At 54.4% G+C, this 71,106-nt stretch overlaps 2 protein-coding genes across 5 annotated transcripts; one reads left to right on the forward strand and one right to left on the reverse strand.

Annotated features, from left to right (window-relative positions):
• Positions 1-24,005: 24,005 nt before the first annotated feature.
• Positions 24,006-38,711, reverse strand: RNF217 (ring finger protein 217). 4 transcript variants are annotated; one of them, XM_078856079.1, is made up of 6 exons: positions 37,429-38,711; positions 32,359-32,691; positions 31,620-31,787; positions 30,736-30,937; positions 30,142-30,213; positions 24,006-29,311 (listed from the first exon to the last, which is right to left on the reverse strand). In XM_078856079.1, exons 1-6 carry the CDS (start codon positions 38,269-38,271, stop codon positions 29,241-29,243), a joined length of 1,689 nt encoding a protein of 562 aa, XP_078712205.1. In that variant the 5' UTR covers positions 38,272-38,711; the 3' UTR covers positions 24,006-29,240. The 4 variants fall into 4 exon arrangements, with proteins under 4 accessions (XP_078712205.1, XP_078712208.1, XP_078712207.1 ...); XM_078856082.1 differs by lacking the exon at positions 30,142-30,213 and having other exon boundaries at positions 30,739-30,937; XM_078856081.1 differs by lacking the exon at positions 30,142-30,213.
• LOC144931787 (uncharacterized) lies at positions 38,616-51,752 on the forward strand. The gene is made up of 5 exons (XM_078856084.1): positions 38,616-38,677; positions 44,178-44,354; positions 45,834-46,001; positions 49,211-49,315; positions 50,778-51,752. Exons 2-5 carry the CDS (start codon positions 44,324-44,326, stop codon positions 51,371-51,373), a joined length of 900 nt encoding a protein of 299 aa, XP_078712210.1. The 5' UTR covers positions 38,616-38,677; positions 44,178-44,323; the 3' UTR covers positions 51,374-51,752.
• Positions 51,753-71,106: the final 19,354 nt, after the last annotated feature.

Below are 71,106 nucleotides of genomic sequence, written 5' to 3' on the forward strand. Positions count from 1 at the left end.
ACAAAGACCCGCCTTATAGCCTCAACATACTATTGGGGCAAGTACTGAAATAGCGTCTAGCACCTTTGAAGGCCGGCGCGGCACATGAGGGGGTGGGTGGCCAGCACCACGCCCGGCCGCATGCACCCCCTCCTCCACCGCCACCACCCTACCCCCCTGACCACCCCCAAACCATCCCCCATGCACTCCCCATTCACTCTCCTAACCGCACTCCCACCGCTCCCCTCGCCCCCCGCCCCGCGCGCCGCTGTCCCTGGGTGACGGGAAGGAAGTCATCTTTGCTTTCTCACGCTCACTCTGTTTGTCTCGCGTGTGTTTGTTTGTTTATAGCCAGCGTGAGTGCGTGTGTGTGTGCGTGCGTGTGTGTGTGCGTGAGTGTGTGCGTGAGTGTGTGTGTGCGCGTGTGTGTGTGCGCATGTGTGTGTGCGCGTGTGTGAGTGTGTGTGCGCGTGTGTGTGCGCGTGTGTGAGTGTGTGTGCATGTGTGTGCGCGTGTGTGTGTGTGCGCGTGTGTAAGTGTGTCTGTGCGAGTGAGTGTGTGCGTGAGTGAGTGTGTGTGTGTGCGCGTGTGTGAGTGTGTGAGTGTGTGCGCGTATGTGTGAGTGTGTGGGTGCTGGCCACACACCCCCTCGTGTGCCGTGACGGCCTTCACAGGTGCTCGCAAACAGCACTTGCCCCTAAAGTCTGTTGTTTGTGTGCGTGCGCGTGTGAGCATGCGAGCGTGTGGGGGATGTTTGTGTGTGTGATAGAGAGAACATGTGAGCGTGTATGTGCGTGTGTGGTGTCTTTGTGTGTGTAAGTGAGATCTTTGTTGCGTCGTGAATCAGTGTGTGTGTGTGAGTCGGAGAGTGAGTGAGTTGGTGGATGAGCGAGTTTGCGTGTGTGAGTACGTGAATAGGTGCGTGAATGTGTGCCTGTATGTGTGAGAGATAGTGCGTCTGAGTGAATGAGTGGGTGAGTGTGAGTTAGTGAGTGCGCGTGTGAGTGAGTGTCTGACAAGTGAGTAGGTGAGTGTGAGTGGGTGGGTGAGTGGTGTGTAACGAACGTGTTAGTGAGTTCGTATGTGAGCAAGTGAGTGGGTGACAAGTGAGTGAGTATGGGCGACTCATCCATCAATCTTCACTCTGACTACAACACTCCTCCCCCGACCGCCCTCCCCCACCCCCCTTGGAGCACCCTTCAACTGCAGTCACGCTCCGTCTCACGCCTGTTGACACAGCGTCCTCCTCCTCCTCGAGAGAAAGAGAGAGAGCTCCACCCGCCCCACGCACCACCAAGCGGGGTTACGGGCAGGTGAATGGCCGGGGCAGTCAACACGTCTACGCGGGCCTCGCTCTGCTGATGAGACGCTGAATGTCGAAACCGCCCCAGCGTTTACTTGCGCTCAACCAAATGCTCCTCAAAATTGTGCGGCTGATGGGATGTGTAAAGCAATACTTGACACATATTCATAGACGGACATATACATGAAGGGCACGTATCATCTGCCTATTCCTTTCTTTTTTTGTATTCCCCACAACGACAGGAATGATTATAATCAAAATAATTATTTTTGTGATCGAGAGCTTTGCGTCGTCGAACTAGGACACACATCTAACAGCTCTGGTTTGGCAGCAGTGGTCTCCCTCCAAATCAGCCGAGCGGCATTGTCTTCACACCAGCTGCGTCGCGCTGTGTGGAAGCGACCTGGCTTGTCGCTCCACACGAAACGTCGGGTCTTTCCAGCCACAGTCATACCCTCATGTATCTACGCTTGCGAAACGTGGACCCCACTAGTTGAACATCTGCGCAGATTTTAAATATTCAGTCTGGCCTGCGTACGATCTATCCTGGGTTTAATCAAGCTGGCTTGTGTGACGGGCTCACAGAGCATTGTAAGGTCTCGACACAGCCCCATCGGTGAGCTCCTCCGACAGGCGAGGCTGATTTGGCTGGATCATGTAGCCCGCATGCCCAGCCACCGCATGCCCAGCCACCGCATGCCCAGCCACCGCATGCCCAGCCACCGCATGCCCAGCCACCGCATGCCCAGCCACCGCATGCCCAGCCACCGCATGCCCAGCCACCGCATGCCCAGCCACCGCATGCCCAAACAGCTTCTCTTCGGCCGGAGAGAGGGGGATAAACGGGCGTGGCACGGTCTGGAGAAGAGATGGACTGACGTGGTACAGGAGGATGTGGAGCTGAGTGGAAATGCTGATCACTGGTGACAGCGGATGTTGCTGTGTGAGCGGATGAGTGAGGTGTGTGTGTGTGAGTGGTTCTGCGAGTGAGTGGCAGTGTATGGTGTGGGTCACACCACCCGCCTTGTGCACCGTACCCGCCTTAATAGGTGCTCGCTACTAAGAGCACGTGTCCCGGTAGTCGTTGTGGCTACACTGGGTGGGGGGGGGGTATTTTGTATGAAGCCGAGCGGAGTCTCCCAACACTGAAACGCCATCCGCACAAGTCAGGAAGGGAGGGGGGAGAGTGGGAACATCGCCGCGAAGCCAGGATCGGTGTCTTCTGCGGGGCCGACGATGAGAACTCGCCACCCGCATTTGTATGTGCGTGCGTGTGTGCGTGTGTGTATGTGCGTGTGTGTGTGTGCGTGTGTGTGTATGTGCGTGTGCGTGTGTATGCGCGTGTGTGTGTGTATGTATGTGCGTGTGTGTGTGTATGTATGTGCGTGTGTGTGTATGTGCGTGTGTGTATATGTGCGTGTGTGTGTATGTGCGTGTGTGTGTATGTGCGTGTGTGTGTGTATGTGCGTGCGTGTGTGTGCGTGTGTGTGTGTATGTGCGTCAGTAGGTGCGTGTGTGTGAATGTGCGTGTGTGTATGTGCGTGTGTAGGTGCGTGTGTGTGTGTGTTTGGAGCGGTAGCGTATTGGTTAGCAAACTGCACTAGGAACGCGTCGACCCGAATTCGATTCCTGCTCACGACCAACAACAGTTACGATTACCTGAACTGGTCCTGAGCCTCCCCTACGTAGACTCAGCCTCAAATGAGTACCTGCTACGGTGTGTAGTAAACATCGCCACTAGGGAGACAATATCGCCCGGATGAGGTGTTGGCCACCCACCTCCTCGTGTGCCGTGCCGGCTTCATAGGTGCTCGCTAGCAGCACTTGCCCCAACAGCTCGTTAAGGCTACACGGGGATCGTGTATGGAGTGGTAGTTTAGTGGTTAATGCGCTTCGCTACGAACCCGGGGAACCCGAGGCAAATATTTCAACCGATCCTGCGCTTTTTCATAGGTCGACTCAGTCTCAACTTAGTATTTGGCGCGGTTTGTAAATACAGTACAGTACCAACACAGGGGAGACAAAGGCGGTCGGGCGTGATGTCGGCCAGCCACCCCCTCGTATGCTAAGAGCACTTGCCCCAACAGTCTGTTATATACAGTGGATATTTTTCTTTGGAGAGCGTTATGTGCAGTGGGTAGCGCACTGAGTTTTGAACTCGGCGACACGAGTTTTATTCTCGCCCACAGTCAAAATCGGTGACGAACACCCCCCATGTCGACTCAGCCTTAAATTAGCACCCGGCGCGGTGTGTAAACATCGGCGATGGGGCGATAACGGCGGCCGGGCGCCGCGCCGACTTTTACAGGTGCTCGCCAACAGGCAGCACTTGTCCCGACTACTTGTTAAGTCTATTCGGGGGATCTTTGTCTTTGTGTGCGAGTGTGAGAAACACGCGAGGGGCGCCGCGCCTCCAGTGCAAGCCGCCTCGTAAATTCCTCCGCGTTTAACGTCTCATTGGGCCCTTTCACAGAGACCGACGCGACAGCTCAGCTCGAATTCCCATAACAACCCCACTGGCTCTCCACGGCACCCACCCACCACCCACAAAGTAATCCACCCACCTACCAATCCACCCATCCACTAATCCAGCCACCCACTACCCAGACACCAATCCACCCATCCACCAGCCCACCATTCCATCCATCCACCATCCACTAATCCACACACCCACCAATCCACTCATCTACTAACACCCCACCTATGCACTAACCCACCCACCCATCCGCTAATCAACTCACTAATCCACCCATTCGACCAACCTAACAATCTATAAACCCACCTACTAATACCTTGATTGAACAAATCACCCACCCACCAATCCACCCACCCACACATCCACGAATCCATCTACCTACCAACCAATATATTCACCAGTGAATTCACTCATACATAAACATACCATGTCCAACAGCACTGAATTGTGATTCTCTTGTTTTAGGGTCACCATCACAATACGTGTCCGGACTGCCAGCAGCAGCAGTGACGTCATGAGAGTCAACTGTGGGCCGGTCTCGTCCTCATTGGGACTCACCAGTAATGCGTGCCACTCCACCCACTTACAAATCACACATTCCCTCATCTCAACAATCTACCCACCAATACATAAATGATCCCACCTCATAACCAATGCGCCAATCCACCACCCACCCACCCATTCGCGAACCTACCCACCAATCCACCAACTAATGCACCCACCCACCAATGCACCAGCCCATCACCCATCCACAAAAGACAAAGACAAAAATCCCCCGTATAGCCTTTACAGACTGTTAGGGCAAGTGCTGTGAGCGAGCACACCCATCATACATACATACACATTCATCGCACAGAGACCAGATAGAATGAAGCGCACATACACACAGAACAATCTCTTTCAACGCCTGGACACAGACTGAACCACACACGCAAGGCAGAGAGTTCACGTCCCCACAACTCACGACGATCGCAGATAATATTTATTTATTTGTTGTAATTCAGCGATGCCTCTGCGCACTGCTGGGTGGACAGAGACGGCGGGATAAACAAAAAAACTGCCCCATTGTTTCGAATGGCCGCGCCGGCTGATGGACTCGAACCGGCGACCTCTGCATTGCAAGTCCAGCGGTGCTGCTGACCACTACTCCACCACCACCACTGTGGCAGCTACACATCTGTGTTTGATTAGCAGAATAGATGGAGTAGGTGCCAGGCTGTCATCATCATCGCCAGCAATAATCATCAGTCCACTGCTAGAAGAAGACCTCCTCAAGTGGCGCGTCCTTGCGTGTACACATCTGGCAGTCACCCAGCATCGGTTGAAGTAAGTCTGACTCCGAATGTCGAAACAGGCTCTAAAGTGACTTTCGTTGAACCCATGGCGAGTGAGTGGTTGAGCGCGTGTGCTATTGTAACCTGCAGCTCAGTGTCTGTCCTGTAGCAGGGCCGTCCATCGCGGGGTGCACGCGTACGACCTGCCGGTTGAATAGCTGAGGTCAGGGGCCCTCCATCGAGTGGGGAGGGGGGGGGGTGTGGGGCCCAGGGAAACTCACGCCGTGGGGGGCCCTGGCGCCTTCAAACTAAACCGGAAGTATTCGATCTGACAGCGCGGCGGCTCTCCCAAAGCGCCGGGGCCCCAGGCGGTCGCCCCGATTCTTCTCACCCTCGGGACGGCTCTGTGACTGCTCGTGTCCTCAACGTGGGTGCGCGTGAAACGATAGGAAGGGGTGGCGGGGTGGCGTCCCGCCCCTGGGGAAACTTCTGAGGGACCCCCCCCCCACCTCTCCTCCCCCCCACGTCTCGCCGGAAGCCATCACCGCGTGGCGAGATGAACAATGGGGGAGCTCAGAGGTAATGGCGCGTGACGCCACGGGCTCGCGGCGCGGCGGTGGACGCGGATTAACCCGAGGAGTCAACTCGCGACACCCGAGAGTTGGAGTTTATGCAATTGCGTGCGTGTGTGTGACCTGGGTGTTGTGAAACACAAAGACAAAGAGCCCCCGTATAGCCTCGAGCAGACTTTCGAGGCAAGTGCTGTGAGCGAGTAGCACCTATGCAGGTTGGCACGGCACACGGGGGGATATTTGACCGGCACCACGCCCAGCCGTCGTTGTTGTCTTTGCTGATTTCTCACCGCACCTGAGTCGACCTAGAGGAGGCCCATGACCATTTTCAAATGTAAACGGGAACAGTGGCGCAGTTGTTTGCGCAGTGCGCTCCAAACCTGGCCACTCGAGTTCGATTCCCGTCAAGGGCCGAAAGCACCGGCAAATGTTTTAATTGATCATGGACCTCCCCTAGGTCGACTTAGCCTTAAATGATTAATTGGAGCGATGTGTAAACATTTCCACTTGGGATACAAAGGCGGCCGGGCGTGGTGGCTTCTGGCCATCTGTGCCGACGCTCATGGGTGCTCGCTAACAGCACTTGCCCCAACAGCCTGTTGAGGGCTACACGGGGGACCTTTGTATTCTTTGAGCAATGCCACTTAGTGGAGTATCAGCTCACGATCTTCACAGAACCATAAACACAGCCGCCCCGTCACCATTCTCACGCCCGCGGAACCCAACCCTCATGTCTGGGACCAAGGTTTACGTGGTGAATTCTTCTGGGATGGATGGTGGTGGGCAGAGGTGGGACAAAGTCATTGTTATGCAAGTCCAAGTCGAGTCGCAAGTCATCAAATTCATGACTCGAGTCTGACTCGAGTCCAAGTCACATGACTCGAGTCCACATCTCATAGGTGGGACAAAGTCATTGTTATGCAAGTCCAAGTCGAGTCGCAAGTCATCAAATTCATGACTCGAGTCTGACTCGAGTCCAAGTCACATGACTCGAGTCCACACCTCTGGTGGTGGGAGTCCCTCATCAAAACTCTACACCATAGAGCTCGATGCATCACCTAGGCAGTGAACTGGAACACGTACACCAAGCTCTCAAGATGAATGGATATTCAGACCACACAATCCGTAAAGCTATCACCCCAACCGTTGGGAAAGAACCATATGGGAACCCAATCAAAACCATCACCTTGCCATACATAGCAGGGGTCACCAAAAATATTTAAAAAATCATGAACAAACACAAGATCCAAGTTAGATTTAACACAGTACATACAATTCCTGATCTGATCCCATCTGTGAAGGATGTGATCCCTGACATGCAATACCCCGGCGTCTACAAACTAAGCTGTGTCTGCGGCAGTAGTTACATTGGGGAAACTAAGCGACATGTCTCGGACCGTGTTCGTGAACACAAGGTAGATCTGAAACACGGTAAGACAAATGCCTTAGCCGTGGCTGATCATTGTTTTAATGCGGTGGGCTCACACGAAATTGATTTTTCTAAGACGAAGGTACTGGCTATCAACAAAGATTCGTTCATGAAGTCATCCATATATATAGACACAGACACACTTTTAACCGAGAAGATGGGTACAAATTTAGCAATCATTTGAAGGACGTTATCAACCAAATCTCGACTTAAAACTTTCGTGACTGCAGGAATTCGCATCGTCGTCAGGATGACGACCGCTTGTGTTGTGATCGAAACGTCCTAGTTCTTTTTTTATTTTCTTTGAACCATCTACGTGACTTTACCGAAAGACCCAAGGAATATTAACGTAAGCATTTCTAAAGCATTTGCGTGGGATACACGGCCGGGTGGAGGGTGGATGGCGGGGGCGTGATGTCAGCACGCACGAACCCGGATCAACGCTGTGGGATGCGGGTGACGTCATCACGCAGACGCACGCGATGACGTCACTGCCGCGCACTTGAGAGCCCGCGCGCCAGCCAGCAAAGCTGCATTTCTAATACCGTACAAATTAAGTACTCTTCAATTAATTCGCGAATATGGATGGCGATAATTGATCGATTCGCCAGGAAGATGACTCGCTGAACCCCTCGCACTCGGATCGTTTCCCGTAAACTCGCTGCGTGACGGTGGCTGCGATGGGCGCTTGAGTGGCGTTGTCACGGCCACTGGGAAGAGTGGGAATGGAATTGGAGTGAGGAGAGAGGGAAATCGTCTCCTCCCCGCTCCCTCCCCCCGCTCTCTCCCCCCCTCTCCCTCCCCCGCTCCCTCCCCCGCTCCCTCCCCCCCCGCTCCCTCCCCCCCCCGCTCCCTCCCCCGCTCCCTCCCCCCCCCCCGCTCCCTCCCCCCGCTTTCTCCCCCCCTCTCCCTCCCCCGCTCCCTCCCCCCCCCGCTCCCTCCCCCGCTCCCTCCCCCCCCGCCCCCCGCTCCCTCCCCCCGCTCCCTCCCCCCCGCTCCCTCCCCCCCGCTCCCTCCCCCCGCTCTCTCCCCCCCCGCTCCCTCCCCCCCGCTCCCTCCCCCGCTACCTCCCCCGCCCGCTCCCCCCCCGCTCCCTCTCCCCCCCGCTCCCTCCCCCGCTCCCTCCCCCCCCCCGCTCCCTCCCCCCGCTTTCTCCCCCCCTCTCCCTCCCCCGCTCCCTCCCCCCCCCGCTCCCTCCCCCGCTCCCTCCCCCCCCGCCCCCCGCTCCCTCCCCCCGCTCCCTCCCCCCCGCTCCCTCCCCCCCGCTCCCTCCCCCCGCTCTCTCCCCCCCCGCTCCCTCCCCCCCGCTCCCTCCCCCGCTACCTCCCCCGCCCGCTCCCCCGACCCCTCCCCCGACCCCTCCACCCCCGCTCCCTCCCTCCCGCTCCCTCCCCCGCCCCCTCCCCCGACCCCTCTCCCCCCCTCCCCCGCACGGTGAGCCCTGTCCCGACCGCGAGACGCCCCGAGGAGACGCAGAGGCCACGGCATCACGTGACTCTATCCCGAGCCCAAACTCTGAGTACTTAGACGACGAACCCGAACTCCGAACACTATCACGAAACATAACTCGTATTACTAAGCTAACAGTAACCACAACCCGATTACTAACCCTACCTCCATCACTAACCACAACCGTATTACTACTAACACTATCACTGACCTGAACACGATCCCTTAGCATAACCAAATCATTAATCAGAAATCTATCACCAACCCTCACACTCGCCTCATTCATATGACTAACCCGAACCCTAATTATATCCTTAACCCCGAACCCTATTTCCTACCCGTGACCCTAACCCATCCCTTCAACCCGACTCCACCACTCGTCCCAACTCGAACCCAAATCCTCCGTGTCCGCGTGCTCCCACGCGTGGTCACGTGGTGCCCATTGTCTCGCTCCACGTGATCCTCTCCCCCGTGCCCGGGAATAACAACCCCGGCGGGGAGAAGCCACCAGGTGTTCCGCCAGGGACACGTGCCACAGGTCGGGTGGTTCGGGCTGGTGGGCAGTGGGAGGGAGAGTGTGCGTGCCTACGTGGCTAGTTGGCTCCAGCGAGTATTAGAACCCATATCTCCGCAGCGACGCGAATGATTATTATTTAGAGGTGTGGGCTGTGTAGTTTGCATAGAACTCGGGACTGAATGTTGTCAAGAGAAAGGGGGCCATTGCCTGTAAACATCTGGCAATTAACCTGCGTTGGTTCAAGCTAGCCTGGCCCTGTTCATGAGACAATGAATGTCGAAACTGGTTAAGACTTTTGCTCGTATGAAACCCAAACTGTTCAACATAAATAACTTGCAATAGACCGTTAACCTGATGGGGTGTGTTAATGTGGAGGGACAGACATGCATTGGCCTAGATTCCAGCACTGTGGAGGCAGTGGGGGTTGGTGGATCACGCAAACGTTGCGTGGACGTGGAGGAGCTGTACTCTGCCTGTCCCTACGGCATGGGATCGAGTGTCACCCCTCGCATGCGCGGGGTTTCTCCCACATGTGTGATACGAATTAAATGGCCGACAACACCTTAACACAGAGCTTGGGGGGCAATGGTGGGTGTCGCCGGCTGCTCGCCACCGCGTGGCCGCTGCTGCTGCTGCTGCCCCCCTCCCGCTCCCCGTCCGTGCTTCCTGCTCCTGGCGACTCTGAGTCGCCTCCCCCCCCCCCCAAGGTGCTGTTCGCTCGTGCCGGTACGTTGCATGAGAGGGTAGATGTGGTCGATGCCACGCACGGCCGCATTTGTCTCCCCAGTGCTGATGTTGGATTGTTTGGGTTCGCGTGAGGGTCAACGTCAGAGGTGGGTCTGGAATCTTCTCATTGGCGGTGAAGTATGGTGGGCTGGCAGGGTGGTGGCGCAGTGGTTCACAGCAACAACCAGCACCTGGGTTCGATTCCCGACTCGGGAATCGAACCCAGGTGCTGGTTGTTGCTGGAGTTTGTATTCCCCCGCCCCCCCCGTTCTTCATTGATCTTCAGCGGTGCTCACGGTCCACGACTGTGGTCATCCAGGAGAGACCGTGACAACACGTAACGACGCAATGCCCCAATCCACAGCTACGAAGGAGACATCACAGCGATGACACACGAACTCGGCTGCTCCTGACGCGGTTATCTGGCTTCACCACCATCGACATCATCAGCCAGACGATACAAAACGAAGGGTTCATCCGTGTCCCGCCTTCGTCCCGTAGCGAACACTAAAAACATGCACAATACCACTGGTGTTGGCTAAGCAGACGTCCGAATGCTGAAAAATAACTTGCAAATGACTCCATTGGGATCACACAGTAGCAGCAGCAACATCGCACCCCCACTGCGAACACTTGGCAGGACCCTCCTGAACAAGAGCGGAATGGGCATGACAACTCGGCTCCGCTTCGCTGCTGTTACCACGAGGAGTCACGTGGTGGGGGAGTCACGTGGTGTAGGAGTCACGTTGAGTCACGGGGAGGGGGAGTCACGTGGTGGGGGAGTCACGGGGAGGGGGAGTCACGTGGTGGGGGAGTCACGGGGAGTCACGTGGTGGGGGAGTCACGTGGTGTAGGAGTCACGTTGAGTCACGGGGAGGGGGAGTCACGTGGTGGGGGAGTCACGGGGAGGGGGAGTCACGTGGTGGGGGAGTCACGGGGAGGGGGAGTCACGTGGTGGGGGAGTCACGGGGAGGGGGAGTCACGTGGTGGGGGAGTCAGACACAGGGCGAGGGTCTCCGAGCGTGAGAGGGGTCGAGGGGTTCACGCTACCGCCAGCGGGGAGGCCCCAAGGGCACAGAGGCCGTCCCGCGTCATCAATCGACGCGCAGCTCCGCACCCACGTGGAGGACTGCACCTGCCAGACACGGATTGTGTCGTCTCAACCACCACCATCACCACCACACTGTGTTCCACCACCACACAGTGTTCACCCACCACCACCACCACACTGTGTTCAACCACCACACAGTGTTCAACCAACACCACACTGAATTCCACCACCACCACCACACTGTGTTCCACCACCACACTGTGTTCAACCACCACCACACTGTGTTCAACCACCACACAGTGTTCAACCACCACCACCACCACACTGTGTTCCACCACCACACTGTGTTCAACCACCACCACACTGTGTTCAACCACCACACAGTGTTCAACCACCACCACCACACTGTGTTCCACCACCACCACACTGTGTTCCACCACCACCACCACACTGCAGGTCGCAACAACACATTCACCCACTCACTCACTCACCCACTCTACTTACACATCCTACTCACCCACTGACACACTCACCCACTCACTCCTTGATAGCCAGACACTGTGTCGTCTTACTCCACACGCGGTGTTCGTGGTGATCCAAGAAGCTATCCGGAATTGAGCCTGGGTAGCAGAGCGAGAGAGAGAGATCAGTGCAGCAACATCAACGGTTGTACTGCACTTCCGTGCTCCCGCGTCTGTGCTACCCGCGTTCACCAACATGCACTGTGACCATCGTGGTGAAGTATGGTCAAATAACCCACACGATCCGCACCACGTGGCGAGGTTTTCATCCAGAAGTGGATTGACAATGGGCCATGATAAAACTATTAATACAAATAACGACTAGCAACGCGCACGTCCTTTGGACGTGACCGTCCTTCCCTCCAGCCAGCCAAACTTTTTTTTAAATAGACAAATAATGGGAGTATGATTCGGCGACTATTGTGAATCTGTGACACAGCCGAACTATCGCAGCGAGCGCAATTCGCTTCTCATGCTCAACATCGACACCATCATCAGCATAATCTCCATCATCATCACCATGATCATCACCATCATCATCTCCATCATCACCATCATCTTCACCACCATCCCATCATCACTACCCATCCCATCATGATCACCACCATCACCTCCATTATCACGCGTAAGCGTCGTGTAAGCCAACACCCAGCAGCACACACGGCGCATTGTGTGCGCTTGCCTTGCGCGCGCGGCACGCACGGGCAGGCTGGGGTCCCCCCCCTCCTCCTCCACACCCCCCCCCCCCGTGCTAACGGGGGGGGGGGGGTGTTTTTTCCCATAACCCTCACCCTGCCCTAATCTCCGTGTAACGCGATCGGCGTGTGAGCGGCGCGCTCAGAGCGCGGCTCTTGAGACGCGGGGGCAGCTGACGGCAGGAGTTCCCCGCCCTCTCTCCATCTCTCTCCCTCTCCCCTCGCTCTCTCTCCCTCTCTCTCCCTCTCCCCTCGCTCTCTCTCAAACGCTTCATCTCTCTCCCTGCGCTCTCTCAATCGCACTCTCTACGTTCTCTCCATCTCTCTCGACGCTCCATCTCTCACTCTCGGATTGCTCTCTTCCATGCCTCTTCCCACGCTCTCCCTCTCCACGCCCTCACCCTCTGCACGCACTTCCCACCTCTCCGCGCTCTCTATCTCTCTATGCCTATCTCCCCCGCACCCCCTCCTGCCCTCTAACGTCTTCCCCATAGTTTTCATTCTCACGCACGCGCGCCTGTGCAATGCGCGCGGTCTGCAACAGATGGACGTAGGACTCATCCATTCGCTCGGACTAAATCGGGCCAGAGGGATGTCCTGCTGCTGCTGCTCACAGCTCTGTGGAGCCAGTGGTTGAAATTCCACATTCCAACCGCTTTTGATCTTGCCCACAAGGTTGTAATTATTTTATCGACCCCGAAGAGATGATGGGTCAAGTAACCCCACATCCAGGATATTGGTAGATGCCAAGGCGCACAATGCACACATACATACCTCGGGCTTCATTTCCCACTGAATCTTTTCCGGGTCGCTAGCGAGAGGCATAGGGGCAGCAGCTACGTTGGATGTGGCGTGCCGTGTGTGGGAATGTGTTTTGTGCTAGATACCCGAACCCTTTGTCTCCCCAGTACTCTTGATGTTTACACACTTAGGTAGTCATTTACAGCTGAGTCAATCTAGGGGAGGCCCGTGATCAGTTCATATATCCGCCACTGCTATTGGTCGTGAGCGAGAATCGAAATCTGGGCGTCGGGTTCACAGTGCGTTAACCACTGCGCCACCGCTCCCCACACCGATACGCAATGACACGCTTGTCGCATAGCTATGCAGTGGAGACTGTGACCGCAGCAATGATACCTTGGGGAGGCGAGGGAAGAGGGATTACCCCCCGCCCCGCCCTTACCCCCTCGCCCCCCACACCCCAAGAGCGAAGGAACATCCCGATATGCACATGCACTGCGAACACGCGCGCTCATGTACATTGTCGGGCAAGGTGCTGTGAGCGAGCACAACTTGGGGAGGGGAGAGGCGCACGAGGGTGCCCGATACCACGCTCAGTCGCCACTCAGTGGCGGCGACGTTACTACGGCGCTTGTGCCATACGAGGTGCACCTTGAGACCATGTGAAGTGTCCAAGTCTCGCTGGCAGGAAGTCCGGGGCAGACCCAAGTGCCATGGGTTGACTGACTGAGATGACTGGCAAATGCACAAACTGTGCTCCCTAATATGCGACATTGCTGTATTTTATCCGCTCGGCGCTCTGCGCATTGTTGTGAGCGTTGCTCATCTGCTCTCCGCTGTTGTTGGAGGGCAACTGCTTCCAACTGACGAGTAGCAGCGTCCTTCACGAGCATCCTCCACAAAGGTCATTGGCAAGTACACTCAGCTGCACATCATCCTGTACCGCATCACTCCATCTCTTCTCTCGGCCATGTCGTGCCCGTTTAGCCCCCTTTACACAGCAAAACAGAGCTGCTTGGACAACGCTTCAGGTTCCGCAGTAGCGTCTCCAAATCTGTCTTTGAGTGAGCAGCAATTACCAAATGATTAGCATAGGTAACATGGTTTGACCATTAGGGAGCCATCCCTTGACAGCACCCGGCCATCGATCAGCCTCCTGTTGTATCTGTACCAGATGGAAATTCCTCTGGTACAGCCGTGAAAATATTTTGGAACCTGGTAAAATTATGTTTTACTAATGTAGGAGCCGGAGCACATTCCTGTCGCACCCCAAGGTGAACAGGAAATGGCTCCAACTCCTGGCCACGCAGCTTTATCTGGGCCTGCCCATCATCATTAAGGTCCTGAATGATTCTGAGCAGAGGGTCAGGGACCCCGAAAGTACGAAGAATAACCCAGAGCCCTGGCCTATTGATGGTATTATAGGCCTTGGCCAGGTTAATAAAGCAAAGACGTAGGTCCTGTTGACATTCCCTACACCTCTGCTGTAGTAAACGGACAGAGAATATGGCGTATTTGAAGTACCGCCCAGGCCTGAAACCACATTGGGGCTCGACATGGCTCTCTTAGTGCGCAAGGTGATGTTGAATACTCCTTGCCAGGACCTTTCCCGACACAAAAGACGGACAACGATCCTCCGTATAGCCTTTAATAGCCTGTAGGGGCAAATGCTGTTCTTGGGTATCTATAAAGACCGGAATGGTACACGAGGGGGTGAGTGGCCATCACCATGCTTAACCGCCTTTGTCTCTTCTGTAGCGATGCTTACATAACGCACCGAGTATTCATATGAGGCTGAGTCTACCTAGGGGAGGCCCAAGACAGGTTCAGATAATTGTCACTCGTGTTGGCTGTGAGCGGGAATCGAACTCAGGTCGCCGTGTTCGCAGCGCAGCGCGCTAACCATTACATTGCCGCTCCCCACAGCACACACACACAGACTCAGACACACAGACACACAGACTCAGACACACAGACCCACAGACACACAGACTCAGACACACAGACACACAGACTCAGACACACAGACACACAGACCCACAGACACACAGACTCAGACACACAGACACACTCGCACTCGCACACACGCGCACGAGAGAAGCCGTCTGCCCCCACTCCACTCGCGCCGCACTCCCGCGCGTCCGAGCGACGCGTCAGCGACTCACAGAGGCAGCGTTCCCACGCCTCGAGGGGGAGGGGGGCTCTCTGGGAGGGGGGGTGAGAAGAGGGTGGTTGTCCGAGTGGCTGAGTGACTGACTGAGAGGGAGTCTGGTTGAGAGGGAGGCTGAGAGGGAGGATGGCTGGGAGGGGAGGGGGACTGGCAGGGAAGATGGCTGGGAGGGAGACGGTGATGGAGGCTGACTCTGAGTGAGGCTGGCAGGGAGGCTGGCTGTCTGGCTGGCTGACCGAGTGGCTGAGTGACTGAGAGGGATGTTGTTGCCTGGCTGAGATGCTGGAAGGCTGGATGGGTGGGAAGCTGGGAAGAAGGGGCTGGACGGCTTATGCGGCCCGTGATGTATTAATAACGGGAGCGGCCTGCAAAGCGCCATCGAATTCTTCGCATGCCCGTGCCATAGCACTCATTAGAGCGCCAAACGTGCGTGGAGTCGCGGGTTCGACTCAGAGTCTGGGTCTGCATTGCATAAAACTCTTTCCAGCTCTCAACTGCAAAACCAAAATAGACGGATGAGAAGAGAATCAGCGAGTTTCTGAAAGACGTCGTTTAATGATAACGATACTCATGGCGACGTTTATCCAGGAGAACCTCACTGAGTCTGAAGACTCTTTTTCAGTTGCATCCTGGCGCTACGTTGAGGTGTTTATTTGTAAGATGTTTTCAGCCCAATTACTGACGAGGCGTGTTTATTATTCACGTGGGAGGAGGAAACCGGAGCACTCAGAGACAACTCACGCCTTGTGTGGCGGGGCAACACTCTATCCCCCCCGCACGGGTGGAACAGATGGAGATTAGTCCACTTGCTATGCCGCCTGGCAAGCCAGCTCCTGCCTCGACGCCCATCCCCGGTTCGGAAGGGAGTCCCACGACATTGGTGTGCTGATCCACCAACCCTCCCTGCTGCCTCGACAGGACTTGAGTTGGTTGTGACGGCCAGGGGCACTGTTGGGTCGTGGTGGATGATGGGAAGTCGTTGTCGCTGGCAGGACACCACGCGCGTCAACTTTGCGTGCGTAATCGGTGACACGGACACAATGTGGGCAATTAACCTTGATGATCAAGCAAGCGTCTGTCATTTGTAGGGACCGGTAATTGGCTCGCAATTAACGTGCCCGGACACCCAATTAGGCGCCATCGCCTGACGACGAAGACTTAAGTAGGCGAAGGCTCAGCTCCTATTCCATCTCTCGTACCCCGTGACTTCTGAACTCGTGTCAATCATCAAGCCATCATCATCATCACTTAATCATTACATCATCACTTAATAATATCATCATCACTTCATCATCGCTTCATCGATTTGACGTCCTGGTTTAGGATTGACTCAGCCCATCATCTTTCCTGCGAAACACGTTCAGCGCGCATGCGTACAGACGGGCGTCGACGCCTCAATGCTCGTTTGAGCAGGAAATTGCGTTTTGAAGATAATATCCACTCTACCTCTGTGGCCTCTCCATGTGCTATGAAGAAGGAACGTCACTAATTATATGTTTTCCTTTTAAGGCCACACAAAGTGCAATTATTGTCGAACATGTTGCGTTTATTTTGTTATTTGTGCGTGTACACCATTGCTAGCGCAGCAGCAGCACTGTCACCAAATAATCTGGTTAATCTTAAACGTAAAATTGTTATGGATAAGGCGTGGCTTGTACTCTAGTAGTAGTGCCTTACGCCGATAATCCCTACTCCAGGCCAACCAAGGCAGCGTTCCGCAAGGCATCTCGTGAGACGCGAAACCATTGCTGGCGGCTGTGATTATTTATAAATGTGCTAGGTGGTGGTGATGGCTATGCACGTGGCCTGTACTCCCGCACTGTGGATGCGAGGATTTATGGATCACCACACAGATGGCTGTGAAACTCGTGAATAGCCGTTCCATGGCTCGCCAGGAGAAGGCGGTGCAGCAAAGTGTGGACTCATCTCCATCTGTTTCCATCTGTACGGGAAGGGATAGAGCGTTGCCCCCTCTCGCAAGGCGTCGGGCTTCTTCGGGTGCTCCGTTTTCCTCCCCAGGTGAATGATAAACACAACGTTCAGCATCAAATGGGCTGAAAACATCTTAAGATACAAATCCAATGAAAAGAGTCATACGAATCGGCGTGGCTGGGTAAATAACAGTCATTGTTATCCATTGTACAGCCGCTAACTTCGGAAATTGGAGGGAAATATGTTTGTGAACAAAATAAATAACATCGCGTGAGCGTGAGGAGCTCCTCCCGGGGAAATCGATTTCCACGGCGTCGATGGAACTCTCGGCCGCCGAGTTCCGCGTGGGCCGGGAGCCGTGGCCGGGCCTCGCCGAGGCGGCTCAGCGCCTAGCGTGGGAACCGGGTGAGTCACGCGGTGGAGGAGAGAGAGAGGCACGTGAACAGCCGGGCTGCCTAACCCCCCCCATCCTTCCCACTCTCCCCACCCCGTGTAGTTTAGCGGTTAGCGCGCTGCGCTACGAACGCCGTGACCCGATTTCGATTCTCGCTCACGGCCAACACCAGTGATGACGATGATTTGAACCGGTCCTGGGCCTCCCCTAGGTCGACTCAGCCTTGAATGAGTACCATGGTGCTGTGTGTAAACATCGTCACTGGGGAGACAAAGGCGGCTACCTACCCCCTCGTGTGCCCTGCCGGCTGTCATAGCTTCTCCCTAATAGCACTTGCCCGAGCAGTCTGTTAAAGGGTACACTAGGGGTCTTTGTGTGACCGTGAGAAGAGATGTGGCACATAAGGATGTGGAGCTGATTGGACTTACCGATGACTGGTACCATTAGTATAAAGATTGGCCTCTGTGGAGGAGGTTCGTGAAGGGCGCTGCTGGGAAGTTGGAGCCAGTCGCCCTCTAGCAACAACGGAGACAGAGGAGAGACGCTCACAACAACGAGCGGAGCACCGTGCAGATAAAACTCATAAAGTTGTCACAGTGGGGAGCACAGATGGGGCATCTGCCAGTCAGTCATCTCAGTCAGTCAACCCATGGCGCCTGGGTTGTTCCGTGACGCGCTGTCAACGGTCCTGCGACACTTCACTTGGCCACAGCCACTGAGTGGTGAACGGCGGTGGTTGTTGTGGCCAGGCCCTATCTCTAACACAGGCGTCCTTGCCTATCACATCTGGCACATGATGTGGCGATGCTCCTGCTGCGTTGGCAGCAGTGGTGCACAATCACAACCGTAATTCGTCAATGGCACTGCACATATTTCCTATGACGAAGGATCACTGGCCGAAACGTCGCCTATTATATAAACCGACTCTGCTGAACAAAATACCTCCCAGAATGAAGGGTGATGTGGCTGATGGGATGTCTAAAAAACAAAGCTGAGATGTCGCCATGCGGAGAGCACGATATGGGAAGTCGGCTCGTGCGCTCTGCCGCGTGCCTTGGGATTGGTGGGACGCGGAGGCGGCCTCCTCACACAGAAGCAGTCTCCGCCATGGCTCCGTGCTCATTTATCGGAGCGGTGGCGCAGTGATCAGCGCTGAAAACCGGGCAACCCGAGTGGCGGGTGATTTGTAAACCAACGTTGCCCACCCCCCCCCCCCACAGCGTCACAAACCCGTGACCAGCGTGGTGAAGTATGGTTATGAAACCTCCACAACGGACGTGGCACGCATATGGAGGCGATTACGGAAGGGTTATTATTGTTAGACAGAAAATAAACAACACGAGCGGCAGAGGAAGGCGCCGGGCGCCGTCCTCGCGGCGGTGCCAACAATGCCCCCTGCTCCTCCACTTGCTCCCCCTCCTCCCCCTCTTGCTCCCCCTGCTCCTCCACTTGCTCCCCCTCCTCCCCCTCTTGCTCCCCCTCCTCCCCCTGCTCCTCCACTTGCTCCCCCTCCTCCCCCTGCTCCTCCACTTGCTCCCCCTCTTGCTCCCCCTCCTCCCCCTGCTCCTCCACTTGCTCCCCCTCCTCCCCCTGCTCCTCCACTTGCTCCCCCTCTTGCTCCCCCTCCTCCCCCTGCTCCTCCACTTGCTCCCCCTCCTCCCCCTGCTCCTCCACTTGCTCCCCCTCCTCCCCCTCTTGCTCCCCCTCTTGCTCCCCCTGCTCCTCCACTTGCTCCCCCTCCTCCCCCTCTTGCTCCCCCTCTTGCTCCCCCTGCTCCTCCACTTGCTCCCCCTCCTCCCCCTCTTGCTCCCCCTCTTGCTCCCCCTGCTCCTCCACTTCCTCCCCCTCCTCCCCCTCTTGCTCCCCCTCTTGCTCCCCCTGCTCCCCCTCTTGCTCCCCCTCCTCCCCGTCCCCTGCTCCACTTGCTCCTGCTCCTCCCCCTGCTCCTCCTCCTGGTCGTCCTCCTCCTCCAGCTCCTCCTCCTGCTCCTCCTGCTCCTCCTGCTCCTACTCCCCCTGATCCCGCTGCTCCCCCTGGCCATGCCCACCCAGCCCCAGCCCCCCGTCCCGCCCCAGGCTAATCTCTGCGCTGGCGCCGGGGGCTGTGGGAGCCGCCGCCGCCGCCACCACGCACTCGGATCACTATCGCCGCCCTCGTTGTGTGCTCCACGCCGGTCCTGTGACACTCGCCGCTGCTGTTGTTGCTGCTGCTGTTGCTGCTGCTGTTGTTGCTGCTGCTGCTGTTGCTGCTGCTGTTGTTGCTGCTGCTGCTGTTGCTGCTGCTGTTGCTGCTGCTGCTGTTGTTGCCGCTGTTGTTGCTGCTGCTGCTGTTGCTGCTGCTGTTGTTGCTGCTGCTGTTGCTGCTGCTCTTGTTGTTGCTATTGTCACTGCTGCTGCTGTTGTTGTTTGTTGTTGCTGCTGTTGTTGTTGCTGTTATCACTGCTGCTGTCGTTGTCTGTGTGACAGCTGCCCTGCCCCGCGCGTCTCGTGGTGGTGATGCGGAGGCGACTCACAGGCGGCGACGGTGGCCGCGAGCAGTGCACCACCTGGTGTGGAAGGAGGACCCCCCCCCCCCACTCGGCCATTCAGAACCCCCCTCCCCACCCGCGTGCCCCCCACACCTCCTCGGATCCCAAGGGCGGTGGGGGATGGCTCCGATAGTCGTGTTTGTCAAACAGCCCCCCCCCACTCATTCACGTCAATACCACCGCCTATTGTCTCTGCTAGATATTGTTGTTGTTGTTGTTATTGATGTTATTGCTGTTGCTATGGTTACCCTTCTTAGGAGGGTTTTTACCCCTCCTGTGCCGTGCCGGCCTTCATACGCGTTACTCGCTCACACCACTTGCTCCAAGAGTCTGTTGGAGGCTACACGGGGGACCTTTGTCTTTTCTGTGTGTTGTGTTTAGACGTGTGTATGTGTTGTGTTTAGACGTGTGTGTGTGTTGTGTTTAGATGTGTGTTGTGTTTAGACGTGTGTATGTGTTGTGTTTAGACGTGTGTGTGTGTTGTGTTTAGATGTGTGTTGTGTTTAGACGTGTGTATGTGTTGTGTTTAGACGTGTGTGTGTGTTGTGTTTAGACGTGTGTATGTGTTGTGTTTAGACGTGTGTGTGTGTTGTGTTTAGATGTGTGTTGTGTTTAGACGTGTGTATGTGTTGTGTTTAGACGTGTGTGTGTGTTGTGTTTAGATGTGTGTTGTGTTTAGACGTGTGTATGTGTTGTGTTTAGACGTGTGTGTGTGTTGTGTTTAGACGTGTGTATGTGTTGTGTTTAGACGTGTGTGTGTGTTGTGTTTAGATGTGTGTTGTGTTTAGACGTGTGTGTGTTGTGTTTAGATGTGTGTGCCGTACCGCTCGCAATCACAAGGTTCACGAGTTCAAGCCCTGTTTGGGTACGGGACGGGTTAACTCAGACCTCTCCCCGTGGTCGATAAAATAGGTACCACTCTGTGGGGACGTCACTGGTGGTTATCTTATGGGTAGAATCTGCCCATCCATGGGAATGTGGAATGGTCACCACTCTGGCTCTGCAGGGGATGTAAGCAGCAGATGCGCACCAATGGCTCAGTGCCCGTGAGGCACGCTCTGTGGGATTGACGGAGGGGAGGGGGGGGCAACGATGTGATGGTCACGTGGTAACACTGACCCCCCCCCTGCCCAAACAGCCCCTAGCGTGGGTCAGAGTTCACGCATCCCACAGGGAGCGAGCGTCGGGGGTCGTTCGCTCACGCGCGTGAGCCGAGGGGAGGGGTGATGTGGGGGGGGGGGCTGCGGGGTGGGGGCCGGGAGATGTGTGGGAGTGGCCGGACACGAGGACATTATAATAGGTGCTCGCTAACAGCGATTCTTCAACAGACGACCTCAACTCGACTCAGGAATGTGTTTCGTGCCTCCCTCCCATATCCCTCTCTGCACAATTATGAGCGCAGTGTGTTTTGTCCACATCCCATCAGCCACGCGGCCTCCTCCTGGGAGGGCATATTTGCAGCAGCATTGGTTCCAACACAAGCAAAACAACTCTGGACCGGTGTCGACATCCAGTGACTCATCAGCAGAGTCGGGCTCGCTTCAACTAACGCCGTTGAAGTGCCAGATCTTTGTCGAGAAGGCCCCTGTCGCCGGGCCAACCTGCCCCAGGGCAACACCTTGGGGCCGATGGTTGACACGTGGCGTGGTGAAGTATGGCAAGCAGCAGAGACAAGGTAAACTCTGCCGGCGATGACGGCCGGGAGGGCGGCAGGACGCACGCGGCGGGTCTCGTGCGCAATGCCGCACCGCCACCTGGCGGCGAGCTGCCGCAAACACAGCCAAAGGCGCGACAGCCTTCACAGCAAGTGCTGTTAGCGAGCAGCACCTATGACGGGGCTCGTCTGTCAGCAATGCGGCTAAGATGAGGCACTCCCTGCAGGCTGCTGCTCGTGGGTTGTGCAAGACATCGTTTGCATAGAAGAGCTCACGGTGCATTGCGCTAACCACTGCGCCACCGCTCCCCAAATACAGACCCACGCACACCGAGATAGGGAAAAACCACGTAATATTGACATCCTCACAAAACACACACACACGCACACACACACACGTGTGTGTGTGTGTGCGTGTGTGGAGTGTATGGGTTAGCGCGCTACTCAACGAACCCGGCGACACCAATTATGATTATCTGAATCGGTTTTGTGGCTCTCCGAGGTCGACTCAGCCTTAAATGTGTATCTAGAGCGATGTGTGAACATCGCCACTGGGGAGACAAAGGCGGCCTGGGTGGTGTTGGTCACCCACCCCCTCGTGTGCCATGGCGGCCTGAATAGGTGCCCGCTAACATCCCCTGCCCCAACAGCCCGTGTCGGCTACACGGGGCACCTTTGTCTTTGTTGTGTTTGTGCGAGTGGAGCGCCCGAGGGGCTGACGTCAGCTGCCCAGACGAGGTGTGGCCTCCCCTCTTCCCTTCACGCAGTGGGTCGCAGGCTGCGGCACGGATACAGTGCAGGAGGCATTTACAAAAATGCGCTCGGGGCGACGGAAGGGGTTACCGTTACACCCCGGGGCTCTTTTCGGGATTATAAGACGCTGCGGAAAGTAAGACGCAGGCAAAACACACCTGTGCCAGGTGTCAACACACCGGATTATAAGCACTCCCGAACTTAGTTTTATAACGGGGGAAAGAGTCGGAGAGTGGCAGGGGAAGTGCGTCTCGTTTTGCGTGTGGGACGTGGGGGGCGGGTGATTGGGGATGCAGCTTTGGTCGCGTGGTGGCACGAGACCATGTGACCGCCTGCACACAAGCGGCCTGCAGCCACGTGGACGCGCAATGCATCAGGCGCACGAAGAGAACAGCAGATTGTTATTGTAAGACGTCATCAGCCAATGTAATTATGAGGGTGTGTCGTACAATGTGGAGGATACCGGAGCACGCGGAGAAAACTCACGCGTGCGAGGGCGCAACACTCTGACCCATGCAAGAGGGTCACGTGGAGATTAGTCCACACTTGCCGCATCGCCTTCTCTTGGGGAGTTTCACAACATCTGTCGGTGTGATCCACCAACCCTCGCTGCTGCCTTGAGTGCTGGATCACATGCAGCCACGTGCAGTGCAACCACCACCACCCGACACAACCGACACCGCAAAAAAATCACGAGAACGGACACCAGATCGGGGGTCAGGGCCGCATATTTTTGCCGGTTTATTTATTTAAATATTTCACCTTCACGACGCAACCGTGGCGACACTTTCCTCCACTGGGGCGCACCACGGACAGCTGCTTCGTGGCACGGAGTCCCCGCGCGACGACTAAAGGTCATTCCGCATTCGACGCCATCTCGGCTCGATTGACCCTCGCTCGTCACACGCATCCTCGCTATTCCGGCCCGACGGCAGAACGAGACGACGGTGTGAATAATCGCGGTTGCACGAGCGTCCGGACCTTGCTGGCCAGAGGGTGGAGTTGATTTGTGCTCTGCAGGTATCCTGGGAGCAGAGGTTTCAATCTGACCCTGCGCGTATGGCCAGGGATGCCCTTACTTAGCATCGTAGACTTGGTTACGGCTCGTATCAAGACCGGCTCTGGCTCAAATGAGCCATGCGCTTAACTTGAACTGGCTCTGAGCAACGGCCCCAGCCGCGCTGAGGATGTCCGTGAGCCTGGGACCAGCCACGGCTGAGCCGCTCGCTCAAGCGATCTTTGGAAGCAGTTGAGCGTCTCGAGTCTGAGCCGAGCCGTGACTATGAGCACGGCTCTTTAGTGTTTCAAGTTAGCCTCGGCATCCAGTGTTAATCATTGTCTTGCATTGAAGTTTGTACCCTGAGGCTGAGAGGGTCACTCAGTCCGCGCCGTGACTGTTACCGACAGCAAAACAAAAGATTGAATCACCCACAACCTCGAGCTCACGGATTCAATCGATGGCCAAGATGCGTTACGTTCGTGTACATAGACAGACATACGCACATACACGTACACGCATGCCGTATATACAGCGACAGAGATGCCCCGTGCAGCCTCCCACAGACTGCAGGGGCAGGTATGGTTAGCGAGCACACATTATTTAGGCTTGCACGAGCCGGTGGAATGTCCATCACCACGCCCGGCCACCCTTGTCTTCCCAATACCGATGTTTACACAGGCAACCAGCTACTCATTTGAGACTGAGTTGACCTAGGGGAGGCCCAGGACCGGTTCAAATAATCGTCACTGGTGTTGGCCGTGAGTGGGAATGGAACTCAGGTGATCAGGTTCGTAGCGTAGCGCTAACTTCCACAAATAATCACACACAGACACACACACACGTACTATACACCCCAGTCCGATCTTTAATTCAGTGCAAAAAATGCTTGGCGGTGCTTATTAATATACACATACAGCCCTTGCGATTTCTAGTGCAAAACTTAGTCTAAAAAACAAGACAGATACGAATAATAACATAGCAGGCAACCCGCATACAGACACCGAAGAATGGCAGCAGAGGCAGCCAGTGTCTCCTCGCCCGGCTCTGGCATCGACCCCAGGCGGCTCCACGCGTCGGGGCTCTCGGCTCACGCCCCCCCCCCCTCCCGCGTGGCTCGCTTCGTGTTCCACGACGGAGACGCCCACACGGGAGGGAAGCGGCGGCGGCGCTGTGCGCACAACGCGTGAGCCTCACGACAAGAAGCCCCTGGGTTCGACTCTCGACTCGGGCGCCGAGCTGTACGGAGTTTGCATGTTCTCCCCCCCTGTTACGCATCGGTTTCCTCCGTGTTATTCTGCTTCCGCGAATCGCTAAAATGGCAAAGTAACCGGTATTGGCCAAACCTGTCCAATGTAGGATTCTCCTGAAAAAAGTAGTCCAGATTCAGCGTGGCTTTCTTGGTTAAATAAATAATTACTTGGAACATTGCAGAACGGTCCGGCCAGTGTCTGCAGTTCCAAAGACGCGGCAGTGACGCGTGGTCTTTGTGGGGGGCTAACATCAATCATTTAGAGGCTGGATCACTTCATAAGAAAAGAAAATGCAGAAAACGAATGTGAGAAAACGACAGGGCAATGCTGCTATGAGGTGCAGGGCACCTCAGAAACCCAGGCGGCCAAGAGCGCGGGATCACCCGTTCGGCTTTAAAGACATTGTCCCAGCCCTAGTAGGGACACAGACCTGGACAGCAGGGTTACGATGAGAGCCACAGTGAGATGCAGGGCTATGGGTAGGACTATGGCTATATGGTCAGGGATAGAGATTTTGGGTGAGCGTTAATTTTAAGACTGGTTACAGCTATGGTTACGGATAGGGCGAGTTCAGGTGCGGGGGCTGGGCTCGAGCCGGGTGTGAGAGGTCAGGTTCGGCGTAGAGCTTTGGGCAAGTCTCCAGCCAGGGCGAGAGGCGGGTGTTAGAGCTGAGATGAGACCTTGCCACAGCGTAGAACCGCGAGTCCGGATATAACGTTTTGGAAAGAAAGCGCCGTATCCCTACGCGGCCTCCTCAAGCCTTGCCTACTAAAGCTAGCCAGGTGTGCGTGTGTGAGCGCGCATTATAATAAGTGTCAATTATTTATCCAGGAAAACCTCAGACTCGCTTTCAAGAGGGTGCTGCTAAAATTGGGATGCTTGGCCACGAATTCCATTGGTGAGAGTTTGGCCTCCCGCGGGCGGCAACCGCAGAAGCCGGAGACAACCCACGCTGCTTGTACGAGGGGGTACCACTCATCAGCTCCGCGTCTACAACACCTGGCAAGCCCTGCTTGGCTTTCCAGACGGGGTAAGCTGCGCGGCAAGAGGGGAGATTTGCCCAGCCACGAGGGCAGTGCTGCCCACTGCCCACTGCGCCTTGACGCACGTGCTATTAGCTGGATGACAAAGGCACAGATCGGTGCTATTCACACATCTCAAATAATTATAATCATCAATAATAATAATGCACTTATTACCAACGCGATATAAAACCGAGCCCCTGAGGTTTGCTTGCTTAAGCTGTCTCTTAAACGTCAGCCCTCCCCACCACTCTCACAACCCCCTTCCCATCCCCCCAATGTTTACGAACTTCTTGTCCAGTTACATATTCTACGAGGTCGTTACACGCTGCCCACACCAGATGGTTGGTGAAGCTCACATTCCCATCAAGATGTATCCCACCCATGTGAGTCCAGCGTGACACGAGGAGCGGTGGCACGGCGGTTAGCGCACTACGATACGAGCCCGTGAGGCGGCCATAGATAAGATCAGTGGCGAGTGATATATTGACCGCATTAGGGCCTCCCCTAGGTCGACTCGGCCTTAAACAATTGCCCGATGGCGATGTGTGAACACATGTAAACACCAGCACCAGGGAGACAAAGGGATGCGAGCGTGGTGCTCACCACACCATCCCCTCGAGTGTCATTCCGGCCTTAATAGGTGCTCGCTAACTGCACTTGCCACGACACTGTCGTCCCATGGGTCGTAGAGCGCGCTTCTACGGTACTTGAATGCACACTCTCTGTAGGCCGCGTGGGGGTTTGCTTCTCAATCATCAGGCACGTGTAGCGCGCAGCCACTGAACTGTCCATTGGAGAGGAGAGGAGAGGTTTGGTCAACGTGGACAGGCGACCCATGGAGTCGCGAGGCCTGGCTGTGAGAACGCTGCAGCCCAAGACGTCTCGCCAGGTTGGGTCAGTGCAGAGCACGGCACACCACATTCAACATTCCTCTTGCTACGGGCTGAGGCTTCTAACAGTCACGTGCCACCTGTTCCAGTCCACCAGCGACCGGGGACAATATTCGAGGACCCGGCACACCGCATCCAGTATGCCTCTCGCTATTGGCTATGGCTTCTAAGTCAGCAACCCAGAGAAATATTCCGGTTTGCGATTCATCATCCCTGCTCTCCAAATGCAAATTCCTCCCACCAACCCTGCTCCAACCACCTCCCCCCACCCTCCCTGCTCCCAACCCCACCATCCACAGCCACAATAAGTATAGGTTAATCGCAGTGAAAATCTATTCTTACAGCTCGCCACGCTTTCATCGCATGCAGCACTGGAGAGTAACGATGTCACCCTGTGACGCCGCATTGCCACCGCCACACAGGATAGGGGACGGCTCAGAGGCACCAGGAGGAACCACGGGCGAGGAGTGGGGAGGCAGCAGCAGCAGCAGCCACACGGTGGTGACGAGCCGGCGATACCAACAACTGCCCAAGCTCTGCGGTCCTCTATATATGAAGGTAGTATTGGCCAATACAAATTCATACACGTGGGATGATAACGGAGCAACCTCAGAAAACCCACACGTGCGAGCGAGGGGGAGATACGATCTCATACCGATGGAACAGGTGGAGATTAGTCCACACTTTGCTGGTACATGCGTCAATCATGCACGATCAATTCCTTCGCACACACGCAGTTAGATAGACGTCGTGGGTGTTGGAATTATAATGTTGATGATTTGTGTAAATGGTAGTTGGACAAACCAAAAACTGAACTAAACAATTATTAAACCGTAGCCGCCTTAGCATGACTGATCCAATTGCTGTTTGAGCGACTGTTTACTGGCAAAGCCTGGTCCCTGCTAATGAGACGCTGATCGTTCACTCGTGTGGCTCACGAGGCCGCTGTGGCCGATGGGACGTGTGGGGACAGATGGTGGATGGAGGTGAATGATGGTCTGCCAAGTTAAGAAACTTTATTTTCATTTATCGTGATTTGTTTAGCTTTTCTCTATTTTGCACACCTATCGTTGTTGTTTTGCATTGTTTGTTGTTGTAACTCGTTGACCCGTCCCTACTGGACATCACCACGACGAAGAATCGTTACACCCCCCACGTTAGAACCACGGCCACCCAATCCCACGCAGCGTTGCGGGTCAAACACAGGGGTCAAGGCACAGTCGCGTTCGTCACGGTGATGACAGTGATTATCAAGCACACCCTCGCCATTGCTCCTTTCCTTCCGCCAGATCCCACGGCATCATCATTGTCATCATCGTCGACGGGTCTTATGTCTTCTCTTCCCCTTAGTACTGAACTCTGGGTTACACTGCAATGCCCCTCTTGGTGATCTGCCCCACTTACGCCACCTTGCACACAACCAACCACGTGTCCCACCCATCACTACCACCACCTCCTCTTCCAGTAACAATAATAATAACAAAACAATACAAGAGCTGTCATCGAGGCCCGAAGTTCAAAAGGAACTCTCCAGTGCTGCGGACTTCTCATCTGTACCAGTGTTGACTCCAAAGTCAAGTGCAAGAGGAGACTGGAGCTCCTGTTGGCAGGGCTCGAGGCAAGTACGGCGGTCGGCTGGCGGCAGCAGCCCGCTCCCATGGCACGGCTCTCCTCCTGGATACCGCGCCTTCGCACGCTCACCGAAAACGGCGGCACCGCGACCTCGGCGCGACGGGTGGTCGCGAATCGTGACGGTGGAGCGGTTGGCGGGGGAAGAGACGAGGCTCTTTCACCGCAGGGTCGTCAACGCGAGAGGCGGTGGCGGCAGTGTTTTGGGAAGGAGTCCTTCATCTGGCAGTAGCAGCAGCAGAAGCAGGGGACTGATCAAGGATGATGGTGGTGGTAGCGGCGGTGGCGGTGATATCAGAGAGCCCTTTAAAGTGTTTCTGTTTCCAAGGCCCTTTTGCTGCTCGCTGCCCGCGTGGCTGCTCCTGGGCTCCACAGGAAGAGGCTTCTTCTTCCGGTGTCAAGGGCATCTTCCTGAGCCCCCCACAATGGCCCCCACCCCACCCTCACAGAGTGATTAAAACACTTAACCGATGTTAATTATAACGCTGCAACCGGTGCGGTTTACTTTCCTGGAGCTTCACCGAGTCTCAGGGCTTGTTGTTCAGGAGGGTGCTGCTACGTGGGGAGGTTTGGCCGTGATCCTTTGAGTGGTGAGAGTTTGGCGTGGAAGAACCCCGGAGAACACTCAGCGCCGCGCGTACGGTTGGCTCACGAGGCTCCGCACAGATAGATTCAAGAATTCATTGATGTGCTGCCGTCTGCTGCACTTTAGTAGTGTGCACACGGTCAAAGCGACCCTCTACCCTCATCTCCACTCGGGTCCACGAGCCAGTGGTGGAAATTCCACATTTCCATGATGAGGGCAGTTCATTCATACCACCAGCGCCGTTGATACAGCATCATAGAGTGATGCTGCTCGTGATATCGATGAGTCGGTATGATGATGGGTATAGATGATAGTGATGAAATGTGAGACGATAGGAATGGAAATGGTGATGGTGTTGATGATGATTGGATGATGATGATCACAGTGATGATGGTAATGATGATCCTGGGTGAAGATGATGAGAGTGATGATGATGAGGCTCAATTTCAGCCGGGTCCAATCCACAAAACATGTCTGTACTCGGCACATCACATCTATCAGACCTCTTGCTAACCGCTGCGGCTTTTACTAAGTCACCTACCATCTACCTCGAGTCTACCAGCGACTCGGAAATTGTTTCTGCCCCCGACACACCACATCCAGTATACCGATCCTTGGATGTGATGGTGCAGCGGTGCAGGACTGAGCGTGAAGGGGGGTAGGAGGAGCGGTGGTGCCGCAATCGGGCCTGCAGATGTCACACGTACATCTCCACGGGCGTTTGGCGCCGAGACTTGCAGAGCAGGTAGATAGGACCCGCGAAGATCCCTGCACGAGGGAGAGGGAGGGGAGAGAGGGATGGAAAAGGAGGGAAAGAGAGGAATGTAAAAGGGGGGTGGGAGAGACGGAGACAGAGAGAGCGAGGGGGGAGTGGGAATGAGTGACGTCTGTCAGACAGCGAGAACCCACACAGCGCACATGGCGCCACACAGCGCGCGGACGCGCATCGGCACACGCGGACACACAAGGGCACGGACACACACAACGACACAAACAAAAGACACACACAACGACACACAAACAAGAAGACACACACAACGACACACAAACAAGAAGACACACACAACGACACACAAACAAGAAGACACACACAACGACACACAAACAAAAGACACACACACGGACATACACAGATAGGGAAGTGGGGGCAGGGTGGTGGCAGTCCCTGAATTTAGGGCACCCCCCCCCCCAATGTAAAAACATCGTCACGATGGGGCCTCGTCACATGGTCACATCGTTACGATGGGCCCTCGTTGTCATGGTCACATCGTTGCAGTGGGTCCTCATCGTCATGGTTACATCGTTGCGGTGGGCCCTCGTCGTCATGGTTACATCGTTGCGGTGGGCCCTCGTCGTCATGGTTATAGTTACAATGGGCCCTCGTCGTCATGGTTACATCGTTACAATGGGTCCTCGTCGTCATGGTTACATCGTTGCGTCGGGCCCTCGTCGTCATGGTTACATCGTTACAATGGACCCTCGTCGTCATGGTCACATCGTTGCGTTGGGCCCTCGTCGTCATGGTTACATCGTTACAATGGGCCCTCGTCGTCATGGTTACATCGTTGCGTTGGGCCCTCGTCGTCTGTGCCACTCACCGACGAGCAGCGCGAGGATTCCGAATATGACAATGGCGACCAGCAGCAGGGGGGTGGCACAGAGTTTGGCACCTGGGATGAGGCAGCGAGACGCACAGACACGGCGAACGGATGAGCGGGAATGAGTGAATCCGTGAGTGAATGAGTGAATCAATGAGAGAAAAAGAGCGAGTGAATCGGTAAGCAAGAATGAATGAGACTGAGTGAGAATGTGTAAATGAATGTGTGAATCAGTAAGAATGAGTGAATGAATGAGTGAATCAGTGAGTGAGAATGAGTGAATCAGTGAGTGAGAATGAGTGAATGGGTAAATGATATGTGGAAATGAGTGGATAAATGAGGTTGAATTAATGAGCAAATGAGGGTGAATGTAATGAGTGATAATTGAATCACTCACACTTGACATGACAATGATGAAGATGATGGTGACGACGTTGATGAGAAAGATAATGTCAACAATGCTGACATCGATGACACTGCAGGCAATTACACATGACGATGGTTGAGATGAAGACGATGGTTGAGATAATGATGACGACGCTGGTTGAGATGAAGACGATGGTGGAGATGATGAGGATGTGGCATGGGCCCCACCACAGAGCGCGCCGCGGACGAGGCGCCGCAGGTTGGGCCGCTCGGGGTAGTAGATGAAGCGGCAGCCGAAGACGCTGTGCTTGGTGTTGTGGTCTCCAAAGAAGCGCAGCTCCCGGTAGCGCTCGCCGCAGCGGTAGCAGAAGTTGGTCTCACACTGCGAGCAGATCATGTGGTTGCAGCCTTCCGTCTTCTGGATGTGAACCTGGGGGTGACTTGCCCCGCACAGAGAGAGACAGAGAGAGACAGAGAGAGACAGAGAGAGACAGAGAGAGATAGAGAGAGACACAGAGAGAGACAGAGAGAGACAGAGAGAGACAGAGAGACAGAGAGAGACAGAGAGAGACAGAGAGAGACACAGAGAGAGACAGAGAGACACAGAGAGAGACAGAGAGAGACAGAGAGAGACACAGAGAGAGACAGAGAGACAAAGAGACAGAGAGAGACAGAGAGAGACAGAGAGAGACAGAGAGAGAGAAACAGAGAGACACAGAGACAAAAAGACAGAGAGAGACAGAGAGAGACAGAGAGGCACAGAGACAAAAAGACAGAGAGAGACAGAGAGAGAGACACAGAGAGAGACAGAGAGGCAAGGATGAAGCGCAAACGAATAGAAACCGGAGCAGAGACGAGCAAAGAGATGTTGGCACAAAAGGCGGTACTGGAGGTGGCTGTGGTGGCAGTGATGTCTCTGGCAGGGGCGTTTGTGGTGGCAGTGGTGATGGTGGTGGCGCTAGTGGCGGTAATTGTGGCAGTGGTTCTGGTGGAGGTGGTGGATGTAGCATTCATGGTGGCGTTGGTGGTGATAGCAGTGGTGGTGGTGGTTGTGGTGGTTGTGGCAGTGGTGGCGTTTGTGGTGGCGGGGCCCGCTGCTGGGCGGCGGGCACCTTGCAGCGAGGGCACTTCTGCGCGTTGCGCTGCCCCTGCACGTTCACTTGCCCGGCCCAGCGCTGCAGCAGCTTGTCCCCTCCGCGGTAATCCTTGCAGCTGACACCCTCGTGCCAGGGTGCGTGGCACGCGAAGCACCACAGCACGTGGCACTTGGGGCACTGCACCTGTGCCGGCGAGGGAGTGGGGGCGGGCAGCGTCGAGAGAGAGCCACAACGCAAAACGAGTTTTTACACAAAAATACTTTTTGCTCCTTTTCCGTGAACGTTACCCACCAACGGAAACGAAGGTGACGATGGCCAGCGGTGGTCGAGACTAACCATGGAGCGGCAGCTGAAGGAGCGGGGAGATGGACCAGTCCATCGTGGAGATGGAGCCGTGAAATTAGCTTGTGCGCAGCTGCTTGGATGGATTGTTGATCATAATAGATCGTAATAGATGGCGTCGGCCTGGGGGAGGCCTTCATCCAGCAGTGGATGGATTATGACTCATGATGATAATGACGAGCACGATGATGCTATCTGTGTCATGCAACGAGATGAAGAATCCGTTGGGAAATTGGCATGGGGTTTCCCTCCGTGTACTCCGGTTCCCTCCCGTAGCTAAACTCACACACGGACAATGTCAACGTTGCTAGCCAAACATCCCAACGTGGCAGGACCCTGAGAATGAGCCTTCAGACTCGGTGCGGCTTTCTCCTGGGTGTGCGGTAGTAAAGTTAAACAAGAAGAGACTCGCCTTGCCGGGGGGCCGGTCCTTGCGCTTCCTGCTGCCGCGCTTGGCCAACTTGCCGTGGGGGGCCGGCAGGGAGCCCCCCTCCACCGCGTCGCCCCCGTCGGAGGAGGTCCCGTCGCCGGCGCGGGCGGCGGTGGCCGGCCCCCCTCCCCCGGGCGTGAGGAGGTGGCCGCAGCCCGGGCAGGGCCTCGTGCGCGAGCCGGCGCGGCTCAGCGCAAGCAGGTAGCAGAAGCGCGCGGCCTGCTCGGCGCCCAGGTGCGTGAGCACCACGCGCTCGCTCAGCGCGCCGGGGCACTCGGGGGTCGGGCAGCGCACGCGCGCGCGGCCCAGCTGCACCTGCGCTCGCACACAGATCCCCCGTGGGGCCTTTAACAACGGGAACGTGCTGTTGGAGAGTAGCACCTGCGAAGGTTGACATGGCACACAAAGGTGGTGGTGTGGTTAACGCCACACACGCCCGGTGGCGATGTTTACACACGCCGCACACCAGGTACTCGTTGAAGGTCGAGTCAACATAGCTGATGCAAAGGAGACGACGGCCGGTTTAAATAATTGTCGCCGATGTTGGTCATGAGCAGGAAACCAACTCGAGTTGCCGGGTTCGTATCAGTGCGCGAACCACTGCACTTTTGCTCTTCGTGTGTGTGCAGTCCTCTATGCATTGCGGTGTACACCACTGGGTGGACAGAAGTGCCGGAAGGGGGGGGGGTTAAGAAACTTCCTCTGTAGTTCTAACTGCCGCACCGGGAGATGGAATTAAACCGGCGACCTCTGGATTACATGTCACAGTGTGACACCAAATCTACCCCGCCGTGGTAGCTGTCTCCGTCTCAGTGAATAATCCAAACACGCCGTGTTTGTTGCTAGACATGAGATGTGTGGTAAAAACCGGAACGAATCGTTTGCTTTTTGTTGCGGTTGCCAATAATGTAATAAACAAACCTTCTCAGCTGGGCCTCATCTCATGACGCTGTGCCCGCATGTTCCTAAGTCGCGAGGGGGTCTACGGGGAGTGACACGGGGTTCAGGGCCTAGTGGGTTGGGTTTAAATAACACAGGCGGCAGTCAAACAGGGACAGGCACAACCGGTTGGGCGACCGTTTCATACGCGACTTTTTTTTCACAAGGTTAGGGAAACTGGCGAACACACGCGTGGATTGACGCTCTACAACTCTCGAACGAGCGTCTTCATACATGTGGAAGTAGTGACACGGGGTCCGACGTGAGCTAGATGAGAGGGCTAAACGCTTGGTCTCTACCGGACGTCTGCTGCACATACCACGTCTCGGCAGGGCATTCCTAGCATCCGTCTCAGACACCTGTGTATCTTCACCATCGCCCTAATATCTTTGGACCGGAAGATCGTAATCAGAGTCCAGTCAATACTTTGAGGGCGAGGGCCAAGCACTGGCGGAGCCAGTGGGGGGGGGTGGCACGTGCCCCCCAATAATCCGATCAAATCCCTAATTTAGATCGGATCATTGGGGTTATTAGTAACTAGTGACAACGAATTAGCTGTGTCGCCATGCGCCATTTTGTCTTCAGTCTTTAAATAGAAGTTGAGTGCGCATCTCTTAAATGTTTATTCATATACTACTAATACTGTTCTTATTTCTGTGATTATATTGTAAACAATTCATAGTTATTTTTGCGATAACAGTATAATACTACAGTGTTCTTGGTGATTTCCGCGATTATAAAACACGTGTACAGTATTCATATTGTGCTTATTTTTGTGACGACTGTGAAATACATAATTTTGTGCTTTCATATATTCATAACGAGGGGGTGGGTGGCCAGCACCACGCCCGGCCGCCTTTGTCTCCCCAGTGGCGATGTTCACACACCAGACCAGTTAATTGTTTGAGGCTGAGTCGACCTAGGGGAGGCCCAGGACCGGTTCAAATAATCGTCACCGGTGGTGGCCGTGATCGGGAATCGTAATCGGGTCGCCGGGTTCGCAGCTACACTACAATGCGTTACGCTTCCACATGCGCGGGTCACGTGACAGATTTGACGTCACAGCTCACTTGCCGTGCAAAAAATAAATGCATTATTGAGCTCCCCCCCCCCCCCCAAAAAAAGTGTATTTTTATAATTTGTGCATGGTGTACAGTCTGGAAAGTACCCGCATGGCAAATTTCCAGTTTGTTGCATGTTGGGAAGTACGCTAAACATTTTGAACAGACACACATTCACAACTTTGCCTTTTATATATGGAGATATATATGGAGATAAATCAGCATTTGGCGACCCCCACTGCCACTGTATAGCATATTATTAGATGCCAGGAACCCTATGAGATAATAGGACAATATTCATAATTGGAGTCCATAATTGGCAATAAGTAACGGCAAAGCAGTTATAAGTGACTCACATAATTGTGCGCAGTTGTGTATACAGCACACGACTTCCCTGAAGGCATCAACGCCTCCAGCGAGTGCGATGCCGATCACACAACGCGGTTCGGATTCGACCCTCGATCGATGGCTGCGCCATCGCCGCACACGCGTCGAATAAAAAGCAAGGGACAAGTCCTCCCTTACGAACAACTCCTCTATCGTTTTTCATTGCTGGAGGGGTTGCCCCCCCCTACCTGAAAATCCTGGCTCCGCCACTGGGGCTAAGGGCAGCAGTGAGACTCCTCCCTGTGAGCTGCCCCTTGTGAGCTGCCCGCTGTGGTGGCAAGGCTCCGACGGATTGTATCGAAGTCCGGGCCACCACCCGGAGCGACGTTTCCATTCTCACCGGGGGGGGAGTTCCACTTGTTGGCACACGGTGCTGCCGACGGGGCACTCTCTCCATGTGAACGACTCTCGCCAGCACTGAGATACTCGCCGCACCGTACAGACCCGGCCAACGCAGCCCTCGCTGGAATAAAGACCACCTTCCGGATGAGACCCCAAATGTCAACAATCGCTCCGGCATTTTGCTTGTGTTGAATCAACGCCGCTAAAAGTACTAACTCCCAGAAGGGAGGCCACGTGACTGACGGGATGTGTAAAAACAATCTTTTAATTTGTTTTCCATGGAGGAATGGATATAGGGAGGAGGCGTATCATCTGCCTGTCTACTTTGTTATTTGTATTCTCCGCAGCGACGGTGCTGGTGACCGTGTTGTGACCGTTGGTTTTGTGAAGCGGTCGCTGTGGCTACTGCTTCTGCGCTGTCCGCCCACTCGGGACCCCCACGAGCCCGCACCAGAAGATCACTCCGTTGGCACACACAGAGCGATCATCTGGTTAGTGGCCAAACATGCCAAGGCAGAAACATCCACGCTGCAAACTTACTCAGCAGAGATATACGCACGGCAGAGATATATACACAGCAGCAACATCAGCCTCACTGCTGCTGCTGAGAAAACAACACAGGTTTGTACGTGTGAAAACTGGGAACAGTTTTGAACCAGTTGTATACGCTCGGTTATTATGCAAAAAAACCAAGTATAACAACCACAGTGTGGGCTCGAACGGAAATCCCCGGTTCAAATGATTATGAGAATAACGCATGTTTACCCGGACAGGGTCGCCAAGTCTCCCCTCTTGTCAAAGTAGTTTCTGCCACGTCTTGGCAGACGCGGGGGCGATGTGACTGCTGCTGTGGGTCATCCCAATGGAATAGTTCACGGGTTATTTTCCAGAATCGGGATGTTGGGCCAAAACCAATTCCACTGTGTGTGTGTGTTTAGCTGTGGGGGAAAACCGGCGAACCCAGGAGAAACCCTCTCTCCCCATGCAAAACATGGGGAGAGAGGCTTCAACTCCACAGAGAACGGCACTCAAGTCAGTGAGGCTCATGTATGTTCTGTATGTACGTAGCCAACCGTGTTAATCGGAGGTGATGGGTAAGGACAACAAACTAAACACAAAAATAAAGCAGTTCTAAACAAATGCACGCTGTCGGATAAGTGCCCTGGGGTGCGTGACTGAGTCAAGCACCCCCCCCCCATTCTGTTCATGCAAGTCACGTGTCCCACCTGCTTCACCTGTATAACCTGCTCCCCCATCACAACCACCACCGCTCTTGACCCTCTCCGTGTCGGCATTCACACGCAGCGAGTGGGCCCGCCTAGGCAGGGCCCATCGTCGTCATCGTCGTCATCATCAATCACCATCATGCCCGATGGTCGAGTCTATCGACAAGCACGCAGCCCAAGGAGGCCATGAGCGGGCACACGGCTAAGAGGGCGTCTCCCGCCGAGATGGAACACTGGAATCAGAATCAGCTCGAGTGCAGGAGTTGGACGGATCGCCACATCGCGTAGACCATGAGAGATGGCGAGACAACTTGTGGTGGCGAGGGGGAAATCGTTCATCCAGCAGTGGATAGAACACGGCTGATGGTGATTATGAAAGCCACCACCCATAGTATTTCTCAAGTCAGCATGGGGGTGGTGGTGGTGGGTCTGTGTGCTGTTTGTGTGGAGGTCACGGTCGTTATTACCTTGGTTATGGCTCAGCCTCGCAGAGTCTCAGGACTCACCAGGAGAGTGCTTGCTCAACGGGGGGGAAAACCCGCGGATCTCGTCACCACACTTTCTACTTACGAGCCTACAACACCTGGCAAGCCCTCGTTGGCATACCCACACACGCGTTTACAGGAACAGATCGAGAGCCCACGTTTCCTTACAGACAGATGAGGCAATGCTGTTTGCGAGTAGCACCTAAACTATAAACTAAAAACACTCAAACTTTTTAATTTACCAGGTAAGGCCCACTGAGCTATAAAGCGCTTTTTCAGAAGCGACCTGGCCACAAATACCTCAAAGAAGTGGATTATGGCGTGGAAATTTATAGCAGCCAAAACCCCTGATGCACGTTTCTAAATGTGGAGGCTAAACCCGGAGAAAATGGTAGAAAAAAATCCACGCGACCACGTGGAGAGAGACACGCAAACTCCTGCGGGCTCCTGTATACCAGGCGAGGTAGTCAACATCTCGCCACAGTGGCACCGATGAAGGCCGGCACGACACATGAGGTGACGAGGCGGCGAGTGGCCAGCACCACGCCGGGCCGCCTTTGTCTCCCTCGTGGCTACTCATCGGAGTCGAGGCTTGGAGAGTCCATCACGCACCTGCGTGGAGCAGTAGGCGCGCATGCACTCCCCGCACACGGGCTCCGCGCAGCAGCCCAAGGGGTCGCACACGGCGGGCAGGAGGCACACGCGGCACGGCGCGAACACCAGCGGCTCGGGGAGGTGGCGCGGGGCGCTCTCCCAGCCGCGCGCAGACCACCCGCACTCTCCACCACCATCACCACCACCACCATCATCACCGCCACCACCGTCGTCGCTGTCGCTGTCCACCGGCTCCACCTCGTGCCCGTGGCCGGCTGAGGCGATGACTTCTCCCGGCTCGTTCCGTCTCCCCGCCGCGTCCTCCCGCGCGTCCTTCATCTCGCCAGGAGACTCTCCGAGGTGCTGCAGGTCGCCCATGGAGCTCGCGGAGCCGTAGCCGGTCTCCAGGCTGAGCGCGGAGAGGTGGGCGGCTGCGTGCGGCTCAACGCGGCTCTCCACATCATCGCGGCTCGTCACATCATCGCGGCTCTCCACATCGTCGCGTACGGGTGCACAGGAGTTGGCCACTTCCTCCCGGAGCCGCGTCGCGGCCGCCACGTTACCGCGTCGCAGTTTCACTTCGGCGGTGGCGGAGTGATCGCGGCCAGAGCTCACATCATCAACATCGTTACCACCACCATCATCACCACCACCATCATCATCATCACGCTCATCACCGGGTGCCGTGAGCTCTCCCCCCACCGTGGTCCTCCACACGCCGGCCTCGCGGGCGATGGTGGAGATGACGCAGCGACGCAGCCTTCCTCTCCTCTCCTCCTCGTCGTCGCCGCCGCCTTCATCCTCGTCCTCGTCAACCTCCTCGTCACCCCGCGTCTTGCCGGAGGCGAGGCGCCCTGCCATGGCTTCCCCGAGCGATGGCGGGGGAGGAGGAAGCGAGAGAGCGGGTTGTGGAGGAGGAGGGTGATGGAGGAGGTGGGGGGGGTGAAAGGAGCTCCGAGTCCGAGTGTTCAAACTTTGCTCCGGCCGCGGCTTGCGACTGCGGACGACTCGGCGTCAACTCGTGCCGGGACTGACCAACAGCTGCTGACCGCCGCTCGCTGACCTCTGGGCAATGAACCCGCGTGCTCACGAGGCGGACAGGCGGGCGGCACTGCCGCCAGCACCGCCCGCTGTCTCCCCTCGTCCACACGGCGTCTCGGCGACTAACGCGACCACAACAGCAGCAGCAACAACATTGCGGACGAGGAGGCGGCGGCGGCGGTGTGAGCGCCTCACGACTCCTTCCGTGCGAGTCGCGCCGCCTTTCGTATCCGCCTCTCGAGAGCTCCGCGAGCGCGCAACTTCCTGCAACCTTTAGCGACGGATGTGACGAGGGAGACCGGGACGTGGGGGCCCGGTCACACCCAGGTGTGGGGGGCCCGGGGTGGGGGGCCCGGGGGTGGGGGGCCCGGTCACACCCGGGTGTGGGGGGCCCGGGGGTGGGGGGCCCGGTCACACCCAGGTTTGGGGGGCCCGGTCACACCCAGGTTTGGGGGGCCCGGGCGCCCCCCACACCCGTGCGCGATCGGGCGGGTGAATTTCGTGGCGAGTGTCACCGTGAACCGACCCTAACATCCTTGCACTGAGCAGCGTGGGGAAGTATGGTCACACAACCCACGTGACCCACACGGCGAGACGAGGGATAAATAATAACGATGACAAGAGTGAATGTTGTTGTTGTTGTTGTTGCGTGGTCGAGGTGAACAGCTGTGTGTGTGATGCTGTTGTTGTTGTGTGGTCGAGGTGAACAGCTGTGTGTGATGCTGTTGTTGTTGTGTGGTCGAGATGAACGGCTGTGTGTGTGATGCTGTTGTTGTTGTGTGGTCGAGATGAACAGCTGTGTGTGTGATGCTGTTGTTGTTGTGTGGTCGAGGTGAACGGCTGTGTGTGTTGTTGTTGTGTGGTCGAGATGAACGGCTGTGTGTGTGATGCTGTTGTTGTTCTGTGGTCGAGGTGAACAGCTGTGTGTGTGATGTTGTGTGGTCGAGATGAACAGCTGTGTGTGTGATGCTGTTGTTGTTGTGTGGTCGAAGGGAACGGCTGTGTGTGTGATGCTGTTGTTGTTGTGTGGTCGAAGGGAACGGCTGTGTGTGTGATGCTGTTGTTGTGTGGTCGAGGTGAACAGCTGTGTGTGTGATGCTGTTGTTGTTGTGTGGTCGAGGTGAACAGCTGTGTGTGTGATGCTGTTGTTGTTGTGTGGTCGAGATGAACAGCTGTGTGTGTGATGCTGTTGTTGTTGTTGTGTGGTCGAGGTGAACGGCTGTGTGTGTGATGCTGTTGTTGTTGTGTGGTCGAGGTGAACGGCTGTGTGTGTGATGCTGTTGTTGTTGTGTGGTCGAGGTGAACAGCTGTGTGTGATGCTGTTGTTGTTGTGTGGTCGAGCTGAACAGCTGTGTGTGTTGTGCACCTACCATGGGGTGTGATGACGATGATCTTGACAGCTGCCCGAGGGGGGGGGGGTGGCATTGTTTTTTTCTGGGTTAATATAGGGGCCCCCTATTTATGTAGGGTGTTCGATTTAATTAGAATTCCATTCTTGACTCCCCCCCCCTGCAGTGGGAAGTTTCGAGAACAGCAGAGGGGGTAGGGTTCGAGATAGGGGCAGAGTTTGGGTTGGGATCGGGTTCGAGATAGGGGCAGAGTCAAGGAGTTAGGGTTCAATTAAACGTAGCGCCTGTTTAGAGACGGCGCTAAGGTAAGAGTTACAGTTGATGTTAGAGATAGAAGTAGGTTATATATAGAGTTAGCATAAGAGATACTGTAGAGAGATAGGGTTAGCGTTCGCGTTAAGAAGCACAGATCCAGCATGTGTGAGGGGGCCTGTGTGTAGTGTGTATGAGGGGATGGAGTTGGTGCCTCTGCCAGTCACCTCAGTCAACCCATGGCACCTGGGTCTGTTCCGTGACCTGCCAGCGGGCCGTCGACAATTTACGTGGCCTCAAAGTGCACCCACCGTGGCACAAGCGCCGTGGTGACGTCCACGCTGCTAGTCATGGACGGAGTTTGTTGTTGTGCTGAGCCGTATGACACACAAGCTGCATTTTAGAGAGCACGTGGCGTGTGGCTCATTGTCTGGAACTCCCTTCCCCCTGCAGTCCGTGCTGTCGGCTCCCTGCCCCTCTTCAAGTCCAGCCTCGACCTTCCCCCCTTCTGTTCTACCTATGACTGACCGCCCCTCAGTCTCCCTCTCCCATAGACTCACACAGAGACACAGAGACTCCGACAGAGACACAGAGACTCACAGACACCGATACACTCAGAGAGACACAGACTCAGAGAGACACACATTGACTCTCACAGAGACCCATGCTCTCACATAGACACAGACTCACACAGAGACCCATAAGCATCCGATAGAGAACCATAGACTGACAAAGAGCCCTATAACTGCCTTTTTTCTATCAAATAAATGTGCCCACTGTTGTCAGATCTGGTCCCACTTAGATGCTAAAAACATCCACACCACACTTTGTTGAATCTCAGAGTTAAACAAATCCAAGCCAAACTTGATTTTCATGTTTCATAAAAAAAATATCCTTGGCTCAGCTCAATAACCTGGCAGAGCTTGTAAATGGTGGCGTGGAGTGGCTTTGTTCATTGCCAAATAGTATTTAAATTACGCATTATTAGTTAAACTACACATCATCATCTTCCGCTTGTTAGGCTCAAGGTGAAACGATGCGCCCTACGTTCGACTAACAGTAATGTCAGCTGGCATCAGTGCGCCGCTACGACCGCACCGTGGTCCCTCGTTCTCGGCGCTACCAACAATTGTCCAAGCTCTACCGTCCTCTATCTATTTTCAGCTAATTCACGTATCCAGAGACACCCCACGCATACGAGACGACGACACTCATCCATAGCGAGGGGACAGGTGGATACGAGTCCACACTTTGCCTGTACCGCCTTCTCCTTGTGAGCCAGGGAATGGCTACTCCTCGTCGCCCACGAGAAAGGCGTTTAACAACATCTGCGCGCGCTCCACCAACACTCGCTGCCTCGACAGTGCCGGGGCACACGCAGCCGCGTACATAGCCACCACCGCCCGGTGACTGGATGTGGGTGCGCTACGTTGAGTTTCCTTCCCGACGGCGGCTCACACCAGTGGCGAGTGGTGAAAGTGCAATTGTATTTGTTTGACCAGATGAGATATCAAGAGAACATGACAAACTCACTTGCAAGTGACCTGGTAAATGCGCAGCATTGTCTAGAACAGTTTCGTGTCGAACTTGCGAACATTCTAACAGACAAGCTGCTTGCAGCCACTCCCAGAAGGCGGCGTGGAGACTGGCGGGATGTGTAGACACAATCCTTTCATTCAAATCTAGAATCCTTTCATTGTTTTACATTGAGGGACAGACGATGCTGCTGCTGCTGCGTTGGCAGTGGTGGACACGCACAGCCAACAGCAACGACACGCCGCTCCTTGTCAATAACGCTGTGCGTGGCCTTAAAACAATATATACCAGATGACGTTTCGGGCAATAACCCTTCTTCATAGCACATACAATGTGCGATGCCAGGCGACGTTTCGGGCAATGTCCAAAATGTGCGATGAAGGGCCATTTCCTGTAACGTCGCCTATTATATATATTTCTCTTGTGTTGAGTTGAGTTTGTATTGTGTTTTTTAGATATATTGTAGCACACGAAACAAAGACAACGATCACCTGTATAGCCTCAACAAACTATTGGGGTAATTACTGTGAGCGAGCACCTATTAAGGCCTGTTGGGCACACGAGGGGGTGGGTGGCCAGCACCACGCCCAGCCGCATTTTACTCCGCAGTGGCGATGTTGACACACCGCACCAGCCACTAATTTGAGATGGAGTCGACCTAGGGGAGGCCCAGGATCGGTTCAGATAATTGTCACCAGTGCTGGCCGTGAGCAGGAGTCGAACTCGGGTGACAGGCTTTGTAGCGCAGCGCGCTAACCGCTACATTACCGCTCCCCACTGAGACACACACGCACCCACGTCCGTCTGGTCACAATACAACCGGCGCGAGTCCACGTGTCAGCCAATTAATAATGAGTGGAGAGGCAGTGGAGACAGCGAGAGAGAGAGTCATAAGCTGGGCGTTAATATTTAATGACCTTTATCCGGAAGGCCGGCGCCGTTTTGCCTGCAGGTTATGGTGAGTGTGCCTTTGTTTGCCTTAGCGATTCACAGTCAAAGCTACGTCCTGTTCCATTGAGCCACATTGAGGCATTGGTGCTCACCTTCCGTTTACAGCCCCGCAGAGTCGGGGGCGAGTTTATAAGATCAACCGTGAACGATCACGGTTGATCTTTTCCACAAAGTGGTACCAATTTTATCGACTCCCGAGGGAGAGATGATGGGCTGAGGCAATCCACCCCGTCCAATAATTAAACTGAAACGTATTTGTATTTATTTATATAGCAAGAATACAGAAAGGCGTTTGATCGACGTGTGGGACATCTCTGCTGAGCAGCGGAGCATCGTGAAGACGGGGAGCATAGGCGGTGGAGCAAAGTACAGTACAATAACAGGTTTTATCTGCACCGCCCTTTGCTGACAAAGCAGTGCATTGTGGTCGCCCTACCAAGCGCTATCCAGGCCTCAGCCTGCTTAGCTTCCGTGCGCATTGCGTGTGATTTGGCCATGAAATAATAACAATAAATACTAACAATGATGTCACATTGAAACGCGCCGCTCCACACAGGAGTCGCTCATCGCCCTTGTAGAGAGAGAGGGAGAGGACGACTCGGAGGCGCCAGGAGGAGGGACACCGGCGAGGAGCGCCAAGGCAGCAGCAGCAGTGGCCACGCGGCGAGGAGCCGGCGCCAAGCTCCCCCAAAGCTCTGCGGTCCTCTATATATCACGGCGTTATGTTTGCACCTGGAGAAACCCCACGCATGCGAGGGTGCAACACTCTCTCCCATACAGATGTAACAAATGGAGATTAGTCCACATTTGCTGATGGCATCTCCTCGACGCTCACGGCAAGGGGTGTTTCGCAGCGTTTCTGTGATCCGCCAACCCTTGACGCTGCCTCCACAGTGACAGGCCGCGTGCATAGCCGTCGCCGTGCGTGCAACTGAGGTCACCAGCTGCTCGATGCATGACGAGACACACATAGCCGGCGGGAGTGATTTGATACATATATGTATCGTACTGCACTGTTTACAGATCCTGTGACGATCGACCCTGGGACTGGTCTATATCGAGGTGTGCAGTATACATCGGTGGGTATATACAGGATCATAAGCTGCCATGGTCCATCCACTGTTGGATGAAGGCCTCCCAAACCGTCTCCACCCCTCCCACGGTCCGCATCCTATTACTGTGGAACTCATCAGACCAGCTGTTGTGCAATTGACGAAATGTTTACACGGATATAAATAGCACAGAAGACACCAAAGGCCCCTGAATAAGAGGGCATACTTTTGGGGCGAGTGCTGTTAGCAAGCGCCTATGAATGCCAGCACAGTGCATGAGGTGCGCGTCGATAAAACACGCACACTTACGTTCGTGTAAGTGTCTCTATGCGTGTGGGTGAGCGCGCGCGACTGCCGTGCCAGGCTAGGTGCACGTTTAAATCAGCGCCCAGCCAGTTGGCCGCTGCTCGCTCCGTGCCCTTGGCGCCGCCGCGCCCGCGAGGTTATAAACGGCGCCAGAAAGCGGACACCGCGACTATTTTGGGCCGTGGGGTCCACGGGGGCTACATTGGGGCCACACCGAAGCCATCTTCCGTCCGACACTGAGACAAACAGACTTTCTTGCGGCCTCAACAAAGACCCCCAGAGCCGAAGGGGACCGCACACGGAGCTCACCGCAGGGGCCACGCAGAGAGAAGGGACAGGCCCCTTGGCTCGTGCACGGGATTTGTGTGAAGAGGTGCGAGGAGGAGGGAGCGCCGCGTCTGATTAAGTGCAGGAGCAACCTTTCTGATGGGAGACCCCGGAGAAGACACCCATGAAGGTACGGAGCTGAATCACCACGCATTCCACTCCTCGCATCCCTGTGATTTTCTCCCTCTCACTCGCGTCCTGACTCTCACTTAGATTTCAGCCTCGTGAGACCGGGGAGTCGTATATCTATGCATATTTTACAGAATATTCAATGTCACTGTAGCCTTAAGATGAAAATAAAAAATATGGTAGGCGACATTTTGGGCAATTTCCTTTCTTCGCAGCACCAATTCCCTTAAATGAGTTGTTATTTGTGCTTATGCACCACTACCAAAGCAATATAAACACATTATACACAGTATACAGTATATACATATGCACACATCGTTTCTAGAACATGAGCAAGCGCTGCTGATGTGTTTCATTGCTGCCCGTTTGGATGGCCACATTCTCTCAAAATGTCTTGAGTCGATTATTCTTGCAATACAAAAAGGCCACGTGTGCAGTTCTTAGTGAGCTGGTGGTCTAGATAAGGCTGATAGCGTTTGCCCTTGCGATGCGGCGCACCTGTGTGTCGTTACCTCTCTGTGGGCAAATCACCCAGAGTGCACCTGGGCTCGTCAGATCCCAGAAGCTAAGCGGGATTTAGCCTGGATAGTGCATAACAAGGTGATATAGGCTGCTGCGGGACTTCGTTCTGGGCAGCAGAGAGCAGTGCAGCAACATCCACGGTTGTACTGCACTGCTGTGCTCCCGCGTCTGTGCTACCCGCATTCACCAACCTGCACTATGACTACCGCTTAGCGAGGCGCTCATCCAGAAGTGGATTGACACGAGGGCTGTGCACGTGCGGCTCTTTACATCTGCGATGAGTGAAACACTTTTACACACTCACACATCCAGGAAAGTCACCCCGAGTCTCAAGGCTAAGTTTCAGGAGGGCCCTTCCAAGTCTGTTTTCACATCAGAGGGGTTAATGTCGCTCCGGCTGCCGCTGCTGTGTTTGTGTTGATCCCAGTTGAGTAATGTGCAAGATATTTCTCAGCATTGGGATGTTTGGCCAATACCAGTCACACTGTGTGTACGGGTTCGGCAAATCTCTGGCTGTTACAATCTGGTTTCTGGAATGATCGATATCCGCAAGAGATACGCACACGGCTAATACCGGTCTGCCACGTAACGCTGTCTAGAGCAGTATTTGGCTCTGTGACTCAGGCACGGAGGCACATGCCACAGCAGTGGCGTAAGGATTGGTGTCACTCATGGAGCAACTGCGATCCAGAGGTCGCCAGCTCCACCTCATCTCCCGGAGTGGGAGCTGAAAAATGGGGTGCATGTATGCGTATTTGTGTGTCTTCGTGTGTCTGTGTGTCTGCATGTGTGTACGTGAGTGTCAGCGTGTATGTATGCGTCTGCGTGTGTCTCGGTGTCTGTATGGGTATTTGTGTCTCTCTGCGTCTGTGCGTGTCTCGGTGTGTCTTAATATATCTGTATATGTCTCCTTGTGTGTCTCTCTGTATACCTGCCTGTGTCTCTGCGCGCGTCTCAGCCGGGCCTGCCGATGACTCCCCCGAGCTGTGCGCTCCCTCCCCGGCTTCTGCCTCCTCCTCGAAGCCTCCTGTGGCTCTGGGCACGTGGATCGTGCTCGGCTCTCTGCTGGTTCTGTGGCTCGCAGCCTCCGTGGTGGCTCTGGGATGGGTCAACTCGCAGTCCGTCGGTGAGGCTGCGGGCCGGCCCGCGAGGCTTAACCACGGCTGATTCACAGTGCACGGGGCCGATAAATGCCGCGTTTCCACCACCACCACCACGTGCTTGTTTAGGGTCTCGCCCGTTCCAGGGGCTAAGCCTCACCGACCACGGAGCCCCACGACCGGGTCCTCAACACGGTTGGAGGAATCAATGAGTTAAGTTATTTTAAAACTTCACGTTGACCACGATAGCAGTCAACGTGAAGTGATGAGAAGGCGAGCGAGTGACTGGAGTGACTTCGTGAGTCTCGTGGGCTACATCTCGCCGCCCCCACCCTCTCCACCCCCTTTCTGGGCCCCCAGAGATTGCATTTGCAGGTCATAAGAAAGCATTGCATTTTTCACACTTCTTTGAACCAGGAATGTAGGGCAGTTCAATTCCTTTTACTGAGACGGCGGTGACTTGGCCAGAATGAATTGCTCAGTCGGTCATGCTTTGTCCTCACAAGAACACATCTTCCCACAATGCAGTGTGCCAGCAGTGTTTTATTATTTTACTTATCACATATATGCGTTTGTTTAGTGACAGTGATACTTTGTGATTATTGAAGGGGTGGTCTGTTAATCACTACCTGCTGTTGGGTAACTTTTCATATGCCTATTTAAAAAGAGGTCATCGGAAATAAAAAAAAAAATGAAATTCTGATCAGGCCGCATGGTGCAAAGAATTGCGGTCTCCAACTCTTATCATCCACTTTGTCTTTCTACTGCATCTCTATTTATGTGCTATGATGAAGGACCATTGCCCGAAACGTCACCCATTATATATGTGTGATTCCATTCAAGGCCACGCAGTGTTGTTGTTGACGAACGTGTTGAGTGTTCTTGTTGGCTGTGCTTGTGCACCGCTGCCAACGCAGTAGCAGCAGCAGGAAATCCGATTGACCAGAGGGCCACTGATTACCACCCCGCCCTTGTTCCGAGTTGTCCCCTGGGACACTCGAGCCCGGTTCTGAATGGGCTGCGGGTGAAAGCGGGCCCGGTTAGAGGCCCTGCAGTCACCGGCGACAGGGCAGAGACCATCGACTCGCTCGACGACTTGAGAAGCCCGTGGGAGTGATGCACTTGGCCTGTCACCCAGAATTATCAAGGTGGGGTTGCCGGACCACACAAATGTCGCAAAACTCTTTCCCGTGAGCGTCGACGAGGTGCCGTACCCTGACTTGCCAGGAGAGGCGGTACAGCAAAGTGTGAACTACTTTCCATCTGTTCCCTCTGCGTGGAATATAGTGTTGCGCCCTCGCATGCGAGGCTTACTCGTACGTCTTAATCGGTTAAAAACTTCTTAAAATATAGAGGACTGCAGAGCCTGGGCAAATGTTGGCAGCGCCAGTTCACCGCCTGGCTGCTGCTACTGCTGCCTTCCAGCTCGTGGCTGTGGTTCCTACTCGGCGACTGTGAGAGGTGCACTTTGAATGAGCGGCGCTAAATTAAAACGCCACGTTATTAATCTCGGGCAGCTGAAACCGGATCCCAACGCGCATGGTGCCCACTGAGTAATAATATAATCCTTGGGCACCTCTGCCAAGTGCCCTTATACGTGCAGATGCATCCTCGCGTCTCCTGCAGTGCTGCGAGTTTCAGTTACAGAGGAGGCTGCCCTCCCGCCCCGTCTCCCCCTCTCGAATGAATCGCAGATGAACTGCCCCGACCTGCGCGCTCCAGCGGCCCTCCCGAGCCTCCGCGCCGGTGGCCGTGCGTGGTTGGCGCGCGCCGAGGCGCAAAACAATGAAACGGGGCCCCCTGTCCCCAAATCTCCTCTTGGTGAGCCCGGAACCTGGGCCCCCTGACCCCTGGGCCCCAGTGCAATTGCGCAGCATGCACACTCGAGTCAAGTCCGTTTGATGGTAATTAGCCTGTGGCGCTGTTTTGACACAGGGCTCCCATCTAAGGCCTCGTCGCATCGAACACGCAAACAGAATACAGCAAAGATAATTTTAGAAAGTAGATGACATCCGTTTTTTTTAATCCAAAGAAAAATCACGAAACAATTATTAAGTTCTGAAAACAATTCCCCACCATCACCACCACCAGGCAAGCGACACGCATGGCCCCAGCTGCAACGCTGCCGGTCGCGGCTCCCTGGCCCCGCCACCACGAGCAGGGCGCCCTCAATGCGCCCTGCGCCGCTGGTATCCAGAAACCAAGCTGGGGTCGAACCCGGGGAGGAATTGCACGTGGGGCTGTTGGGGATAGCAAGCGTGGTAAGCTCCGGTTGCGATGAGGCCAGGATATGGCCGTTCTAGCAGTGGACTTGTGAATCCATCTGTGCGGAGCGTTAACTGTCGCCCCCGCCCCCGTGTGCGTGCTGGGGTTTCTCCGCGTTCTCCGGGTTGCTCTCCACGCGAAGCCAAACTCGCATTGCCAAGGAATTGGCCAAGCATTCCAAAGTGGCAGCGCCCTCATGAAAATAGTATTGAGGCTCAGTGAGGCTTCCCTAAGTAAATGCCAATGTTATGAAAGAGAACACAGGCGCCATGCGTTCTCTGTAGGATGAAGCTTCAATCGCCGTGTGCCACCCTTATCCCCATCCCTTAGCTGTCCACTCTTCCAGGAAATTGCTATTGCCCGTCATATCTCACTGAGGGGCTCCTGGCTTTTTGCACATCTGGCAGTTCCGCAGTGATAGTTGAAGCGAGCCTCACTCTGCTGTTGAGACATTGTTCAGAGTTTGCTTGGATTGAACCAATGGTGCTGAAATGTTGCACTCTCCGAGAAAATGCGGTGTGGCTGACGGGATGTTTATACAATACCTGTATATTGTATTTAGAGGAACAGATGTGTGAATGAGGTGGATTGCTGATGTGTTCCTTCACTCACAGGAGCGGTGACACGGCCACGCAGACAGCGCCAGCAACTGAGCCCCAAACCGCAGTTCGATTCCCTGCACCTCCTTGAGCTCTATGATTGTGTGAAGGCACTCGAGTGGCAGTGAGCCCATCTTCCCTTCACGTGCACAATCAGCTCTCGAGCTCATCTGCCGCTGGATTGGGGGCGGCCCGTGGAGATCAGAGTTACTTGAACATACTTCACCACGCTGGTCAGTTCAGTGCATGTTGGTGAAGAGGAATGGGGGCCCAGGAATGGGTTGGCCACAGGGTTAGAATTCACGAACGTGTGGAGATGGCGCGGTTGTAATCGGGCGTACAGGGGCATGCCGGGTGTGGCGATGTTGCAGGGCACGTCGCGACGGGACGCGCGGACGTGGACGAGGACGCGGGGCTGGGCTACTCTTTCCTCACCTTCTTCTTTGATGCCTTTGAACCCGAGTCGGCAAAGCCAGGTGAGGTCCACTCCTCCCGTCGTCTGCACGTTTCGTGCCGTGTGCAATGTGTACCGTGTGCAGGGGGGGGGGGGTTCTTGTTCTCCACATGGGAGTGCACGGCTGTAGATGCGTGTGTGGGGAGCGGTGGTGCCGTGGTTAGCGGGCCGCGCTACGAAACACCGGTGAGTGGGCGTTTTGTGCGCCTGTTGGGGGCGGGAGTACAACGGTTAGCGCGCTGTGCTACGAATCCGGTCACCTGAGTTCGATTCCCGCTAACATCCAACATCAGTGACGATGATATTAATAGGTACTGGGCCTCCCCTAGGTCGACTCAGCCTCAAATGAGTAACTGGTGCGATGTGTAAAACATCGCTACTGAGTAGACAAAGGCGACCGGGCACGGTGCTGTCCACTCAGTTCCTCGTGTGCCGCGACATCTGTTCAGGCTATACGGAGGATCTTTATCATGGTGTGTGTGTGTACATGGTGTGTGTGTGCACATGATGTGTGTGCGCATGGTGTGTGTGCATGGTGGGTGTGCATGGTCTGTGTGTGTGCATGGTGTGTGTGCACATGGTATGTGTTCATGGTATGTGTTCATGGTGTATGTATCCACAGTGTGTGTTCATGGTGTGTGTGTGTGTGTGTGCATGGTGTGTGTCCGTAATAAAAGTTTTTGGGGTAGATCGTTTCAGTATAAATGTTGTGTCGTACCCCTCCACCACCCGACACAGCCAGTAATGCTTGTCACGTGAACAACGCGTGCTAATTAGTTACTACTCCAGCCCACCGGTGTGTTGGAGAGTAAATCCACAACATTGTGTGTGGTGTGTGTACATGATGTGTACATGGTGTGTACATGGTGTGTGTGTGCGTGGTGTATGTGTGCGTGGTGTGTGTACATGGTTTGTACATGGTGTGTGTGTGTGCGTAGTGTGTATGTGCCTGGTGTGTGTGTGCGTGGGGTGTGCGTGGTGTGTGTGCGTGGTGTGTGCGTGGTGTGTGTGTGGTGTGTGTGCGTGGTGGGCGTGGTGTGCGTGGTGTGTGTGTGCGTGGTGTGTGTGCGTGGTTTGTGTTTGCGTGGTGTGTGTGTGCGTGGTGTGTACATGGTGTGTGTGGTGTGTGTGTGTGTGGTGTGTGTGTACGTGGTGTGTACATGGTGTGTGTGGTGTGTACATGGTGTGTGTGTGTGTAGATGGTGTGTGTGTGGTGTGTATATGGTGTGTGTGTACATGGTGTGGGTGTGTACATGGTGTGTGTGTGGTGTGTACATGGTGTGTGTGCGTGGTGTGTGTGTACATGGTGTGTGTACATGGTGTGTGTGTACATGGTGTGTGTACATGGTGTGTGTGTGTGGTGTGTACATGGTGTGTGTATACATGGTGTGTGTACGTGTACATGGTGTGTGTGTGTACATAGTGTGTGTACATGGTGTGTGTGTGTACATGGTGTGTGTGTGTATCTGTTATGATGCCCACAGAGGAACCCGCAGTGAAGTCCGCCGGTGACGAAGCCAAGAAAGCCAAAAAGAAGCGAGCAGAGAAGGTGGTGGAGGCGGAAAAACCCAGCAAGAAGAGACCTCTCAAAGAGGTGAAGGAAGTCGAGGAGAAGCTGTTGAAGAAGAGTAAGAGGGAAGACAAAGACGAGAAGGTAGCCCACAAGCCCGACAAGGGCTCAGCGGGCGACGTGAAGTCGGGGAAGAGGAAGGAGGAGGAGGGGAAGGGGGAGAAGGGGAAGAAGAAGGCGGAGAAGGGGAAGAAGGAGGAGGAGGGGAGTAGCGGCGGCGGCGCGGGCAAGAGAGAGGGCGGCGCTCGGGACGAGGGAGCGGAGAAGAGGCGAGACAAGGGCAGCGGCGCGGGCAGCCAGAAAGGGGCGAAGCGGGAGGAGAAGGGCAGCGCGACAGACGACAAGGCGGCGACGCGAGGAGCAAAGGGCAGCGGCCATGCCGATGAGAAGGCCGGGGCGAAGCCGGCCAAGAAGGGCGGCAGCAACGGAGACGAAGGAAAGGGAAAACATCCCAAGGACAAAAATGACAGCGACAAGGAGAACAAGAGCCACGGGAAAAAGTCCAAGTGAGCGGTGGAGCGGAGTGTGGATCAGCGGTGGCTGACATCTGAGGTTTGCACTGCGGGTGATGATGTGTGGCCCAAGTGGAGGGCGCTCTCCCCACACACACACTCAGCTCTCATCTGAATCCAGAGATACACCCGTTCGGCAAGTGTGTCCGAAAACACATCACCTTCTCATTGTAATTGTAATTATATTATACAGTGTCGAAATGTTACGTGTTCTCAAGATGCTCTGCAGGGCACACGAACAAACACAGCAACGTGTATCATCAACACGATGGCTGAGGCCGGGTCCTCGCCCGTCGCGAGTTGATGGTCTCAGCCCGGCCACCAATTAATACACAAGAAACCCTCGTCGTTGAATTTGGCAAAATTCCACCTCTTAGAAATGATAAATAATGGTTTGACCATAATGCGACGAATATTACTGTCAGCAGCACAGTAAGTGGGCAAGTGCTGCCCTCTGCTGTGTGGATCAGAGCTCGCTGGTAGCTCTGCGATATCCGCTTCCGTGGGTCGCGCTCCTCTGCGAGATTTCCAAATGGATTCTTCGTCTCGTGGCGATGTGGCGACTGATGGCATCGTATCCTGGAGACTGTTGGCAGGACTTTTACAATACGAATCTTAAGTTGACGATTCAAACGCTACATTTCAGTCACTCACAACTCAAAGTTGTCTCCTGCTCGTTTTAGCATTGAGGAATTGGTGCTCATCTCCTGTTTACAGCCCGCAGACAGTCGTGGAAATTACACATTCTTATGGCGGGCGTAAGTGAATCGATAGTACTGATTTTAGCGACTCAGGAGGGATGGATGATGATTCAACTCATCGATCTAGGGTTATTGATTCGCGACCATCTAATTGCGAGCGGCTGTAGGCCGATATACTCCCTGCAACGATACAACACTCGAGTGGTTATACCGACGAGAAACACCTCGGAACGTCTCTCCTTAACGCTCGTGACGTCACTCCACATCGACCAGCCCCCCTCATTAATATACATGAGCAGGTGACGTCCTCCAAATGGACACCACCCCACCCCATTCATAATAATGATCGACTGACGTCACTCCACATGGGGGGCCGAGGCGCCTCCTCCCCCCTCCACGGCGTCAACTCACAACCCTCACTACAAAGGCAGAACCCTCACGTCACGCGATCTCCGTAACGCTGTTGAGGCATCGAAGTAAAAGGACGTCGTGATGAACAAGGGATTATAGCCTTAAAATGAAATAAGTCTGTGTCACCGCGCCCTTACTAACTGCACGCGCCCTGATGCAATGAATGTCACGTCGCGCTCTGCTTTTCGCTTGCAAGTTTCAGATTTGCTGCAATACACCCGTCCTTGGACGGGCAAAAGGCGAGTCTTATAGATAGCATTGCCCCCGCCATATGAATGTGTAATTTCCACAACTGGCTCTGCAGGGCTGAAAACAGGATATGAACACGAATGCCTCGGTGCTCGTGTGAGCAGGACCTCACGGTGACCTTTCGTGTGACGTCACTGTTGTTTGCCGTACTTTGAATACCACTGCAGTGACGTCACATCCCTAAATAATTTTCTTGGTTCTTTCGGTAAAGTCACGTAGAAGGGAAGTAATAAAATAATTAAAATAAAACATAATAAAATGAAATAATTCTCACAAAATAATTCTCATTTTATTATGTTTTATTTTTATTATTTTATTACTTCCCTTCTACGTGACTTTACCGAAAGAACCAAGAAGATGAATCCCTGCAGTCACGAAAGCTTTAAATCGAAATCCCTAAAGAAGTACGGCGGCCTACCTGAAAGTCACTTTAACGTCATTTCTCCCCTCACTAAGCTTCAGGCTGACACGGGGCAGCCCTGGACACGTCACCTTGGTGTATAGCTACAAGAGCTGTGCTTGTGTGTGTTGGCCTGGGTCTGTCACGTGTCCAGTTTGGGCATCGTGACAGCGCACCGCGCGGAGCTCGCCCCGAGTCGTCTCGCCTCGCGACGTCGACTCGGCGGTCGCTTTTCGCGTTGGCCCGAGCTGTGGGTGTTCACGAGGTACGAGGCAGCCCCTTGTGGGAGAGAGACAGGGAGAGAGAGAGAAACGAGAGAGATGCAGAGCGGGAGATGGGAGTTCCAAACACCGGCAAGGTGACGATATCTGATGGGGAGAGGATAGCAAGTTGGTGGAGGAGCAAAATATCTTAAAGAATACGCGAGCCCGAACACTGACCACGTGGACAGGTGTGACGTAGGTATGTCAAGGAACGTTGCAAAATGCCCGACTCGTCATTGTGGAGAGTGCTTGCAGCTTCATGTTTGTGCCGACATCTCCACACTCGTTGCACTGGTAGTAAAACTACAAGTGGTGACCCTGATGGGCTCTCGTCTGGTTCAATAAAGCGGTGCTTCTCATCTCATTATCCACGGCACTCACTCTCGAGCTCGATCTTCGCGGCCACACCGAGGGTGGGCAAGGATGGGTGAGTGCGTGAGTGGGTGCGTGAGTGGGTGGGTGGGTGCGTGAGTGGGTAGGTGAGTGAGTGAGTGGGTGCGTGAGTGGGTGGGTGAGTGAGTGGGTGCGTGAGTGGGTGGGTGAGTCGGTGGGTGAGTGAGTGGGTGCGTGAGTGGGTGGGTGAGTGAGTGGGTAGGTGGGTGAGTGGGTGGGTGAGTGAGTGAGTGAGTGGGTGCGTGAGTGGGTGGGTGAGTGGGTGGGTGAGTGAGTGGGTGGGTGGTTGGAATGGCGTTGTCGCTGAGAGAATTCACGATCCCGTGGTGGTGATGCTCTCATTGAGGCTACAAAAATCTGTGGCAAATATGTCCCCAACTGCGTGTCTGTGTGTCTTTGTGTACGTCTCCATTTACCTGTGTGGGTCTCCGGCCTCTGTGTTTGTCTTTGTGTCTCTGTCTTTGTGTGTATCTCCATATGTGTGTGTGTCTGTGTGTCTCTATGTCGCCGTGTGTGTATTTGTGTCTGTTTGTGTCTGTGTGAGTCCGTGTCTCTGTGTGCCTCTGCGTGTGTCGCCCTGTCTGTGTGTGTCTCTGTGTGTCTTTGTGGGTGTCTCCTTGTCTCCGTGTCTGTCCAACTGCCCTTGTACTACCCAGGGAGTTGAGAGGGTTGCAGATGAGGGCTGACGGCTTCCTGCCCCACCTCACCGCGACCAAAGGAGAATGGAGGGCAAGAGGTTGGGGTTGGGAACGACACTTTCTATTTTTTATTTTAACAGGTCAGAAGGCCCGCTGAGCTAAATAGCTCCTTCTCAGAAGCGACCTGGTCACAAATTAGAGCTCAATGAAGTGGAGTACCGTGAGCAATGTATAGTGGCCAAATACTCTCAAGCTGAATTCCAACCCTAAGACCTTAACATGAGCCCTCACCCAAAGACTAGCCCGTCCCTGTCCCTTAGCACAACTGTACGGTTTATGGAAGGTGTAAATAAACGTATCGAAGGTAATCATTAACATAATATAACAATTTCCCACACATTGCTACATTGACTAATACAAAGCCACTCACACGCACAGACACGTTCTCACGGTGAACTGTTGTTGCGTCACAAGGTCACGTGGCATTGAACACAGCCACTCAGGGGGCTGCTTCAACTGGGCCGCAGAGGAGACTTCTAAGCTTCGCCACACGGGGGCGATGTTGAGTCGAGGCGACTCCACAGCGACTCTCCAGCCCCCCCTAACCACCACCACCACGCGTTGAGTGATTGAAGCTGTAACTCCGTTAAATCTTGTACAGGTGGCTCCTTGGCTGGCTTGATCTCAGCGGGGATACTCGGGGCTTGCCACCTGTCTGTGTTCGGCTGGCAGGATTTGAGTTGCACCGAGGTCTGCTACCGCTGTTGGTGTGTTAAATTCAATTTTACGATCCTGCACTGCGCAGTGTTAATAATAGACCTGCACTGCCTGAGAAACATGTACGGGTTTGTTCTGTTTAAGAGTTGTCAAGCCTAGATAATGGGGGCAGCGAGTGTATGGTCCTATTGTAGATCCACTGCTGGATGAGCATGGTGGAGGTTATTTGGCCAGGTTATCACATCGATGTAACAGTGTACAAGTACAGTACAACAACCCTCTGCCACCCACTCCTTAGCCCCACAGCAGCCTCGAGCACCGGTCCTGAGCTGGGTGGCCACACATCCGAGCCCTGTCCAGGTTCAGCCAGGCCGCTGGAGACTGTGGACACGATGCGAATCTTCTCGAGTTGCGTCATGGGAATGCAATTCGAGGCTTTAGATGAGGCGACTCTTGGAACGTAAACCGAAAACACGCCTCTTCATCACGTTTAGTTGTCAATCGGGAGAAGGAGGAGGAGGGCCGATTGCCGAGACAGGAAGTGGAGCGGGAACAGAAGGCTACCGAGTAGACGGTGGGAGACTGCCAGGGCACATCGTAGAGGCCTGCTGCGTGTCCCCTGTGCACCATCAGCAGCTCGTGGTGGAGGTGGTAGTGATAGGCTAGTGGCGCGGGAGTGTCGTGGCGAGCGCACTGCGCTACGAAACCGGCGACGCGTGTTCGATTCCCGCTCACGGCCAATACCAGTGGCAGTTATTTGGGCCTCCCCTAGGTGGACTTAGCCTCAAATTAGTACCTGGTGATGCTGGCCACCCACCCCTCGTGTGCCGTACCGGCCTTCGTAGGTGCTCGCTAACAGCACTTGCCACAAGAATCTGTTAAGGCTATACGAGGGATCTTTGGTGGTGATGGTACATTTCCCCTCTCGTCTAAGTATACTCCCCCCCACACACTATCCTAGCCCTCCTTTCTCATCGCACTCGACTCTGCTTTGCCCCACGCTTCCTCTACTCCAGCAGCCAAGGTTTTCTATAGAAGCTATCAGTCAAAACCTTCGCTCAGTGGATGGTCGTACTGATGACGATCATTGTGCCCCACTTATACCATGTAAACATACTTTGCCATAGTAGCAACGTGTGTTAAACACCGGGAAATTATAAACGACGTATCACAAACTACCATTGCGCCCTCTTATCAGTTCCCCAATTAGATGATTATCCCTCCACTTCTTGGCAGCTCATCGCAGTGGCGGAAATCGAAGTGGTTAATGAGGCAGGGCGGTTTGTTGAGAATGAGGCGGATTATTTTAGATCTGTGCCGGAGCGAGACCGTGAGCCGGCGGCGGGCTTGGAGGAGTGGAGGAGGAGTGGAGGCGGAAGAGGAGTGCAGGATAGGAAGAGGAGTGGAGGAGGAGGAGTGGAAGAGGAGGAGTGGAGGAGGAGTGGAGGCGGAAGAGGAGTGCAGGATAGGAAGAGGAGTGGAGGAGGAGGAGTGGAAGAGGAGGAGTGGAGGCGGAAGAGGAGTGCAGGATAGGAAGAGGAGTGGAGGAGGAGGAGTGGAAGAGGAGGAGTGGAGGAGGAGTGGAGGCGGAAGAGGAGTGCAGGATAGGGAGAGGAGTGGAGGAGGAGGAGTGGAGGAGGAGGAGTGGAGGAGGAGTGGAGGCGGAAGAGGAGTGCAGGATAGGAAGAGGAGTGGAGGAGGAGGAGTGGAAGAGGAGGAGTGGAGGAGGAGTGGAGGAGGACTGGCTGATGCGGCTGTTGCGTTTGGCAGTAGTGCACAAGTACAATTAACAGAGCAAGAATCACTCCACACATCCCGTCTCAATAATAATACCGTGTCGCCTTATTACAGCAGCAAGATATATAAGAGGTGACGTTTCGGGAAATGACCTTTCTCCAAAACACATATAGAGTTTTTGACCCATGGCACGCATGGGTTTTCTCTCGGCGCTTTGATTTCCTCTCACATGTATGAACACTCATTCATTGGATGAAAACATCTTAATATATCGAGGACCGAAATGCTTGGGCAATTGTCGGTCGCGCTGGCTCCTCACCTCGTGGCTGCTGCTGCTGCTGCCTTCCCGCTCGCCTGTTGCTCCTCCTCCTGGCGCCTCTGTGCGCTGCAGAGCGTTTGGCGACTCGCATGAACGACCACGCGATATGAAACTCTCTTATTGTATTTGATGATTTAGTCCGATAGCAATGTGACTTCTCCGCATACTTCACTAACCACCGAATTCCCAACGGTGATGCGGAGTTCACGAACGTGAGTGTGCGAGCGGAGGCGCCGACGACACGGCAGCCCTGCGAGTCGCTTTGCTCACGGGGCTAAAGGTTCCTCCATGATCCTAATGGAGTCTGGCAAAAGGATAATGATGACGGATAATTAAGTGGCGGGAATGTGCCCACCTCCCCGCCGCCACCCTCTGCCGGGGTCTATCATCCCTCGCTCACCTCCATCTCCCCGTGGCCCGCGTGCCACCACGGACGCCGCTCAGCGTGAGCTGCCTGTGGCTCGCGGGGCGCCTCGTAGCCGGCGTCGTCATCGCGGGCCTTGGTGGCGCAGAGAAGACTGCTCGTGCCTCGCGACAAGAAACCCCTCGGCTCCATTTCCAACTCGAGCGCCTTTCTGTGTGGATTCTGTGTTCTCCCGCTGTGTCCGGAGAGTGCTCAAATGAGAATCTGGTGCGCTGTGTGAAAATCGCCAATTGGGAGACAAAGGCGGCGAAGCGTGGTGCTGACCACCCACCCCCGAGTGTGCCGTGCCGGCTTTGATAAGTGCTACTCGCTAACAGCACTTGCCCCAACAGTCTGTCACAGGCGATACGGGGGATCTTTTTCGTGAGTTCATGTAAGTGAGAGTGTGTGTCTGCATATGTTCCCCCCTGACGTTCGTGGTTTTCCCCCGCGTTTTCTGTGCAACTGCGCGCGGAAGGAAGGGCCACGGGGGGCGATGCGCGCGGGGTCGCGGAGCGACCCCACGGCGAGGGAGGGGAGGGAGGAGAGGAAGAGGAGGGAGGAGAGGGAGGGGAGGGAGGAGAGGAAGAGGAGGGAGGAGAGGGAGGGGAGGGAGGGGAGGGAGGAGAGGGAGGGGAGGGAGGCGAGGGAGGGGAGGGAGGCGAGGGAGGGGAGGGAGGCGAGGGAGGGGAGGGAGGGGAGGGAGGAGAGGGAGGGGAGGGAGGGAGGCGAGGGAGGCGAGGAAGGAGAGGGAGGCGAGGGAGGGGTGGGAGGAGAGGGAGGGGAGGGAGGCGAGGGAGGGGAGGGAGGAGAGGGAGGGGAGGGAGGCGAGGGAGGGGAGGGAGGCGAGGGAGGGGAGGGAGGGGAGGGAGGGGAGGGAGGAGAGGGAGGAGAGGGAGGCGAGGGAGGAGAGGGAGGGGAGGGAGGCGAGGGAGGCGAGGAAGGAGAGGGAGGCGAGGGAGGAGAGGGAGGGGAGAGAGTTCAGCCTCCACTTCTCCCCGACGGTCCTCATCTTTGGATACCGAAAGGGCGACGGATCCCAACATCTTCAGGGGCTGGTCAACGTGCTCGTCGGCTACGCCAAGCTCGCCATTTACAGGGCGAGGAACGTGGCCCTGGAGGGGAAACGTCCGGCCAGCAGCCTGGGCATCTTCCGCGCTCTGGTCGGAGCCAGGGTGTGGCTGGAGTTCCGCCATGCGCGGTTGACCCACGCCGTGCCGGCCTTCATGGAGCAGTGGGCAATGGAGGAGGCCGTGTGCTCCGTGGCAGATGACGGGGAGCTCTGCATGCTGTTATGAGCTACCCGTCGGAGGCCGTCGGACTGCGAGGGGGGCGGCGTACATAACGAGAGAGTGAGCGAGAGAATGAGCGACAGAACGAGCGAGAGAGAGAGCGAGTGAGAGAGAGAGCGAGAGAGCGAGCGAGGGCTACATAAAGCCCAGTTTAAAACAAAAAAAAAATTTACGAAATGATGACCGAAACAAAGTGCCGAATACACCGAGCATCTTCTTGTTTCCACTGATCGTAAAAAAAGGAGGGTGGGAGGGAGGAGAGGGAGGGGATGGAGGGGAGAGAGGAGAGGAGGGAGGGAGGAGAGGGAGGGAGGAGAGGGAGGAGAGGGAGGACGGCGCGGGTCGCCCGCGTCCCCGTCTCGCCAGAAATGAGTCTTGACATTTTTTGAAAATCATTTGTGTATAATATATTTATTTATGTTAGTGGGGTGGTGATTATTCCTTACATCTCATGATCATCGCGATAGGATGGTCGTGTGATTTTTATGTCATCATCAGGACGATGTTAGACGTGTATGATGACAATGATGGCGTTAAGATGATGATGCTAATTGATAATTATGAATGTTGATGGAAAATTATGATGGAGGTGATGATGAAGAAGACGATGCTAATCTCGTGCTAATGATGATCATGTCTGAGTGGTGCATTCATCGTTTTGAATGTCATGATAGTGATGCATGAGGGTTTCAATGCCTTATCGTTTTAATGCCTTGAGGATGATGATGATGACGGAACCATGTTAATCTATATCTGATGCACCTTCTAACCCTCGCTTTATTCTCAAATGTTCACTGAGTCAGACCCATGTCCATTCACCGACTCACGTCTCTTCAAGACCTTCTCTGCCCCCTCCATCACCCCCAACTCTCAGAAAATCTACTCCCGCGCCCGTCAAGTCACAAGTTTATTCCCGACTACACGTCGCACGTGTGCTACACAGAACAGAAGCAAATGGAACGTTACTGACATTTCATTAATCGCCCATGGGCTGGCCATTAGCCTTGGCATGGGAACGCGCGGTGACATTTTAACGAGATATAATTGCAACGTGCGGTCGCAACGTGATCGGTTCAAAATCTATTTTAATAATTGCGTCCCTTGAATTATCCGCAGTGAAGGAGTAAAAATAAAAATCCTGAAGCCTTCCATCGGTGCCTCATGCCATCTGCCCCGTGCACGCCATTAATGAATTCCCACGCGGTCCTCCGCCTCCTCCTCCTCCTCCGCTGCTTGGACGCCGTCCGCACTCGCGTGTCGCTCTGTGGTCCGGGTCCCGGATAATAAATAAACAAATACGACTCATGTTCAGTAAGATATAATTGCGTTTCTCGCAACCGCTGAGTAGCAACCACAGACACGAGCTGGAAGGCTCTAGTCTGGCAGTGAGCCGGCGCTGTCAACAATAGCTCTGCGGTTCTCGACATATTCAGATGTGTTCAGCCGATTAGTGAACGTTGTCCATACGCGTGGGAGGAAACCGGAGCAGACGGAGAAAGCTCACGCATGCGAGGAGTGCAACACTCTGTCCCGTCGTAAAGAAAAGACATCTCATATCAGTCCACACTTTGCCTCTACTGCATTCTGCTGACAGAGCCAGGGTACGGCTCCTCCTCGATATCGCAACATTTGTCATTGTGGTGATCCACCAACCCTCGCTGCTGCCTGCAGAGCCCACGTGCACGCGCCGCCTCGCCATGATCAAACCACTGCTGGATGATGATGGCCTCCCCAAGCTGTCGCCATTCGTCAGAGTGGCACGAAATATTAAGCCGCGCAACAGCCGCTGCGCACAAGCCGAGCTTCAATCCCCGTGGTGGGTGCTCCCTCGGGCGCGTTCCCACCTTTGAATGTCGTTCAGTAGCTGGCCTCGACCACCGACCTCGTGAGCTGACGAAGCACTCTCGCTCTCCTTAGCAGCGAGGGTCTCCAACCTGTGCGCGTTCTCGAATCCACGTGTTCCTCATGAAGCTGGACTCGGTGTGGGTCTGTAGTCCGGCCGTGCCAGGTCCCTTGCGTATAAATGAGGGTTGGTTTAGACCAGAGTTGGTTTAGACCAGGGTTGGTTTAGACAAGGGTTGGTTTAGACCAGAGTTGGTTTAGACCAGGGTTGATTTAGACAAGGGTTGGTTTAGACCAGAGTTGGTTTAGACAAGGGTTGGTTTAGACCAGGGTTGGTTTAGACCAGAGTTGGTTTAGACCAGGGTTGGTTTAGACTAGGGTTGGTTTAGACCAGAGTTGGTTTAGACCAGGGTTGGTTTAGACTAGGGTTGGTTTAGAACAGGGTTGGTTTAGACCAGAGTTGGTTTAGACCAGGGTTGGTTTAGACCAGGGTTGGTTTCGACCAGAGTTGGTTTAGACCAGGGTTGGTTTAGACCAGAGTTGGTTTAGACCAGGGTTGGTTTAGACCAGAGTTGGTTTAGACCAGGGTTGGTTTAGACCAGAGTTGGTTTAGACCAGGGTTGGTTTAGACCAGAGTTGGTTTAGACCAGGGTTGGTTTAGACCAGAGTTGGTTTAGACAAGGGTTGGTTTAGACCAGGGTTGGTTTAGACCAGAGTTGGTTTAGACAAGGGTTGGTTTAGACCAGAGTTGGTTTAGACAAGGGTTGGTTTAGACCAGAGTTGGTTTAGACCAGGGTTGGTTTAGACCAGAGTTGGTTTAGACCAGAGTTGGTTTAGACCAGAGTTGGTTTAGACCAGGGTTGGTTTAGACCAGAGTTGGTTTAGACCAGGGTTGGTTTAGACCAGAGTTGGTTTAGACAAGGGTTGGTTTAGACCAGAGTTGGTTTAGACCAGAGTTGGTTTAGACCAGAGTTGGTTAAGAACAGGGTTGGTTTAGACCAGAGTTGGTTTAGACCAGGGTTGGTTTAGACCAGAGTTGGTTTAGACCAGAGTTGGTTTAGACCATAGTTGGTTTAGACCAGGGTTGGTTTAGACCAGAGTTGGTTTAGACCAGGGTTGGTTTAGACCAGAGTTGGTTTAGACAAGGGTTGGTTTAGACCAGAGTTGGTTTAGACCAGAGTTGGTTTAGACCAGAGTTGGTTAAGAACAGGGTTGGTTTAGACCAGGGTTGGTTTTGACCAGGGTTGGTTTAGACCAGAGTTGGTTTAGACCAGAGTTGGTTTAGACCAGAGTTGGTTTAGACGATATCCGATTGTTTGACGAACTTGTTGCACGTGATTTTTGCATTTCTTGTCTTTATCCCGAGCCCAACGTTGCAGACTCCTCTCCTGATTCCTTCCAGCTCTTCCCGCAGCTAATTCCCATTGGAATATTGGAATTACTTTACGTGGTCACCGTCAGGTTAATTGAATTCTCAGTCGCATAACAAATTTAACGCCGTGTGTTTTTTTGGTTTGAAAACCCGAAAGCCACCGTGAGTTTGTTGGGCGATTGTGGCCACCAACTGATTCTCAAAGCAACTCGCCCGCTGTTTCACTCGATCCCACTGCGGTAGAAACTCTGAGTGCACTTGCTCTGTTCGTCTATGACGGGTTGCTCCGTGAACTCTGATACATTATGATCCGATAAGAACAAAACTTAGTTTAAAGTTGCGTTCCAATTTGGGACTTTATTCTCTATAACAGGGCGGGTGAAAAAGTGCTGCCCCCGATTGTGTGAACCAGCAGTGACATTGAATAGATCTCAGAAGGAGTTCTGCGATATCCGCTGCCGTGGGCTGCTCTCGAAGGCGCAGAGTTGAACTGCTCTGCGCGTGTTCCCAATGGGTTCTTTGTCTCACCACGCGACGCCGGAAGCCCAATCGGGATGAACTTGGGCAAATGTACAAAACAAGCGATTCTCTTTGTGTGCTTGTGGTTCGAATTGCTTCGATCCGAGAATGCAGATGACGTCACTATTGTATTCCATTTTCCTTCATTTTGTTCAGAATGCAAAGATAACGGAGGGGATTTGAGACCCATCCGAATGAGAGTAGCGCTTCTCAAAGTACCGCACGTGTCGCGTTGGAGAGAGAACGCATCGCCGGTGCCCCCCCCCCTCTGTCTCGTGCACCCAATTACAGGGCAAACAAGCGCGTGGTTGAAGATGAGCAGGAAATGACCCCTTCAGCCGCACGTCACGCGGCCAGCAAATGAGCATTGCGCATTCATTCTCCATTGAGCGGCTCTTCCACGCAGACACACGATCCAGCGGAGACGATAGAAAGGAAGCTACCATCATCATCATCACCACCACCACGAGCTTGTGCACAACCGCACTGCAGTGCCCCCCACCACACTCACCCACCCGCTAACGCACTTACTCACCTATCCACTCACCCACCCACTCACCCGCTCACTCACCCACCCGCTCACGCACTTACTCACCTATCCACTCACCCACCCACTCACTCACCCACCCGCTCACCCACTTACTCACCTATCCACTCACCCACCCGCTCACCCACTCACTCACCAACCAGCTCACTCATTCGCTCGCTGGATCACGCGTCTCCCTCTGACTACACTATACATGGCATGCTAGGTGCATCAGTACCAGAGGACGAAATGTAATTGGCGATCGTGCGGTAGGCGTCGCGTGACGAGATGAAGCCTTCGTTCCGAATGCTCACAGATCAGTGCAACGCTTCGTGCCAGAGAACGATCCGTGGAAGCAGATATCGCGGAACTACTTCTGAGACCCCTTCAAGCGACCTGTTAGAGCCACACACGATGAACTTGCAGGTTCCAACACTTTAGCATTTCCTGCTGGGGAGGGAAATGTGTCGCGTGACGTAATCACCATCAGGGTCGCAAAGTCGAGGGGAACCTTCGCGTCCAACCCAACGAGCGCCCTCGGGCGAATGTCGCGTGCGGCCCCTGTGTGTCCCTGAGCCGGCGGGCAACAGGGCGACGGCACCAGTGCGCGGGGCAGCTGACGGCGGCCTTCGCCCTCAGAGCCGCACGGCCACGCCTCGAGCGGACGACGCTGCCGCGGCGCCAGGCCACGTGGGTGCTGCTCGACGACGTCGTCGAGTCCCGCATGGAGCGCGACGGCAGTCGCCGGCAGGCCGCGGGGGATGCCGGGAGGTTGGCGGTCCACGTCAAGGTCGGAAACCGCGTGCCGATCCGACGGACGGTGTCGGGCGGTTCGTGAGGAGGCGGTGCACGGCCCAGGGGGTGTGCAGTGGTCGACACCCTCCACAGCGCTCTCCCTGCCGATATCTTGTCCTGCCACGTGTGTCCTGCCACGTGTGTCCTGCCACGCTCGTCTTTCCACGTTTTGGAGCTGGCATCTAATGCCAGATGAAGTGAGAAATCGAATTAAATTGTTTTTTTCCTATCGTGTTCATTGGGGTGACACGGTGTGTACAACATACAAGTTTTGCTTTGCACATCACATTTTGCTGAACATTGGACGGAAATGCAAATTAATGAAGATGTGACTCCGGTCCCCAGTTTTTTACGAGTCACGTATTCTCTGGGTAAAGGAACTCAGGGAATGCTGCGCAACACAGCGCACAGACGCGACACTTGAAACGCCCGCGAAGCGCGTGCACGACGGCGCTCAGGTGAGCGGTGCCCCTCACAGAATGTTCCCCTCTGATGGCTCCCACGCCGCCGCTTTGATGCAATTACCCCGCGCGTCTCATCTCGGAGCCGCGTCTCCTCACGCGGAGGGAGCTTCCTTTGAATCCAACTTTTTCGGCAATTAGCGGAAAGGTGAAATGCGTCAGCAAAAAACAAACTGCATGCGTCAAATATATATTCACGTTGTTGTTGTTGTTTGTTTTGTGCGCGCACCTCCTGAGCGATTGATTAAAACAATCAAGGCGAGTGTCTCTTCCTTCCGCCGATCTCTGTTTGCTTCCAATTACGAGGCCGCCCCCGCCATTGTTGTTGTTGCTGTTGTTGATGTTGTTGCTGTTGTTGATGTTGTTCTTGATGTTCATCATCATCGTAATTCGCGTCCTCCGCCGGGAGCCGAGCGGAGCCGCATCTGGCGCGGCGCTCCCAGGGGCGCGGGAGGGGCGCGAGTCGCGCTGCGCTCACTGATCGCGGGGCGTTCGCCTTGGTAGTGGTGGTGGTGGTGGTTGTTGTTGTTGTTACAGAGTCGTCCAGGTGGCGCGGCTGTTAGAGTGAGTGGCTCGCAGGCGGAAGGTTGCCGAGTTCAAATCCCAGTTTGGGGGGATGGGGGGGGTAACTCAGTCCATCATCATTCCCTCATGGGTCGATAAAATCCCTACCACTTTGCGGAGAAGTCAACAGTGGATGTCCTATGGATAGACTTGCCCCCTTCATTCCCAGTTTGGGAGGGGAGGGCGGGGCTGACTCAGTCCATCAGCCCTCGCTCCGGGAGCGATAAAGTAGGTAATGATTTCAGGGAAATCAAGAGTGGCTACATTTCGATTTAAAGCTTTCGTGACTGCAGGGATTCATATTCTTGGTTGTTTCGGTAAAGTCGCATAGAAGGGAAATAATAAAGTAATACAAATAAAACATAATGAAATACAATTCTCACATTTTATTTGTATTTAATTTGATAGTGTTTTATTATTATTTTATTATTTCCCTTCTGCGTGACTTTACCGAAATAATCTCAAGAGTGTTTCATACTCTTAGGTTTAAATCTAGAATCAAGAGGTGGTTGTTTTATGAATAGACTTGCCCAACACCACCAGAATGTGGAATGTTCACCACTCATCCGCCTTCTTGGTTTGTGTCATGATTCGGAGTCACGATTGGATTCGATACGTGACTCAAAACAAGTATTAGTGTCATTGTGGAAAAAGTATATAACAAAGTAGATTAGCAGACAGTCTCTCCCTCACATCTCCGTCTCTCCACGGAAACAATACCATTCTTTCTTACACAACCCATCAGCCGCATGGCCTTCTGGGAGTGCGTCATTTCACCAGCATTGATTTAAGACAAACACACTGTGGACTGATCTATCGGATATCGAACTCATACCCATATCTGACTGAGAGCGTCTTTACTTTTCGGTAGTACACCGACACTGATTCAAGCACGCTAGGTTCTGCTGATGAGACACTGGAATGGCTAAACTTGTCCAGAGTTTGCTTGAGTTGAACTCGATGCTGCTGAAATTGGGTTGTGTAATAAATGCGTTCATTATTGTACTTGGAGAGACGGAGATGTGAAGGAGATTCAAGAAGAGAAAAAAAATTCACCTAATTTTTCCCTCTCTTTTGTATCGTTACTTTTTTATTTTTTCTCCCCCGTTAGCCGCATTACCCTCCCTGTCGCTTGTGCAAATCGCAAGCTACTGTATAGATTTTCACACGTGAGATTTGATGCATATGTCATTGTGAGAGGAAACATTGATTTTAAATCGGGTTCTTATGGGTCTCTACGCGAGGCGATGGATCTCTATGTGTCTCTTTGTGCGTGTGTGGGTCTCTATGAGTCTGTGAGTATTGTCGTGAGTCTATGGGTCTCTATGCCACTCACTGGTTCATGGTCAGGCTCAGACCACCACGTCACTGCACTTGGAAGTTGATTTCTTTAGAACTGCTTTTTGTGTTTAGTTTGTCGTCCTTCCCCCGCACCTCGGATTAGCGCGATTGGCTACGTGCGGTGCGAACGAATGTCAACATACAGACTTGAGAACCCGGCAGCGACTGAGACCCGGGTTCGAACCCAGGCATCAGCGGTACCAGCTCCGCGCCCTCACCCCTGAGCCACGAGATGTTTATATTTTAAATGTAAATGGAGGGTAGAGACAAATTGCAGAAACCCTAAGAGTTGCTCATTTCAGATTCCGCGCGGTGTTTACCGAATGCAAATTGGGCAACTGCCGGCACGTGGCTTGCAGCGACCTGGCATTTGTCTGCGCGGCTCGCGGTGACACTGGCGCCCCACAGAGACCCCCCTCCCCCAGCCGCAGCGGGGCCACGGACGGAGAACTAGTCACGTGGGCAGAACACCAGCAGAGAGCAACAGCTGAGAGCACCAGCTGAGAGCTCCGCGCGACAGCAGCCGAGTCGCGGTGGCGGCTCTGCGATCCGAGCGTTGGTGGATCGCGTGGAGATTTGTGAATCTCTCAAACCCCGCAGGGGCTGCGAGATGGCAGCATAGCAAGTGGGTGAGTCACCCCACCTGTGTTCAACTCCTCTAATACGCGTGGTGGGGTTTGTCCGGGTTCCTTCACGTTCAAATATTAGTCTGTCTAGGAATTAAACAAGCCAAACATCCCAGCGCAGGACTTTCCTGACAAGTACATCTTGAGATTCACCGATGCTCTTCTCACCAATGTGCACTGATGCCTACTGTAGTGAGGGTGACATTGGCAAATAAAAAAAATAACCTTGATGGAGTTTATAGAAATAATATAATTATTGTCAGACACGCGTAGATCCAGGCTTTGACTAAATCAGCCGCGAAATGCTCGAATCCGAAGCTAAGCTCCGCGGGTTTCGCCTGGATAGTTCTTGGATTGGGGATCACCATCGACTGTGTGCCGTGTGTCATCCCAATTGAGAAATATGCAGATTTTTTTTCACCATTGCGATGTTTGACCAATACCAATTACGGGAGAACGGACAACATTCACACACTCACACGCTCAAACAACAAGACAAAGATCCCCGTATAGCCTTTATAGAATGTTGGGGAAAGTGTTGTCAGCGAGCACCTATGGAGGCCGGCACAGCAGACGAGGGGGTGGGTGGCCAGCACCACGCCTAGCCGCCTTTGTCTCACGAGTGGCGATGTTTACACATCGCATCATGTACTCATTTGAGTCTAAGTCGACTTAAGGAAGGCCCAGGATCGGTTCAGATAATTGTCACTGGTGTTGGCCGTGATCGGGAACCGAAATCAGGTAGCCGGGTTCTAAGCACAACGCGCTAATCGCTACACTACGGCCCCCCATTCACTGACACGCTGAAGATTAGGGGCAGAACATGCAAACTCCACACACTCACACACTTCACACTCAATCGAACACATACTCTACAGAACGTAGGGACATGCAAACATACACAAGTTCCCACACAGAAAGGCGCCCGAGTCGTGAATCGAACCCAGGCACTGCTTGCTGCCACCCCTCTGCCACTCAGCATCAGCCGGGATGGTTGATGAGCATTAATGCGGCACTCGTGATGAGCGCGCAGGCCACGCGGCAGTGCGTCAGCGCACGTCTAACTCATGCTAGCGGCGTGAAAGGGCGCGGGTTAGATCTCAGCGAAGCCTCCGGGGGAAATGAGAACCATGGACAAGAGATCCATGCGTGCTGCTATTTTTAGGCAAATCCTTTTTATGTATAAATTTATCTTTTTTTTTCAATTGCATCGCAATCGTGCAGCTATCAGGGTCGCGGTGTCCTGAAACAAATCAAGGTCCGTCCCGAATTCTCACAGTGAGCAAGCGCATCACGGTCCGGGGAAGTTGACCTAACAGAACTACCTGCGAGCTCCCTTCGGTGGCCTCGATGCCCTCTCCCCCGTGCATTCACGGTACTCGCCGCGTGACAGTCAACCCGGAGACCGTGAGTCCTTATATCTGGAATGTAGTGATGTAAAACAAAACCAACACCGAGTCACATGTTCTCCGTGTGGTCACTACAGACGATGCTGACGCGATAACGCGCAGCCGGAACGCGGATTCACATCGCGGTGTGGGCGGCGCGCGCACAGGGCACTGACCCCTCAGCCACTCGGCCAGCTCCCCGTGATTAGTGTCGTTGTGCGGGCAGTGGTCACCAGGCTGAGACCCATCGGCTCACCGCACTTCACGGGACTTCACGGTCGGGTGGCGAAGACCCGGAATCGAATTCCGGACCTAACGACCCGGCCACCTAATATATCAACCAATCTCAAGGCTGATACCCTTTACAAATCCGCCTCTCCAGAAGCCCACTAAAGGAACGCCGCCTTGGTTAGCAGGACGCGCACTCTTTCTGCCTTCGCTGTGCACGCGGTTGCATTCAGCCTCACTGCTTCTGCTCCGTAAGCCCCGTTTCACACGGAGCACTCTCCATATCAAATCGATAGATTGATTTGTCTCAGTCGCAATGCACTGCCTTTCCACAGACTCCACGTGAGATCTTGAGCTCAGAGTGAATGTTGTGCTCTCTGTCCACCCGACTGTCCCTATGTCTGTTTGTGTCTGTCGACCTGTGCATGTGTTCGTCTGGCTGGCTGTGTCATCCATTCATCTGTCCGTAGGTATGTCCGTCAGTTTGTTTGTATGTCCGTCCCGTTCTCTACCTACTCGTCTCTATGTCTGTATGTATGTCCCCGCGCCTTTTGTCGTGTCTGTCTCTGCCTAACTCCCTTTGTGCTTGTGTGTTTTCAGTGTGTGTCTGTCATTGTATCGAACTCATTGTCTTCCTTTCTTCCCAATAGTCTACTTCGCTATCCATAAATCTGTGATTCTTTCTGACTGCCTGTTTGTCGACTTCTTCGTATGTCTGTCTATCTATCCCTTTGTTCGTAGACAGATCTCTCTATGTTCTCTCCGTGCAGAGTCACCACGTGGCGCGCTGGTACCGCTTGCTGAGCGCGTGTTGTACGCATTTTACATCAGACGGATTACTATTGTACTCCTGTATACTGCTGGGGCAAGTGCTGTGAACGAACATCTATTAAGGCCGACAGGGCTCGCAAGAGGGAGCTGTATCGAGCACCACGCCCACCCGACCGCCTTTGTCTCCCCAGTGCTAATGTTTACACACCGCACCGGCCTGACTCGATCGAATGGGGAGGTCCAGAACGGTTATGATCCCACTTGCCACTGACGTTTGGCCGTGGCCCGGAATCGAACCGAGGACGCTCAGGCCAGTGCACGAAGCAAAATCGATCCCGAGACCAGTTCAATGATCGCTCGCCACTGATGTTAGCCGTGAGAGGGAGTCACACACACACACACGCACGCGCTTGTAAAACCGCTGGGCCACGTTATCTTTAGAACAAACCTTCCCACTAAAGCATTGTGCCAGCAGCATTTCAGACAAATTCGTTTATTTAGTAGTAGTAGTTATAATACATTTGTGATCATTGAAGGGGTATATATTTGTTACGCAACATCTACTTCTGCTTCCGGTTGGCTGATGCAAATTCAGAGCAACAACTACAATTTCACATTCAGGTGGGCAAGCCGGACAACCGCGTGCATTTATTCATGTAACTATTCATACGCCTGTTTAAAAACTTGTCATGAGAAAACACAAAAAATGTCATTGTAATTCTCATCAGTCCCCCACTGTAGCTTTGGCATCACTATATGTATGTGCTGTGAAGAAGGGTCATTGGCCGAAACGTCGCCGTTCATTTTTATGTTTTAAGGCCACAGTGTTCTTGACGAATGTGCTGAGTATTTATAGGGCCGGTGGCTCCACAGCATCTCTCCTGGAATTGACGCGCGGGTCAAATGTCTCAAAGGTGAACGGTAGCCCAGAGCTCGCACGCCTCTGCGCCGCTGGCAGTCTCGACCCAGCGACATCAGCAGCAGCAGCAGCCGCCGGGACCTCGTGCCGCTTCATCGATCCCGACGCGCGTCTCTAACGCCGCCGAAAACGCAATAAGTCCGGCGATTGCTTCATTCGCGACACGAGACAAAATGTCAAAAATGTAAAAGGTCGCGGCGCCTTCGAGATTTTGTTCTTCTTATTATTATTTATCCGTTTTGTGTTCATCCAGGAAAGCCTCGCCGAGTCTCATGACGCGTTGTTCAGGAAGCTCCCTACCGTTTTATTCCAACGGAGTCATTTGCGGTGTTTTTTTCCATTCAAATTTGGTTGATGACGCCGACACACCATTGTGTGTCGGCGCCTCCTCTTTCGAACGACCTCACGGGATCTATAACATCAACCGCAGTATTAATCTGGGCGGCCGCTGGATTCAAACCGGCAACGTCTGCAACCAGCTGCGACCGCGCTCCCGCAGGGCCGCGTCGCCGCCCCTCGGCCACGCCAACTGAGGCGAGGGGCCTTCTGGGTGAAGGGAGCGGGAAGCAGCCATGGCGCCGATTGCTTCTCATCGCTGGTGTTTGGACTCTGCTCATTGCTCACGGGAGTGTGAAAGAGACGTTTCCGATCGTTAGAGAGGGGAGAGGGCAGGCGAATGATTCATGAGATGACACAGCTGATGCATTCTTAGACTGTGGGAGCAGAGTAGTAAAACTGTGGATGTTGATGCCGATCGGTGATGGCTATGCTGCTGCACGTGGCTGCCCGTATTTCGTCACTGTCGAAGCAGCAGCGAGGGTTGGTGGATCACCGCACAGATGCTGCTGTGGAACTC

This window comes from Lampetra fluviatilis, chromosome 4 (genome assembly GCF_964198595.1).
Source record: "Lampetra fluviatilis chromosome 4, kcLamFluv1.1, whole genome shotgun sequence".
Classification (NCBI taxonomy): Eukaryota; Metazoa; Chordata; class Hyperoartia; order Petromyzontiformes; family Petromyzontidae; genus Lampetra; species Lampetra fluviatilis.

Coding starts and splice junctions, on each gene's coding strand:
- LOC144931787 (XM_078856084.1), top strand. CDS start 44,324: ATGGGAGACCCCGGAGAAGACACCCATGAAG. Junction 46,002..49,210: donor GGTCAACTCGCAGTCCGTCG/GTGAGGCTGCGG, acceptor GCGATGTTGCAG/GGCACGTCGCGACGGGACGC. Junction 49,316..50,777: donor ACCCGAGTCGGCAAAGCCAG/GTGAGGTCCACT, acceptor TGATGCCCACAG/AGGAACCCGCAGTGAAGTCC.
- RNF217 (XM_078856079.1), bottom strand. CDS start 38,271: ATGGCAGGGCGCCTCGCCTCCGGCAAGACGCGGGGTGACGAGGAGGTT. Junction 31,788..32,358: donor AGGACCGGCCCCCCGGCAAG/GCGAGTCTCTTC, acceptor TCGCCGGCACAG/GTGCAGTGCCCCAAGTGCCA. Junction 30,938..31,619: donor AGAAGTGCCCTCGCTGCAAG/GTGCCCGCCGCC, acceptor AGTCACCCCCAG/GTTCACATCCAGAAGACGGA.